The sequence below is a fragment of the Pollicipes pollicipes genome, unplaced genomic scaffold (genome assembly GCF_011947565.3).
Source record: "Pollicipes pollicipes isolate AB1234 unplaced genomic scaffold, Ppol_2.1 Scaffold_5724;HRSCAF=6776_pilon_pilon_pilon, whole genome shotgun sequence".
Taxonomy (NCBI): domain Eukaryota; kingdom Metazoa; phylum Arthropoda; class Thecostraca; order Pollicipedomorpha; family Pollicipedidae; genus Pollicipes; species Pollicipes pollicipes.
Genome location: NW_023596746.1, coordinates 26911330 through 26980688, shown reverse-complemented (window position 1 = coordinate 26980688; position 69359 = coordinate 26911330). Strand labels below are relative to the sequence as shown.

The window sequence follows — 69359 nt, the reverse complement described above, 5'->3', positions numbered from 1 at the left end:
CCATTTCTCTAGGAGAAACGAGGCCGAGGCCCGCGGCTTGCATTGGTTGGAGTTCGTACAGCAATGAGTGGTCTTTTGACAGTCAGGCCCCCAGAGTGTCCTGTGACGGAAGGAGTCCCGAGTCGGCCAGGGGTGACCCAGGGCCCTTACGGGGCCCTTCACCCCGTTTTAGCCAAGGGCTTGTTGGCCAAACATGAGTCTCTGTGGCATTTATTGGACCGCCTGCGGTTATCAGGGATCTTGTTGCACCAATAAAGGCTCTTGCGCCCATCCGGGGTCAAATGCCCTGGCCAGAAGCCACCAGACGACCTTCCGCCCCAGGGAAGGCACCAATGTAGGATGTACATCTGTGAGGGCCTCCGGACGAACCCATCAGGCGAACCCACTTCCATGTAGCCAGAACAGCAGCTGGTAGATACCCCAGGTTGGGCCGGAATGATCTTTAAGGAGTTACCGGGAAGGGTAGTGTGCACCTAACTTCTAACTAATAGATTCTGACTTACAGTTGAACATTCCCAGATGAAATAGGACTACCCATGTTTCTTCAAGTTGCTGGGCTCACTTAGATTTGCGGTCAACCTTCACGGGATCCTCAATATTTCTATAGAGTGTGGACACCCCCCCCCCCCCCCCCATTGACATTGGAGACTACCCTACTGTCTGATGTGAAAAGCTCAAATTATAATTTATTCCGGTCAGGAGTGAAGCGAGTTGGCATCATCATGCCACGCCGATAGACCATGAAGCCACCCACTTCACAGCGGCCGTCGTCCAGATTCGAACCCGGGGCCTACCGCGTGCGAGACCAGCACGCTAATAATCAGCCATCCATTGGGGGCTGCGGGCCCGGCGGTCGAAAATTCGCGAACAGAAAGAACTGACTTAGAGTGGGTTGATCGATTTCGTAATGGTTTCATGCCCATAACGTATTGAGCCGACTTTTAGCACGAGATTCTGCATGTTTGCACTTGCTTTCCTCCAAGGTTGACAATCCGCGCATGCTTGACGTGTACAACTATCTGAAAGATTTTTGACGGTGTGTAAGCCTGACCAAGAGCCTCAAGAGTAGGCATTGTCAGTGTGATAAGAATGTTTGGAACATAATATGAAAGAGTACATGTCAAACTTTGTAAAACATTTTATTCCATGCTACAGGGTCACATTTCACAGTGAATTATTCAGTCTCTTTGTGTAAAAAACTTAATTTACACCCATGCCCTTGCCATATCATGGACTGATGCATCCTGGATGATATGCAAATAGACTTCTAAGTCTGCCGCATGGCTGCTCGCTGAAGTATTAATATTGTGTCAATATGAGATTATGTGAGGGGTTGTTTTGTTATATTTATGTTGTAGGCATTGCATGCCCATATTCAGTGATGATTGGTGGGTTTGGGCATCTTAGCTTCAAAGACCATCTCTTGCCCAGGTATTTGTGTTTTGCAGGCTCTTTGCTTAAATGCAGTGGTGCACAATTTTTGTGTGCACTTGGTTTCTTGACTGGGTTGTGAAACCAGGGTCTCTTCACCACCATGGAGATGTCAGTTACATGATGGATGTGAGATGCAGCAAAAATGCTTTAAGAAGTGGTTGTTCCTGTGACAGTCAGTTCCAATTTGACTTAGATGAGACATGTTCCTTTGGTTTAGTGTAGGCAGTGACAAGCACTAACCATACACAGCTGCTGAAAGTTATGAAATGCTTGCTATCAATTAAACCTGTCTATGATTACTATGTCGTATCGTGTGTCAGTGTGTGCCATTGGGGCTTTACGACACACCCAGCTGCTGAGGCTATATGGCGTCACTTGCCTCTCACCCTGGCAGGAAGGGTGAGCACCGCGAGGAATCGAGCCCGTACCTCTGGTTCCCCAGACGCGCAGTGGTTAACGCAGACGCGTTAACGACTACACTGCCGCCCCCTCCCCCCTTATCATGTCAAAGTCCTCAGCATGACTGAAAGTATGGAGACAGTAAGTGTTCACTTACCCCCTGAGATCAAGCACCCCAAGAAGCAAGGTATCCAGGCACTAAGATTTTCCCTGGGAAATTGCAGTAGCAGATAGTGATGAGGCCTGGGGTATTCTATAGCACCCATAGGAGAAGGCTAAATCGGATCTGGGTGATAAGTGGATGGAAGATGGAAGTCGCTTGTAACAGATGTGCTATTGGTTTTGAAAATGTGAATGTGAAATGCAAGGGATATGTCCGACCCGCGGTGGCGTGTGTTTTAGTCCACCTCTAGTTCTACACTTTACACTTCGAATGTTTCCCAATTGGTTCGTTTTCTCCAGAGTACGCCGGCATATTAATGACTGATCCTCTAAGGAGACTGGGAAGCGGAAAGCACGATTTTTGCTTCATTTTTGTCATTGTAGGTACATGGCAGGTGGAGGCATGAATGGTGGATTTTCCCGGAGTTGGGTTAACTCCTCTCAACATTTGACCCATTCTGAATTGCATGTGTCGGACGGATAATATTTTGGCCATCTTGAATGTTTTTAAGTTAGGATGTATGCAGATGAGTGTCATATTAAGTCATTACTGCCTTCCACAAAAGTTCGGTTAGCATGTGAATTATGCACATGCAAAATAACTGCAAAAGCAGCAAACCAGCGACTGACAGTGCGTACATCGCATGTTTAACGCGCAATCGGATGGGGTTCAAATTGCCCCCCCCCCCCCCCACTCCTGAAGGTGTTTCCAGAATGATTTCTGAACGGCGCGGCCGATGTAAAAATGAGATGTACCTTGAAGATTCGTTGACCTATGGCAGGTCAAAGTCAGGTCATGGCCGTCATGGAGGTCAGATTAACCCCCGCCCACCCGAGCGAAGTGTATTCAGCCGGCCACCCGGGCGCGTGTTGACGTTCGGAGCGAAGTATTTAGCTCGCTGGTCGAAGGATGGGTCTCAGTCGGAGTTACAGAATCTCACCATATGCTATCCCATTCCGATCCTGTCATGTCCAGGCGTGATAGTCCCTGTAGAAGTGTGACTGAATAGTGCGTTTGTAGTAGTGTGACTGAAGCTTATTCAGATGCAAAGTTGCATCCCATTGCTCGATACTCGACACCGGCACCGAGTCCCAGCCTGGCGGGACTCGGAACCACGTCCAAATTAAGGCAATCTGTCATCCCAAGACGACCGAATGTTTTCCGTGAGATTTAAACGGTAACTCCGAGCTCGGGGTAAGGTTCTCAAATAGTGGTGATGAGAACGTGCTACAACGTTCTGTGTGGGAGACTGTATGCACATATCTTTGAGGCAGCTTTTAAAGTCAGCCAGTGCAGAGACATGGCGAATTTATTCGTGCAGGAATGCGTTTGTGAGCCGACTGTGCCGGAATATTATGGCATGAGCGCTGCTCTCAATGCTCGTACACAACTTAGGTGAGGCTACCCTAGCAAAGCCCCCTGGCGAGCTGTGATCCCAATTGTACTGAGATGGCCATAGACAAGATAATGCTGATATTACTCAACCGATCCCATCCAACTAACATCGTAATTGAGGAGTGTCGCTAATGGCATGCCACGCAGCTCGATAACTCGCTGCCCTTTTGGCACACACCATCGAACAGCGTGATAGGCTTCGCTAGAAATCGACCCGACGTTGCCTGACAGCAGCTGACTGCCTGCTGCGAGTCTACGCCCCGCAGTGCAGACTCGCAGCAGACGACCACTGCCGCCGCCGCGGACCTTTGTCCTCTAGCCGGGGGCAAAGGGCAACGATCAGAACATCTGGGTTGCGACGCTGTCCTTTTTCACCCTTCCGTTGTTTGCGGATCAGTCTCACTGAGCCGCCGTAGCCAGCCCCGTTTCCTAACAGCGCAGTTCCGGGTCTCGGACGATCGCGGCCCCAGCCACGCAGTGCGTGTTGTGTCGTCCCCGTCCTGTGTCAGTGCTGCAAACGGCGCTGATTGTATTGGATCGCGTGGGAGCCGCCACGTCGTTGCGCTTGGTTCGTCGGCCGTGACGCGAGTGTGACGTCACGCGCCGCGCAGGGCTGACGTGCGGTGGCGCGCCGATTGCGCGCGCGCGTGTGTGTGTGTGCGTGTGCGTGTGTGTGTGACGATGGGTGCGTGTGTGTAACCTGCAGCTGTGCTTCTGTGGGGGCGTTTGGAATGGCGTCGTTGGCATCGAGGAAGTAGATGTGACTCGACCGCTATTCGTGTGTGTGATTGGGTTGGATGACGACGCAGGGGTCGCCACACCATGGGCGCTCTCACGTTTTGGAGTTATGCACTACGTATATAGGAGTTGCATAGAAAGCCTCAAAACGTTCAGTGGGCCCCCTTCCTGAGCATTGGCAAAAACCGTGAACAATCGCGTGCCGTTGTGTCTCCGTGTGTCAAGTATTCCGAGGCGTGTGGTGACAAGGGATGCTGAGGTGTTGCAGTGTGGGGAGAAGTAATGTAACGTTCCCACGGTACAGGTACCGTCGTGTGACCTGTTGACCTCCAGTTATAGGTGACTTACGATATGTAGATTCTAGCGGAGGCGTGTGAATGATTTAAAATGGCACGCGCTTCGTGAGTTCAGGAGGTGATAGTTGCCAGGTGATGGGTAAAAATTTGAAATAGCTGCATATATTAATTATGTTAATGTTCTCATCCGTAGGTACATAAATAGGTACCATTTTGCACGCGAAATTAATGATGGGAATATCGCATGTGAATGTCGACTTCTGCCGAGCTCTTTCACTTCTAGCAGATGCTGAAGTGACCTTAAAACCCAAGACCATTTTGTTTTACCATGCTCACTAAATATCCTAAATAACCACTAGACAAGTTAAAGAAATCCCTGCATTTGAACTTCATGTTTTGTTGCGCTGTTCCTCAATTGGATGTTCTAATTCACACAATTGCAGTCATTGAGAAGTGCAAAATGACCTGTATAATTGCAATGATATCTAGACATGCAGATGCACATGCATTTTGCATTGAAAACATGATACAACTACTGAAGCATGATTATATTGTTTGCGTCAAACAACATGAAGTCATCGGTCTCCCGAGATGGCACATACAAAGGACGCCCAAAACAATGTATCTGAAGCGTATTGGTGGTTGGTCGCCTCACAATGGTAACATCTTGTCCTGTTGCAGTCGTGAGATCGGCTACGCTGTCCCGCAGGGCGGCCTCCTATCAGAGCATGCGACATGTTGATGTTCTGTCCGACCTGCGCCAACATCCTGACCATTGAGGAGGGCCGCGACTGCTACCGCTTCGCCTGCGCCACCTGTCCGTACGTGCACAACGTGCGCCGTAAGGTCGGCAGCCGCACGTACCCCAAGTTGAAGGAGGTGGACGACGTGCTGGGAGGCGCCGCCGCCTGGGAAAACGTCGACTCAACGGCCGAAACGTGCCCCAAGTGCGGCCACGGGCGCGCCTTCTTCATGCAGATCCAGACGCGCTCGGCCGACGAGCCTATGACCACGTTCTACAAGTGCTGCAGCCCCCCGTGCGGCCATCGCTGGAAGGACTAGTCGACGCCGGCCCTCCCGCCGCGTGCGCGCTGCGCTGGATGCGAGCTCCGCTGTCACTGCTAACCTGTCGGAGCCTGTCGGCCCGTGCGAGCCCTCTCATCCCGCCGTCGAGCGCGCGCGGCCGCTGCGCCGCCGCCGGCGCCCGGCCGGCGCCCATGCCCGAGCTGTTGCCGCTGTCGGACGCCGACTGGCGGCTGTGCTCGACGGTCCGGGCGCACCTGCAGCGCGGCGCCGTGGTCGCCCTGCCCACGGACACCGTGTACGGCCTGGCGGCGCTCGCGCAGCACGAGCACGCCGTCGCGCAACTGTACAAGGTCAAGAGGCGCTGCGAGCTCAAGCCCGTCGCTATCTGCGTGTCGCGCGTAGAGGAGGTCCAGCGGTGGGCCCGTGTGACGACGCCCGAGCCGCTGCTGCGCGCGCTGCTGCCCGGCCCGGTGACGCTCGTGTTCGAACGCTCGCCCGCGCTCAACCCGCACCTCAACCCGCACACGCCGCTGGTGGGCGTGCGCATCCCGGACCACCCGTTCCTGCGGCGCCTGGTGGCGCGCTGCGGCGGCCCGCTCGCCCTGACCAGCGCCAACGTCAGCGGCGCGCCAAGCCCGCTGCGGCCCGACGAGTTCGCCGAGCTGCACCCGCTGCTGGCGTGCGTGGTGGACGGCGGTGCGCTGGGCGGCAGCGCGCTCGCGCGGCTCGGCAGCACCGTGGTGGACCTCTCTCAGGCGGGCACGTTCAGGATCGTGCGCGCCGGCAGCGCCGAGGCGGCTACGCGCCGCGTGTTGCAGGAGCAGCACGGCTGGACGGAGCGAGTGTAGTGGTGGTTGCACGCCCAGTCAGCCAACATGAACATTTTCAGCCCACAGCGGCCGTCGCGCGCCACGCCGGCACATGAGCAGGCCGTGCGCCGCCGCATCGTGGCGCAGCTCAACGAGAGCATCAAGGTCGTGCTGCACGAGTTCTCCGAGCACGAGGGCGACATCCCCAGTTGCGAGTCGACCAACGAGCTGTGCCTGACGCTGGAGGCGATGTTCATCCACGGGCTGCGCGACACTTTCCTGGAGCTGGTGTCGAGCGCGCTGCGTGACAGCGGCCGCCGGCCCGAGCCCAACTTCTGGCCGCCGCTGCTGGTGGTCACGCACCGCGCCGTGCTGGCGCAGCTGAGCGGGCTCTCCCAGATCCACACCGACATCGGCAAGTGCCGCGCCTGGCTGCGCGCCGCGCTCAACGACGGCCTGCTCACCAGCTACCTGAGCATGATCGCCGGCGACCGGCGCCTGCTCGGCTACCATTACGAGAAGTTCGCGCTGCTGCGCGACCGCGAGCAGGTGGACATCATGATGCGCTACCTGCAGGGTCTGGAGGTGCTGCCGTTCGCGCTGGCCACCAACTCGAGCCTGCTCAACACGTGGGACGAGGCGCCGCTGGAGCTGGCCGGCGTGTACTTCCGACCGCGGCAGGCGGGCGGCGGTGCGGTGAGCCAGGGCCAGGACGTGGCGGCGGCGCTGGCCGAGCCGGCGCCGCGCCGCCAGCCGCCGCCCGACTGCCACCTGCCGCTGCCGGAGCCGACCGGCGCCACACTCATCATGAACGCGCTCGACCCGGACATGGCGTTCGACGTGATCATGCGCTCGACGTCGGCCGACGACCTGATGCGCGCCGGCACGCCGCCGTCGCGGCCGGCGCCGTCCGGCTCCGGCTGCAGCTCGGAGGCGAGCAGCCTGGCCGGAGAGCTGGCGCAGCTGACGGCGCAGCCGCCGCCGCCGCTGGGGCCCGCGCCGCCGCCGCCCGAGTCCTCCTACATCAGCGTGCTCGAGTCGTACCGCGAGAACAGTCCGCGCGCGCGCTCGCTCATGCAGACACCCGACGTGCAGTTCGTGTTCGGCCGCAGTCCGGGCAGCTCGTCACCCGGGGGCAGCGCCGGCTCGTCCCCTTGCGCCAGCGCCGAGCCGAACGAGGCCGGCGCGAAGCCGGACGAGGAGGCCGGCGCGGCGGCACAGACCAAGGCCGAGCCGGCGGCCGAGACGGATGCCGGCCGACCGGTGGACGAGCCGGACGAGGCGTGCTCGTCCGACTCGGAGCCGGACGAGCCTCGGCTGCGATGGCTGACCGAGATCGCCACGGAGCGCGGCCTCGACGGCCAGAACTATACGTGCGGCGGATGCGCGCGCTTCGTCGGCATGCTGTACGGCCAGCCGCGCCTCTGTCGGTTCGACGCGCTCTTCTACTGCTCCGACTGCCACACGGGCGAGGACATGATGGCGCTGCCGGCGCGCATGGTGCACAACTGGGACTTTGCGCGTCACGCTGTGGCCGCGCGCAGCCGCGAGCTGCTCGAGCGCATGGACGCCACGCCGTGCATCAACGTGTCGGAGGTGAACGTGAACGTGTATGACGTGAGTGCCGACATGGAGCGCGTGCGCCTGCACCGCACGCGGCTCGTGTTTCTCAGTGCCTTCCTGAAGACGTGCCGCAGCGCGGCGGCCGACGAGCTGCGTTCGCGGCTGGCCGGCCGCCACCACCTGTTTGAGCACGTGCACCTGTACGCGCCGGTTGACCTGCGCGAGGTGCGACTCGGCTCGCTGGGAAAGACGCTGCTGGCGCTGGTGGAGTTCGCGCAGGGTCACGTGCTCGCGTGCAGCCTGTGCAGCCAGAAGGGGTTCATATGTGAGTTCTGCCGCGACCGTCAGATCATCTATCCGTTCGAGCTGGAGACGACGCGACAGTGCCGACAGTGCTTCGGCCTGTACCACAGCCGCTGCTGGCGGCGGCCGACGCCGTGCCCGCGCTGCGAGCGCTACCGGCGCCGCGCCGAGCTGCGCCGCCTGCTGGAGGAGCCGGAGCCGGGTCGGCCGCGGCACGCGTCGCCGCCCGCCGATCCCGGCGCGTAGCGGCCGGACCGGACAAACGGCGGTGGCGGCGGCGGCGCCGGCGCCGCTCTGGTCTGTGCGAGGTTTGCTGGCTACGGGTGAACAACCTAGGTGTTGGACTGGGGTGGGACGTGTTGACTGGCTGTGTGCCCGCCCCACCGCCCACCGTGACGCATCGGCGCGATTTCAGCGTGTCAATGCTTGGTGGCCGGTGGCGTCGGTCTAACTTGTGCGCGGTAGAGACCGGGATGTCCGGCGCGATAACGTTATCAACAGGTCGAGGGCCTTCTGATAGTGGCGGCGGTGTCCATGGAGTGTAGTGGTAGTGTCCATTCATATATGCTGATATGATTTCTATGTTCAGTTCGGCGTGCTTGTGTGTTATGATTTGAAGTGGGTCGACCTTCGGGCGGCTCTCGCGTCATTGATGCTCAGTTATCATTGCCTATCAATTTGATAAACACTATCTTTTTGTGGAATGCATTATCATTTCCGTTCTTCCATGAAAACGAAGTTTACAAAACGTTTGCCAATCGGGTGGTTTGCGCCAAGAGATGTCCTATGAGTACCTCAACCGTTTGCTGTGGTGAACTGTTAACGGTGTTATAAATCACGCGTTGACCAGTAAGCTTGTAGCGGACCTTTTTGACATTTGCGTCGAAAATAAAATGCATTGAATATTGACGCAGTTTCTTTGGATACGGATTCATGAAAAAAATTATGTATTCATCGTTAATGAAGCTGTCGGCTCTTGAGCCACCGCGTTGACGTCATGGCATACAGCTCGCTTGTTTTCACGAAGTGGGACGAGGTCATCTCGTCACCTGTCGCTGGGTAATGCTTGCCCCGTTTAGCCGGCAAGTAGGGGTGGGATACCAGGGCTCTGTCCCCCTCCCTTATCTTATGACTTTGAACTCTTTTCTTATATCTTTGACGGACACGATGAGTGAACAGATCCGGCATGGGCTGCGGCGTCGGAAATAAACAAAGGTAAAAATATTTTCCGTGATATATGGTAGCTGTATATTAGGGTGATCATGGCGCAGATGCTTCGATAAAGAGCTTATTCCCGTCACGCGTTTTCTATTTCCCACCAGCCCATTTCCGTCTAGCATTCCCACATGCTGGAAATAATCGTGACGGCGCGCGAGGATTCTTGTATTGGGTTATCGTGAATGAAGTTGAATAAGATACGAAGCGCCTGCCCCTGAAGAACACATACATCGTTACAGCTATGAGAAACCTAGCTGTTTGCAAGGTTGATAGGCAGGATGGTTTACAGCAGGCGAACGACGTCTCGATTGAACAGAACGTTTCGGGGCATTGCTTCATTTCCCCGGATCCCGATGGCAATGTGACATTTGTATCCTATTCAGACCGTGTATATAGGGTCGATAATGGCAAGGTAAGTTGAGATGTTAGAAACAGCATATGTGTGATGGAAGCAGTATATGCCATGCAAAGCTATGCCTGGATGTGGTTGATATGGAGGGAAGTGACATGCAATTTATGCAGATTATTGCATAAAATTGTGATGGTAGCAAAAAGTGTGATGATATGTCATGCAGAATGCTTGCCACAATACCAGCTGATCAAGGTAGATAATCAAGCAAGGAGGCTAAAGATTCAAGTAATGCCTCCTTTCTAGTGTGTGATTCACATAGCAATTTCTGAAAACATTTGTAACTGAAGCAACCTTGAGTTTAAGCCCACATTTCAATTGTAAAATGTGTTTATGTCTTACCAGAATCCAAACTTCCAAGTTCAGGCATAAGCTCCTTGCATGACTATTGGCAGTATTGGCTGAGATATAGTTATTTTATATGCTCACCCTTAGTTGTGGCTTAAATGAAAACTGGAAGAGGGGATGGAAACTGGTTGTGATCCTATCTCTTTGTTGTCTCGCAGTTCTGAATTGCTTTACTTAGATGATGTGTTCTGTAAATTGCTAGTGTTTTGTGAAAATCACTGCAAAACTTTGCATGTTGTCTGTCAAGTTTGATTTCAATGGATGAAAATGTTGTTGTTTGCATTTGCTTGCATTCAAATTCAAGGAGCATTATAGCCTCAAAGAAAAAAGGTGATTAAGGTGAATGGTGTGTGTGTGTTTACCAGACATGAGATCATGTTTTTCATGTGTTTACAGGTGGTTTCATGCTTTAGCATGTCAGACCACACTGGAGAAGATGATGAGCTGGTAGCTACTGAATTTCTTCCAGAACAGCAGTCACTCTTTGCTATTACAAGAATGGGAAAGTTTATTATGTGCAATGGCTTCACAGATGAGGTACCTTATCACAATCTGTATATAGCACATTGTTCCTTTTCATGTTATGGATGTTTCTGCAACAGGTTGTATGCATGCCTTTCTTCTGCTTTATTTTATCTGATACAATGATAGTAATCTTACTCCCAAAGAATTCTGTAGCTCTGCTTGCACATGGTCTTAGGTGCACAACTTGCTTTTCCTTAAGGGAATACATTGGAAATAATCTTGCATCCTTTTATGGATTGACAGTGGCTGCTAGAGTCATGCCATCACTCAGGAGCTCTGGCAGAAGCAGGATGCAAGTGGGGCTCTAGCCTTCCTCCCCCATCCCCCAACTTAGGTTGTATTAGGCAAACTTGTTGTGCAGCCTGCCTGACAGTATGTCACTGTTGATCATGCCACCAGGTGGAGCTGGTGGGCGGTGTCTCCGACGGTCTGCTGGCCATGGCCTGGAGTCCGGACCTGGAGCTGGCCGCACTCGTCTCGGCGCGCGCGGACCTGCTGCTGGTCACGGCCCAGCTCGAGCCCGTTGTCGAGGTTCCCGTCTTCTCGGAGGAGTTCGGAGACAGTGAGTCGAGTGTCTGGCTGGGGCTTTTGTGGGTCAAGGTTTTACAAGTGCGGGACAAGCTATAAACATGTGATATAGCAGCTTAGCTGCTTTATGGTTCTGCATAAATAAGTGGAGGAACTGATTCAGATCAGGTGATGTTAGGCTCTAGCTAGCGATCGGACAAAGGCATCAATGCAAACTCTTAATGCTGCGCTTTCACGCCGACGCCGTTGTGCTTGTGGCTCTGAGCCTAAGCATCACTGCTTGTTGTTTTTGGTTGGATGCTGTGCTCCTTACCATTTCACTTGACTGCCTTAACATCCTCGCTGTGGTGTCAGCCTGTCCTGGCCGCTACATGCCCGGCGTGCACCGTCGCTGAGTCGTCACGCGCTGCCTCGCCCCGCAGTGGCGCCCGTTACGGTCGGCTGGGGCCGCAAGGAGACCCAGTTCCACGGCTCGGCCGGGAAGGCGGCGGCGACGGCGGGCCGGCAGGAGGAGTCCTGCGCCGCCGTCCGGGGCCGCCGGCGGCGACGACGGCCGGCCGCGGCTGTCGTGGCGCGGCGACGGCCAGATGGTGGCTGTGAGCATCGTCTGCCCCGCCTCCGGTGCGTGCTGCTTCGCGCGCCGTCCCGCCAGGCGGCGGCCGGCAGCCGTGTGACTGGTCGGGGCTGAGTCCCGCTCGGATGGGGCTTGGGGCTGGTTGTTAATGACGCGGAAAAGGGGTTGGGAGCAGTAAGCAAGCATGTGCGATTTCAGACGGTGGAGAAACGGGCTCTAAATATGCTGATGATTTTGGCCCAGGTTCTGCAGCTCCTGATACCAATGTACAGTTGTCAGCAATTTTGGACCTTGGTGGCACGTCCTGAGTCTCAACACCGCGATTTACTGGGCTCAGACACAACACAGCTCGCCGTGCACGTTCCCGTTTGCTTCCACCTGCCACCGACTCGTAGCTGTGTGCGGCACACTCTGTCACTGCCCCAGTCCTGGCTCGCTGGTGACGTCACCTGCCTGCGCGGTGCCGCAGGCGGGCGCCGGTTCGTGGTGTTCAGCCGCGATGGCAGCCGCCTCTCCACCAGCGAGCCGGTGGCCGGCCTGGGCCAGTGCCTGGCCTGGCGGCCGTCAGGCGCGGTCATCGCCTCCGTCCAGCGGCTGCCCAACAGACTGCAGACGGTGTTCTTCGAGAAGAACGGCCTGCGGCACGGCGAGTTCACGCTGCCGTTCGAGCCGCACGCTGTGCACGTAAGTTACGGCCGTCGGCTGCGGCCACCATCGCAGACGGTGGTCCACGGGGCTCGGTGTGCTGTGCTCCAGCACTGAGAATCGTTTCCCCTTGTAGCTAGGTGTTTGGGGTCATATGGCATGATGTAGAGACGAGGTTCAGGTCCCTGTTCTGCTACTAGGGTGTCTCAACATCCCTGCAGTAGCCACGTTTCGCACTGAGGTGCGGCTGGGCGTGGACGCAGAGTGCCCAGTCACCCCATCGACTTTACTCGCCGTGCCTTGTCGCCCGGTTTGCGTGCAGTCTGGGATGCAGCGCTACTGGACTAACTGAGTCCGCCGTCCAGGTGCGCGAGCTGCTCTGGAGTCCGGACTCTGCCGTGCTGGCCGTATGGCTGGAGGCGGACGGCCTGGAGTCGGGCCAGTCGCGCGTCCAGCTCTGGACCACGGGCAACTATCACTGGTACTGCAAGCAGGAGCACGTGTTCGAGGCATCCGACGCCGTGGCGGCCGTCTGCTGGCACCCGCTGGCCAGCTACAGGTCAGCCGAGCGCGGAGCGAACGCCGGTCGGACAGCTGGAGGCGCGTCGACAGAGGTGCCCGGCAGCTCTGCGCGCCACGTCACCAGGCTGTGTGGGGTTGACTAGCGCCAACGTCGCGCGCGTTTTCGCTGTCGTTCGGACGCGGACGACTGCATCTTGGTCTTTCGTCTCAATTGTGGTGGTCCGTCCTGAAGCTGGTAATGTAAACCTCATCTCCGCGCCCTTCTAGCATGGCTGTGTTGGTCTCTTGTTCTCCGCGAAACCTTGTGTCTGTGCCTTGACCGCCTTCGGCGCCATCCCCAGCCTACTGGTGGCGACATCTACTGGTCGCCTGCTCACCTTCAGCTACCAGTGGCGGCCGTCGTGCGGCGCGCGGTCCGCGGTGGCCGTCGTGGCGGACGGCCGACGCCTGCTGGTGACGCCACTGTCGCACGTGATCGTGCCGCCGCCACTCTCGGCGCACGAGCTGCAGCTGCCGGCGGCGGTGACGGCCTTGTGCCAGGGCCCGGCCGGCGCCGACCGCTGGCTGTGGGCGGTTACCAGCGACCGCCGTCTGCACGCCTTCCGACTGTGTCAGTATGGGTAGCTGAAGGCTGGGACGGGGAGGTGTGAGGTTATGTCGGCGGGGTGCCGCACGTTTCGCTGAAGAGCAGGGCGTTATTAGCTAGTCACGCGTCCAACAGTGTCACTGCATGCAAGTGCGTAAATTGAATGTAAAACCCTCCAGTCCGCAGTGGCCCAGTGTCGTCCCCCCCGCGGTATACACACCCGGCCGCGCAGCTCGAGTGCTGGGTCTGACGGCGCGCGTGCCGCGGAGTCTGACTACGCGTACCTCGGCAGTGCCGCTGGGTCAGCAGCCGGCCGCCTCGCCCGCCTGTCCTGTCCAGGTGACGGCTGGCGGCGGGCCCGGGTTCGCCGTGCGCGCGCCGCTGCACGAGTGGCGCGCCAGCTGCGCGCTGGCGGGCGCGCCGCCGGCCGACACCTGGTGCTGGCACCTGGCGACGGAGCGCCGCCTGGCGTGCGCCGCCCGCTCCGCCGACGGCTGCCAGCTCTGGCTGCTGGACGTCGAGCTGCCCGAGCCGGGCGGCCCCGACCCGGCTAGCGTCGCTCTCAGGTGGGTCAGCCTTGCCCCGGTGGGTCAGCTATCTGAGATCGCAGCATCACATCCTGATGTGTACAATGTGCTGTCTTTTTGCGGCGTCCAGGGCACGATATTTCTGCAGAGTCGTCGCCCGCAGCATGGGATGGGACTTTGGTACACCAGCGCTGCATTGCAGCACAGTTTTGGAAGCAGAGCGATCCGGTGCAATGAAATGAAGCATCCATTGCATCTGGCTGGGGTGGGAAGGCTAATTCCAGAGCTGATGATTTTCTTTTCGTCATAGGAATCGCAGTCTTGGAAAACCAGTCGTGGAACAAAGTTTCCGTAGGTTGGTCCATAAATTGTATCTTCTTGACAGTATCAGCTATCAGAGATGCCGTAGGCGCCATCATGCACGCATGACGGGGGCTAGGGCACCATGATCACTGCAGTGCATATTATTGAAAACCGGCGCAAATGACCATTGCACTTGATGCGCCCTTAAAACCCACTAACTGTTAGTGAACACCACGCGCAGGGAGTTTTATGATGCATGTCCTTTTGTAAGTTTTCCTCTTCGCAACACAAGGCGTCAAGCTGGGTGGCCTCGTGGCGCTGGACGGCGGGGCGATCACCTGCATCGCCTGATCACCTGAAAGCGATCACGTCACTGAATTTGTCGCCTCAGACCCCACGCCATCAGCACGTCCGTCCGTTCGTTCGGCGATTGTCTTATGAGAAGGACGACCGGACTCTGGGCTGGGCGGTGGGAACCACGGCATGGCGGTCGAAATAAGGGAGCGATGCTTAGCTCAGTGGCACGCGGCCGCGTGCGCGGGGAGATTAGGGCAGATTTGTGGGGCGGTTGCGTGTTCTGGGCGAGAACGTTGCCCCTTAAACTGATAGCTGACCAGACTGTTATGCATCTACCATGTGTGTGCCCATCAAGCAGGAGATATCTATGGTGGGAGGATTGTTTTACGCCGGCTGCACCGGACAGTTCGACACATTTCCCCGAGTCAAGCCGAGCAGTGCCAGTGTTAATGTCAGTTCGCTCGAGAATCTGCCTGATTGGTGTTGAGAGAGAGGCATACTTTGCGGTCTTCAGCAAATGGCCTTGCTGTTCCATGCAATCACGCAGACGAGGCAGGAAAACATGCTAATGCTCTACTGTGGTTTCCATTTGCTTCGCGGGAAACCACAGAAAAGCTTCTTTATGTTCGGTCGCCACTGGTGATGTGTGACGACATTAGTGACGTACCCACAACACGACGTGACGGCCCTGTTCGCCGTGACGCTGCCTGTGGGGTGTGACGTGACGGTGACGGTGAGGTGTGCGGGCTTCGGCAGCGTCACCGTGCCGGTGCTCTCGGCGCCCGTCAGCATCAGTCCCGTGGCCGAGGACTCGGCGCTGGCGCTGGTCCACACGGAGGACGGCCGCTTCCTGCTGCTGGACACGGCCGACGGCCAGCTGACGCCCGTCACCGACCCGACCTCAGGTCATGAGCTGCACCTGCCAGTACCTGCTGAACAGGTGAGGGTGTCCACTAGTCTGACCTGGAGTCACGAGCTGCACCTGCCTGTGCCCGCTGAACAGGAGATGGTTTTTACTGACCTCAAAAAGCACGCCAAAACGCTATTAGGGCTACTGGTCCGTCTGATGCGTGTTGGATGGTTGATGTCTCGTTGACCGTGCCTCTGTGGAAGGTGACTGTCTTGTGTGACGCCGGCTCTGACTCTGTGCCCGTGTCTCTGCGGCAGGTGACTGTCTTGTGTGACGCCGGCTCTGACTCTGTGCCCGTGTCTCTGCGGCAGGTGACTGTCGTGTGTGACGCCCGCTCTGACTCTGAGCCCGTGTCTCTGCGGCAGGTGACTGTCGTGTGTGACGCCAGCTCTGACTCCGTGTCCGTGTCTCTGCGGCAGGTGACTGTCGTGTGTGACGCCAGCTCTGACTCCGTGTCCGTGTCTCTGCGGCAGGTGACTGTCGTGTGTGACGCCAGCTCTGGCTCCGTGTCCGTGTGTCTGCGGCAGGTGGCTGTCGTGTGTGACGCCGACGGCCGGCGCTGTGTGGTGGCGCTGACCCCGCAGCGCCGCCTGTACGCCGACGGCCGCCAGCTGCTGGCCGGCTGCACCTCGTTCGCCGTCAGCGACGACTTCCTGTTGGTCACCACGCTGGAGCACACGCTGCGCTGTCTGCCGCGCGCCGCCCTGTTCGGTACGTCACGGCGTGCCGGCGGCCGCCGACCCTATCCTTTCCGGCGGCGGCAGGCGGCCTGGTGCCGGCGCCGTCTGACGCGCTGTCGGGGCACTGACCGCGGCCGGTCTGACGCGGAACCGGGGTGCTTTTGCGATGTTATATTAGCCGTTACTGTTAACCGTACAACTGTACTGTTAGCCCGTGTATACGGTAGACGGGCGGAGTGCCCGGATGTCTCGCGGGATATGGGGTTTCACTGTTGTCGGGGATCTCTGGGTTGATGGCTAGCATGCAGTCGTTTCGACCGTGAGCCGTCTTCGGTGCTAGTGTGCCAGGGCCATACGCCTTGTGATGTTAGTTACATTCTCACTGGTGACGCCTGTGCCATTGCTGCACCGCACCCGACAGGGCGTACAGGTGCCCGTGATCGCCTATATTGTCGAATGGACCGGACTCCGTACATCTGCCGCCCCCCCCCCCCCCCCCCCTGTGGGGTCCACCTGACCCGACCTAACCTGACCTGCCGTTGTCCGGCAGCCGGCGGTGAGCCAGACTGGTCGGAGGTGGCCGGCCGCCGCCTGGAGCGTGGCTCCCGCCTGGTGACGGCCGTGCCCGGCGACACGCGGGTCGTGCTTCAGATGCCCCGCGGCAATCTGGAGCAGGTGCACCCGCGGCCACTGGTAGTCGCCAGACTCGCCCGGCTGATGGACAGGTTAGGTCATGACCTACTTGTGCGCGCTGCCATTGCCCTGTCACACCCTGCATCGTAAGCACTTTAATGTAGTTTCTTCTATGTTTGAAATTGCCTAAATATGGGGACTTTTCCCAGCTATCTCTTTGGCATCTTACTGTACTCTTCAACGCTTAAGTGCGAACATTGGCTGCCAGTAGTGTGTTAAGATGCATCCTTGCCCTATTTTACGCGTGCTTGTATGTTTGGTATCGCAGAAGTTATGCGCGCTTGGCATATCATGTGCTTTTGTCTAACATCATATTTGTTTTATTAGCGTGCAGAACGACGGCATGATTATCGTGTGGATCCTGTGACTTTTTCGCAGCAAAAATTCCTAAGTGCTTCGTATGTTATTGCAATGGAATATTACGTGGGGCATAACGCTTTCGTATCTTGCCGGGTATAACTGTTAAAAAGGTTTGTATCTCCACCGGTCATTATTCTCGTGTTATCTATAGCATATGACGATTGGCTAACACGTTACTTATATGAGAGGTGCAAAGTATAAGAGATGGGCTGCTGCCATGCTCAGGAGGAAGCCATGTGTTATTTTATCAGTCAGCGAAACGCGCGCGGGACTTCTGCCGGCGTGAGGGACTGAAGTGTTGATTGACGTACCAGTAATATTGGCCGGCGGCTAATGTGTTCATTGGTGCACGGGGATGGCAGTAAAACAGGCTTAAGGTGAAGGGAAGTGTTTTACCAGTATCATTCTCCGACAGCTAATCTATTCGTTGATGCTAGGAGAGAGCCGATAAACTGCACTACGACTAGTGCGCGGTGCAGGGTTCGATCGCGCCTTGCCTGTTCTGTCGGAGAGCTGGTGTCCACCCAGGTCTGCGTTCTCAGGGGCGACTACTTCGCGGCTTACGCGGAGATGCGCCGCCACCGCATCAACCTGAACCTGCTGGTGGACCACGCTCCTGAGTCGTTCCCGGCGCGCTGCGACGATATCTGCCGCAGCCTGCGCGCCGAGCCCAGCTGGCTGTGCGTCTTCATCTCGGAGCTGAGGTCAGCCGGCCGGGCCGGATCATCAGCTGGTCTGCCCGCTAGCCGTGGGTGGCTTTCCCACACAGCCGGATGTTTGCGGCGCTGGATTCACACCCGGCTGGGAGCCCGGTGGTGGGTCGCAGAGTGCAGGGCAGAGCTTGCCGACCGTGGCAGCGCGGATGAAGGTCGCCATCCAGCGGCTGATGCGGTGGTGGTGTATGATGCGCGGTCGTATGGCCCAAAACGGAGTCAGTGATGAACCGTCGTTTTGTTCGAAGGGGAGTCAGTGACGGGCTGCCATCTAGTGCCGAGCGGAGACGGTGACGGGCCGCGCGGTGCGTTTCAGCGAGGAGGACGTGACGCAGACGCTGTACCAGGACTGGTACGGCGCGCGGCCGGCCGCCGCCGCCGGCCCCGCCAAGGTGGACGATGTGTGTGAGCTGGTGCGGGGCTCGCTGGAGCGGCTGGACCGGGCGCGGCTCATGCTGCCCGTGCTCACCACGCTGGTGCGGCACACCAGGCCGCGCATGGAGGAGGCGCTCCGACTCGTCAGCCGACTCAGAGGTGAGTCACGGACTCCTCACGGACCCAGGGCGAGTGGCCAACGCAGGGGTGGATCACCGACTCAGGCCGCGTCGCCAACTCGGGTGAGTCGTCGACTCAGGTGTGTCATCAACTCAGGGATGTCACCGACTCGGAGGGGAGTCACTGACGCGCAGGAGCCGGAGACCTGTGTCGGTGGTAGGCGCCACGGCGGGCTGCGGCGTTAGGTGGATGATTAGGTTTCCATTCCCTGGCCGGGTGGCCATAGATTCAGAGCGCCTCCCCCCCCCCCCCCCCCCCCCACCCCCGCCCTGTATGCGTACGTCAGGCACCCGTGCCTCCGGCGGCTCACCGGCCGCCGCATACAGGGCTGGACATATTGACCTGGCCCCTACAGCAAAACCATCATCAATACTTGGCGAATCAATGGTGTTTCTGTGACTGTTGTGTGTGCTTTGTTTTCTTTGCATTATTTGCTGACGGTGTGCTTTTCCTTACTTTGCCTCGTGTGTCCTTGCGTGATGGCAGTATGGCGAGCTGAGCGTCGATCCTCGCGGTTCCTTGGCCGGTCATATGCTCCCAGTCTTGAGAGCATGAGGCTGACATTGCCCAGTCTTGAGAGCGTGAGGCTGACATTGCCCAGTCTTGAGAGCATGAGGCTGACATTGCCCAGTCTTGAGAGCATGAGGCTGACATTGCCCAGTCTTGAGAGTATGAGGCTGACATTGCCCAGTCTTGAGGGCATGAGGCTGACGTTGCCCAGTCTTAAGAGCATGAGGCTGACATTGCCCAGTCTTGAGGGCATGAGGCTGACGTTGCCCAGTCTTGAGAGCGTGAGGCTGACATTGCCCAGTCTTGAGAGCATGAGGCTGGCACTGACTGACGGGCGGCGCCGTGTCGTGCGACGACGATGACGCGATGAGCCGCCTGACGGGCCGGCCGTGTCTACGGAGGCGGATGTTCCGCGCGTCCTGACTGAGCCGCGTCCCCAGGGGACGGCTCGGAGGGCTCCGGCGCCGACGGTGTGTCGGCCGACGCCGCCCTGCGCTACCTGCTCTGCCTGGTGGACGTCGACGAGCTGTACTCAGTGGCGCTGGGCACGTACGACTTCGACCTCGCTCTCATGGTGGCCGAAAAGTCGCAGAAGGTGAGCGGATGGCGGCGCGTGGACGCGGAGCGCCGCAGCAGGGCTGATGGTGCGGCGCCGCCGATCCGTTCGACCGCCGGGTGGTGGCCCCGCTGAACTATACGGCACACTGTCGTCGTAACGTTGCGTTCAGTCGCCGCCTTCGGCCGTCACTGACAGCCGTGCTCCGCGTGCCAGGACCCCAAGGAGTACCTGCCGTTCCTGAACGAGCTGCGCGCGCTGCCGACCGAGTACGGCCGGCACAAGATCGACGCGTGCCTGCGCCGCTGGCCGTCGGCGCTGCGCCACCTGGTGTCGGCCGGCGCGCAGCACCACCAGGAGGCGCTGCGGTTCGCGGCCGAGCACGGCCTGTACACGCTCGCGCTGCAGCTGTACGAGCCCGGCTCGCCAGAGTACAGGGTACGTCTCAGGTCACGGCAGTACAGTGGGCGATACGGCCATCGTGGTCGCTGACGCTCCATAAGAGGGTGCGCGCTGTTGTGGGTCACGCTAAAAAGTGACAACGTAGCAAGAATCTCAGTGAACGAACGAGACCCGAGGCACGGCTGGGCTGACGCGGCAGCACTGGCGATGGGGAGGGCTGAACCTCTGTGGGGTCACTTGGTACCGAGTACGGCCATTCGCAGTGACGTGAACACACTACGGAGTAGCAGGCTGCAAGCACGGAGTGCCTGCCGTGCATGATGCGCCTGATATGCCTGCCGTGCCTGATATGCCTGTTTGCTTTGCAAGCATGAAACAGTGTACAGCCAAAGCAAGCTTGCAGCTATGGCTCCGCACTGGAGCCATGGCGGACGGTGTTTAGTTTCGGGTGGACGGTGCCGTTGAGCTGCGCCCCCGGCGCCGGCAGGCGGTGTGCGGCCTGTACGCGGACCACCTGGACGCCGCCGGCCACAGCTGGGAGGCGGGCGCCTTCTACGTGCGGGCCGGTGCGCAGACGTCGGCTGTGGACGCGCTGCGGCGCGCCGGCGCCTGGCGCGACTGCCTGCAGACGGCCACACAGCTCGGCATGCCGTGAGTCCGCCGGTGGTGGGGCCCTGGCGCCGGCCGCGCGCCCGGCTAGACCTCACCGGCGCCTCCGGTGCGCCGGTCCGCCGCCCCGTCTCAGCGGTCTCGTGTTGCGCGTCACCGGAACAAGGCGAAACGGGTCGTACGTTTCCCTGCCAAACGGGTGTAGGACGACTGAACCGGGCTGTTGTGAGAGCTCGCATGAGATACCAGGTGTTAAGATGACAGTCGGGTGTACGCGGTGATCCCCTATCACATATCACACGGGCAAAGGGTTCCACTATAACTAGAACCGCCGTCCGCGGCCGCAGACCTTCCGTGTGGTCTGCTGAAATGCACGCCGCTGCCGCGCTCAGTCGGAATCTACGACGGGGTTCTGCGCGGTACCACGTTTCAGTAGAAGGCGTGATTGCCTGCTGCACTCTACCTCCGCGATTGTCCGCTATGTATGACCAGCGTGGGTATGACGAGGCGGGTGCGTATGAGCGGCATCGGTCGTGTGGCCCTGTCGGCCGAGTGGTTGACCGCCGTGGCCCATCGCTGGGCCCACCGTGCGCCGCCGGCCGTCTGGCCCTGTCGGCCGTATCGCTGACCGCCGTACCCGGTTGCCGGGCCCGCTGACCGACGCCGCAGTCGGGACCAGTTTCGCGAGCTGTGCGCCTCGCTGGCGGCCGAGCTGCGGGCGGCCGGCCGCTGCGCAGAAGCCGCCGACGTCTACGAGCGCCACCTGAAGCAGCCGGAGGAGCAGGTGGCCTGCCTGCTGGAGGGCCGGCTGTGGTCGGCCGCCGTCCAGGCCTGCCACCAAGCCAGGAAGCCGCCGCTCATCGGTGAGAGGGCGGCAGCCGGGCCAGCCGGGCCCAACCCGATGGCTGGACATGGCGTGGCATGCACGCAGGGGCACGGCCAGAGCTTTGGCAGGGTGGGGGGCACAGGGTTGACATAGAGCCTCCATATGTTGAAAGACCCCCAAAATCCAAAGATATTACCAAACCAAAATACAAAGATATTAAGGACCCTACGAACGTAGATTGTTGACCGAAATGCTTCCACACTTTGCATATTTATGGCCAACATGCGCCGTGGCCAACGGCGAACCAAGATGACATTTTGGAAAGAAGTACCTTTAAACGTTTTAGAACATCCAATTGCACATTTAGAAGGTAGTCCTAGCGTCGATTTCATGTGTATGACTCTAAGATCGATGATAAGAACGGACTGGCCTTTACAGCACCGGGAAGGGGTGCTGGAGTCTAGTGATGGAACTGGAAGACCCAGGGTAGAATCTATATTTTCTTGTTGCTGCAGCTGTTGATCTGTCCAGAGGACGACTTCAAAGTTGTGTGAAAGGCACGCCCAGTCTAACCTTTGAAAGGTGCGAATGAATTTTGAAAGACCTTCGAAATCATTATTTCACGACGGTCGTTTTCACGCGCGTTGTCCCCCCCCCCCCCCCCCCCCCCCCCCCCCCCCCCCGCCTGCTCCCGAGGTTGCGAGAGCACAGGCTGAAATAGTTTGATGTAATTTGTTTCACTAGTATATTCTGCAAGAGAAAGAACGCTCCCAGACAAACACGGGATAGTCTTGTTCATGTTTTTACTAATTTCGACTCACTCCATTCAACACTTATGAGCCCCCTACATGATGGGTCAGTGAAGGGTCACTCCGGCCCACCGCGGCGTGCCTTCCGGTTGTCATCCTGGTAACACGGGGCGAGATCCCCTGGTCGATCGGAGGCCCTTAGAGGGATTCATCATATCATATTGGTCCCTCCCTGATGTGTAGGCCTGCTGAGCCGCTCCCCGGTTGACTCCGGATCGACGCAGGAACACTCATTCACGTAGCGAATCCCTGATCGCCGCAGGTGGTCTAATAATTGGCGCAAACTCAAGTTCAGCTTAACAGGTTCACGCTGGCTTTGGGTTGGAGGGCCCATCGTATATATTGGGGCCCTGACTGACGCAGGATCGTTCCATTGTCTCATTGTCAACATTCCTCCTGCTTCGTTATACTGTCAGAGGGCCTCGACCAGCGCAAGAGGCCTTTTGGTATTCTGGGCCCCGTCCCTGTCCCTGTTCAGCAAATGTTCCCCTGGCCAACTCGAGGCCCCTTGCTGGTACAGGAGGTCCTGTCAGGAACTGTGGCCCCCTGGCCGATACTGGAGCCCTGCATTGTTGCAGGGCCCCAGCCAATGTAAATCGTGGGCCCGGCCTTGCTCCTGCTTGGAAAGTCCCCTCCCTTCCGCCGCCCCCCCCCCCCCCCCCCCCCCGTCTCCCGCCCCCCATGAGCTCAGACCAACACAGGGAGCATCGTTCGGCGTTGGTTACCTCTGGCCGAAAAAGGAGGAACGCATTGTCTCAGAGGTCCCCAATCAGTGCAAGACACCCTATAACCGACATTGGAGATCACGGCCGTACGGGCGGGTCCTTAATGTGACCTACAGCCAGCCCTTCTGGTCATTCTGCCTTCCAATCGGGCCCTTGATCTTTGGTCTCAAGAGACCCTTACGGCTGGCTCCTAGCCGATTCGGGGTTACTTGCTGCCACAGGACCCTTGTAAGGCACTGCTTCACCTCACCGACACAGGGGCCCCTCATCTTGTCAAGAACGCCGAACATTGTAAATCGCTTGCCCCGGCCTCATTCGTTCTTGGGAAATGGATCTCAAGGGCTCAGACGGACACAGGTCGACTGTTTGGCTCCGTGTCTAGGCTCTGTGTAGTAGAGATAGAGAACCCTAGTAAGAGGACCCTAAAAGAAGGTTTCTGAATTACATATCAGATCACGCCATTACGGGTGGGGAGCCGACCTGAGTCTAATCGGGCCCTTGATCTTTGGGTCCGAAGGGGCCTTTGGGCCCCTCCTTAAACCCCCTCAAACACAGCTCCCGGCGACTCGGGCCACTTGCCGACGCAGGACCCTCTTTTAGACGTTGTGGACCCCTGGCCAGCACCCTCATAGTTTCAGTAGCCCCGAGTTACGCAAATCGCGGGCCCGGCCTTTTTCGTTCTCGGAAAATGGGCTCCCAGGGCTCAGATCGACACGTAGCCGACTGTTCGGTGTTGGTGATCCATGGCCGAAAAAGAGGCCTGCAATGCCCTGGGGCCTCCAATCGATGTCAGAGGCCCTTTTGACTAACTTTTGAGATCACGGTCTTACTGACGGGGTGTCTTTAATGTGACCTACGGCCAGTCTTTCGGGCCCTTCAGCCTTCCAATCGGGCCCGTGGTCTTTGGGCCCGAGCGGTCCCCTCGGCCCCCCGTCGGGCCTCCTCAGACAAAACTGGCGACCGGCTCGTGGCCACTAGCCAACACATGATCCTCTGGCAGGCACTGTGTGCCCCTGACTGATACCGGGACCTGAGCATTGTTTCGGGGCCTCAGAACAATGCAAATCGTGGCCACCAGCCTTGCTCCTGCTTGGAAAATAGGCGCCAGGGCTCAGACTGACAGGGAGCCAACTGCTCGGTGCTGGTGGTCTATGACAGACACCCGCATTGTCTCAGGTGGTCTCCCAACGATGCAGGAGGTGGGCTACGATCGTTTATGTGGTCTATAACTAGATCTTCGGACCCTTAGGCCCTTTGGTCTGGACCTGGATCGTCGGTCTGAATGGGCCTTCCAGGTCCTTTGGGCCTGCTCGAACACCGCGTCTGGCTGCCTCTGCGCCCCCTGCCAAACACAAGGCCCCTGTTAGGCGCTGTAGGGCCCTGACAGACGCTCTGGCCCCGATCAATGTAAATTGCTTACTCCGGCTTTGTCCCAGCTTGGGAGATGGGCCCTCGGATTCGTGGTTTCCGCCTACATATAGACCCTTATGGGTTCAGGGGGCCCCTGATTATGGTGCAGGGCCCCTGGCTGGAATTGGAGTGTTCGGCGCTGCGGACTGCGGCCTCTGAATGCTCTTTCCGGCCGCCCTTTCAGGCCCTATGGGCCCTCAAATCGGGTCCTAAACCGTAGGTTCCGAGGGACCTTCGGGCCTCCCTCAGGTTCCGAGAAGCCCTTCGGGCCCCGGAGCCTTAGAGGGAGGGGGCACGTGTCACCTCCCCTCCCTGCCTGCGCCACTGCATGGACGTATCACTGAGCGACAAACAGCAGTCGCCATTCATGAGTGCTTTGATATTTCTCATTTTTATTTATTAATGGCAGGGGCGCACGCAGGAATTCGCAATGAGTGGGAGGCACAATACACATTTTACCGGAGCTCAGGTTCTGGCTAACAGGCGCCCCTGCATGATTTGCCCGCATTGTATCTCGTTCTTTAATGCTGCGTTGCGAGTTCAGAGTTCTTACGCTCGGCTATCGACATTCAACATACCAAGAGCCCTTGTTTAAACAACTATGGAGCAAAGTCAAACATTGCGTATGCTGGCATTTGGCAGTGCTCGACTTTTCGAGCTGCTCTTTTTATCACCAGTGAAAACGGTTGGGTGGTGCTAAACATAAATTCAATTAATAACCCAAAGAAGTGAAGCGAGAAAACATTTGGAAGCTGTGCAGACGCCGTCAGTGAACGATTTGAAAAATAATGAGACATCTGAGCTCCCACAGCTAACACCCGACACACGGTTGAGGCTTAGGGCTGCACGAAACTCAGGCAGCTGACTTGTAAGATTATGATTAACCACACTGAGTATACTGAGGGTTGATAATTCAGCATAGAAACTCTGAACTTATACTGCCAAAAGACCAAAAGTTTCCCTATTCTAGTGGTCTTGGAGTTTGCCACTAGTCTGCCACAATCCAGGGGCTGGGGGCCTTGTTGGGTTACGTGTTCTCTGGTGCATCGAATTTGGGGCCCTTGGTGCGCGTGGTCAGGATGGCCGAGCGGTCCAAGGCGCTGCGTTCAGGTCGCAGTCCGGTTCTCCGGGCGTGGGTTCGAATCCCACTTCTGACAAACGTTTTTCGTTTTCACGAAGCGCGTTACCGTTAGTCTAAGTTCTCGATCTGCCACCAAAGTTACATGAATATTATTTTGATCAAATCTTTTAAGTCGACTTTCACAATTCACCATACACTGTTAGTCTGCGCCACTGGTCTGTAAAATGCAAATAATGCCGTGAACGCATGAAAAACAGGATATGAGCATATGAAAAGACTGTTGCGTGCAGACCGAGCTGGTGTGCAGTCATCTGCGGCCAGTGTGAGCGCGGCATCTGACCTGGCTTCGGCTGGCCTGCAGGGCTGCTGGTGCGGCCGGCGCTGCAGCGGGCCGCTGCACACACAGCCGACACGCTGGCCCGACTCTCAGAGACGCTGGAGCAGCGGCGCAGCCGTCTGTCGACCGTGCGGCAGCAACTGCTCAGCCGGCGCAGCCAGCTGGCAGGTCAGTCGAGAGCAGCAGCCCAGCCGCTGCCGCCGCTGGGGGACCTCACTGGCGACCGTTCTGAGCTGTGTAGCCAAGATCGGTGACACGAACGGAGTTTGCGGCCGCTGGCAGCCGCGCGCGCGTGGCTGACCTCGGCTGGACCGTCTGTCCGGCAGACGCCGACCTGGCCGGACCAGAGAGTGACCTGTACTCGGACACGAGCAGCGTGTCGGGCGCCTCGGCCAGCTCCGGCGGCTCCGGCTCTTCCAGGTCAGTACGGGGCAGCCGGCTGGCAGCGCCGGTTACCGGTACACCGGCGCGGCTGCCGCTTATGTCGCGGGCGTGCTTGATGCCGCCGGTCAGCTCATGTGGGTGTCACACGCTGTGCCAGATGTGGGTTCATGGTCACACGATCCCACGGGCCATGTCAAACACGTGCTCGTGGTCCGGTCGCAGGGGTCGCGTGGGCCATGGCGAGGCAGTTTTCGTAATAGCGCCCTGCCGCGTGGACATGTCCTGGTACGCCCGGCGCCACCGACGCCTGGCCGCGAAACTCTCGTCTGATTTGTGCTTAATCGTCACCGACTGCCCATCCTGTGCAGCCGTGACTTGTGCCTCGCTGCCACTGTCTGGCTGTCGCGTGCAGCCGTGACTTGTGCCTCGTTGCCCCTGACCGACCGTCGTGCGCAGCCGTGACTTGTGCCTTGCTGCCACTAACCGGCCGTCGTGCGCAGCCGTACGTTCCGCTCCAGTAAGAGCCGCCGGAAGCAGGAGCGGAAGAAGTACAGCCTGCGCGAGGGCAGCAGCCTGGAGGACCTGGCGCTGATCGCCGCCTGTCACGCGCTCATCAGCGAGGCCTACGGACTGACGGGTAGGTGGGCTCCCACTGCATGGACACGGTACGGCACTGCACCGGCTGCTACCGGGCGGGCGGGTCTCCACGTTTGACACCTGGTCTGTGTGACACCCGTGTCGTACCAGGGGTGACACTGTGGGATCAACACGCGGATATTGACGCAGGAATGAATGTTGGCTTGCTGTCGTGCTGACGTATTGCTAACGGGTCAGTGTGTAACCGATGGCGGTAGACGGTGGCTGCCTGCTGCTGTCGTAGGCAGCGACCCTGGCACATCGGGATCATTACCCTACGGTTGCCGCGCCTGTCCCGCCTCCAGCGCTCCTCAGCGCCTGGGACTGTACTGCTACCGGGGCGGGGCTGTCGGCGCCGCCACCATGTTCGGCCTTGTGTCCTTGTGCCGGCCCGTGACGCCTGCCGCCGTTCGCAGAGGAGGTGGGCGCCCTGCTGCGCGCGCTCGTGCAGCACGGCCTGGACGAGAGCGGCGCCAGCATCCAGGCGGCGTTCGAGGCGCTGCTGCGCACGCTCGGGCCGGCGGCGGCCGAGGTGTGGCCGGCGGCGGCGCCCGAGGCGCAGCAGCCGCCGGCCGCCTTCGGGCCGGCCGACACGACGAACGCCATTCTGAGCCGGCTGCAGGGCGGCGGCGAGGGCGCGGCCGCCGCTGCTCGGCTCACCCAGCTCGGTACGGCTCCGCGACCGGTGCCCGGGCCGGGGATGGGGGTGGACCGGGCGTGATTGCAAGTGGCGAGGAGGGAGGGTGGCGGAGTGTGGTGTAGCTGCGGGAGACGCGACAGCTGCTGACAGGACAAAGGGAGCATTCCACGTCACAACAGTGGCGACTGGGGTGGAGATTTTCCGTTGGGACAGGATAGAGGATAGATTCGTTGTTGTTATAGTTTTTGACTAGGGTTGTGCACGGTTAAGTGTTCCCACCTGGTGGCGCGGGTGGCGAACACTGCGGTCTGTCACACCGGGTGTAGCCACCCACCGTTCACCCGCCATGTGATCTCCGCCGTTCCAGAGCCTCACCTGCGCTACCCGCCGTTGGCGAAGAAGGACGTCAGTTGGAAGCTGCATTGCCTGGAGCGTCTGTCTGCGGCAGACAGCTGACCGGTGGGCTGTGGCCGGTGTGCCTGCTCTCAGAGCTGGTTTGGTCGCCGCCCAGTGACGTGACTGAGGCCCAGTGACGTGACTGAGGCCCAGCGGCTTGACGGAGGCCCAGCGGGTGTCGCCCGGGCTGCATCTCAGCAAGATTGGCGAATAGGGTGGCGCTGGTGGCGAGTTACGTCAGCTGCGCTGTAAATGTTCTTGCGGTGTTTTGCCTGAGTATTTGGAGAGATGTGGAGCTCCAAAGATCATTGATCTTCTTTCGGTGGCATTCGCCATATATGCAAAAACTAACTTGCGGCAGACTGCAAACGTTGCTGTCATTGTTTTCATGCACAATATATTTCAAAGATGCAGAATTGTGTTGTGAGCATGTCGCTTGAAAACGCCGTACTTTAAAGTGCACTCTGATGCCTGACCAATAGCCATGCTTTGTCCGAGCTGAATACAGCTTTGGAATGAAGTGTCATTTGACATTCTCTCCTAATCTGATAACATAAAATGATATCTCCGGCATCTCGACGGGTGTCTCGTCTTCCTCAAGAGTCGTTTCAAGAGTCGAGAAACCCCAGTGAGTCATATATCACCAGCTGATGACGTGCGTCGACAGCATTCAGAACGTCACGCAAGGGTGGCGATATCATGTCTGCGGATGCCATACGCGGAGTTCAGGATGAAACGATTGACCACCCCTGTTAGAGGAGCATTACACATGCAGCATGGAATTGTCGACTCTGACTCAGACGACTGACGGTTGCGAGCGTGGAACATGGCGGCGAGACGCGTGCACGACTAGGATTCACGCTCAGGACTGCTGGGACTGTCCCGGCCGGCCATCACGTTAGGATGGCTGCCGCACGCTCTGGTCAAGGATTGGTAACGCTGCTTGGCTAACGTTTATGGGATTGACTTTTGCTGTCAGATGGTCGTTGGACACGCCTGCACGCACACACCGTTGTCGTGTGTTAGTCCCGGCACGTCGGCAAAAACGTGCCGGGATGCTTGCTGCAGCTCTTACTTAATAGGACATCAAATGAGTGCCTTGAGCCGCTTCGCTGCCACTTTCCGCTGCTACCCCTCGGGCGCGTGCGGACTGTAGCTGGTCGACTACTCTGTCGTCTCTTCTGCACGCGGAAGTAGGCGGCACCACTATGTACTGGGGCCGCCTGGATGGTGGCTTCTCGGGCATGAAGTACGCCGCAACGGACCATGGAATTAAGTGGTGTCTGTTTGTGATGCATGCCCAAATCCGACTAAGACTTCGAAAAACGGTGATGATCTCTGGACGTAGAGGCTTGCAAGAACCTTGGTCGTATGCAAGAGGTGGTTGTTCGTTTTGAGGTCCATGGCGGCGCTAGTCGTGCATTCGCGGTAAGCACTATCAGCGGCGGCTACAGATTTAGCAGTCGCGCCACTGAAGGCCCGTGAGCGGCTGCTTTGAAGCCCCTATCCGTGATAGTCAGGCTGTGTCTTTGAACCGGCCTTCTTCGGCCGCGGCAGCAAGGTTGGCCGCAGCAATGGGACCAGTGGCGGCTGCAACAGCCAACAGCAAGACCAGGCAGCCACGCACCGCGGCCGTGGTTGGCCGGTCGAAGCCTGCAATCGCGGTGACTCAGGGGGTTGGGCGTGGGGAGGTGGATACCGGTGGATTCGTAGGCTGGGAAGGGATAGAGTGGTGAAATACGTTACCGTGCGCGTGCCTGGGCGCGCCTCTGTGGTCGACCGGCCGCCGCGGTCAGCGGCTACCGGGATGCCGATCTTCTGATGCTGGTGAGAGCGCGCTTGCATCACATTTCGATCCCAAGCTTTAGCCTCTTGGTTCGTGATAATCAGTGACGTCATTACTTCTCACCCAAGGCGATGTCTGATCAAAACATTGGTCACAATTTTGATTTTCAATCGTCTGTCGCCTCAGTGATACGGTGCATTGAAGTATTATTGCATCTCCACAATTTTCGGAGCGCTCCGGTCTGTCGGTGTTGAAAGTTGAGGTAATTTAGAGGCCCGGGATTCAATTAACCATAAATGCCAGTTTTAGTCAATTTGACTGCCTTTACTGCTGTGGCTGCTTTCCATCTCAGTGATATTCAATTCATTTAGTTTAAAACACTCATAACTCGTTTCTACAAGAAGAGCTGCTGATAGCTTCCTCAAATAATGAGGTGCATGTGCCAACTCATGTTTGAAGTAAAATATTTCGGTACGAAACTTCGAAAAGTATTGTCGGGCAAAATGCATGTTGTGAGATTGAGAGCCACTGCATTATCAGCTGAATAAATGGGGTCAGTTATGCCGCTGCTGCTACAAACATCCTCTTCCCTCCCGGCCCGCCAGAGAGCGCGCCCTTTACGAGTTCTGCTTCGAGGGGAGGGTGTTGGTCCCGGTGTTGGTCGGGTGAGCACTGCATGCTGCCTTTGAACTGAGTAGATTGTATGTGCATGCCCTTTGAGACTTCTTCTCTGACTTTATTCGTGTTTTCACGACGTAGACATGGCCAAGTTATCAGACGATTTCTCTTTCTGGTTCGCGCCCATTCGTTCAGTCCCTGTGAAAGGCCAGTCTGCGAATGGTGGCAAACCAGTGGACAAGATATGTGCAGGCAGCCAGCTTTTCTTCTTGGCGAATGGACCGATGGTGTGATGACATAGGGGTGGTCTGCAATATTTTACCTATTATTTCAGTTGTTTGTATTGTCAACTACCCATGCTATTTTAGAGCAATGGAGGGATTTCTTCCTTAAAAGTTACCAAATCCTGTCATGAATTAATTCTAAAAGATCGGTTCTTATTCCAGCCCTGTCCTAACAAGATCCTGTCAAGACATCCATGTCTTACAGACTGGGGTAAAGGCACACAAGCCAGTCAGCAAGAATTCAATCAGCTTTACAGGATGCATACATGACATCAGCGAGCAGAACCTGGTGCTTGGATGGGCCAAGCTCAGGCCGGACCAAATTGTGCCAAATTTTGTGGTGATGTTTGGGTGATAAGTTTTCTAAGAACCTTTGCCTGAAATTAACCTTGCAAGAACATAATTCCTTTAGACAATTGCTCTCAAATTGCCTTGACATTGGTGGCAACCATAGACCAAGCTCTGGACATTCTGATACATAGAGCACATGTGCTGAAATTCTATCAGTGGTGTGTCATCCTGAAAATTTTCCTTGTACTGTGCATTGCATAAGTCCAGAAAATGAAATGCTATGATCTGCCCCAGCACTGACTCTCATTGCAGACATAACAAACAGAATACATCAAACAATATATCTGTTTCAAATGGTTTGTATGTGGGGTTTGGTCTCAGAACATATACTGAGCAAGGCTTTTCCTATACCCTGAACAGATCACCCAAGTCCCATCCAGTTCCACAGGTCAGTTGTTCTCTGCCATTCTCTCAGACAGGATAATGGAAGGTCCATGTGCTGCACTATTCTGTGGCACAGCTGTCCTGAGCCTGTGTCAGTTGTCATTGGCCAGTTGCTAGCTAATCCTTTATTGTTGGCTGAGTCTGGAAATGTGCCCATTCTAGTATGTGAACCCATTGGCTCTGAGTCTGAAAGAAGTAGTCCAGAATTTTTCTCCCAGATCAGGTATGTGCAAGCCTTAACATGCACCCCATGTGGGTGGTTGAATACTTCTCACTCGGGTGGGAGTTGATTTGATCCCCCTGAGATCTCAGAAACTAAGAGAGCTAGAGATGCCAAATTTACAGGGTGTGTTGACCTGTATGTGAACTTACTTCATCAAAAATTGAGGCTTTCAGGTCATGACTGTTGGTTCAAATAAGGTCAATGAAAGCTAAACTCTAAATTGGTGTCTAAGGTGTCCCTAGAACTTATCTTGCAGCTGCTGTTAATGTAGATACCTGTTCACACCAGAAGGTTCTGGGTGTGCATCTAAAGTCAGTTACTGTGTTTGACTTTTAGAAGGTTATGGTAACTAAAATCATACAAGACAGTTTTTATTTTTGCATTGGAATAAGCATCAAGGATAACACAAGGCGGTATGTTCCTAGAAGCAAGATGATGACCTGGGTCATTTTGGGTCGGCAAACTGCTTTGCCCTTAAAGAAGTTCATGGACCATGGACCAAGTCCATGGATGTATGATGTGGTTCCTGTCACTGATAAATTTGAAATGAGCACAAGAAACTACCCCCATACAGCAAGCTCTGCAGTAAAATACAGGTTGCTTTTGAGCTTGGTCCGACCTTCATACATGACCCTAGTTTGATGAAATTTGTTTACTCAATTGTTGTGTTGCCTAAGAAACTATCTCAGAGATGTACAGCTCCGTCTAACACTCCATTGTCTCGTCAGATTGCACGAGTCTGTAGACATTGCCTTTGCTGAAACCATGGTCTGATGTTGACCTGTCATAGGCCATTGACCGTACAATGTGTATCTTAATTTTGATACCAAACGATCCGCGATTCAATTTTCTACACCAGTGTAAGATTTGGCGCTGCTACGCCGCGCCGTTCGAAAATCATTCCGCAAACCATCGGGGGGGGGGGGGGGGAGGGGAGTTGATCCCCGCCCGAGCGCGTGTTAAAAGGGTTAGATCAGCTTAGTTGAGGCTGTGCTAGGTTAGACTCAAAATGCAATATAATGTATGATACAAATGAGTTAACACGCGCTCGGGAAGGGGTCAAGTTGACCCCCCAAAGGTTTTTCCAGAATGGTTTATGAACGGCGCGGTGCAGCCGCGCCAAACTTTGCATGGCTGTAGGCAATTAAATAGCGGATCGTCTGACATAAAATTTAGATGTACCATATAAGTTGACTGACCTACGGCAGGTCAAAGTCAGGTCATGGATTCTGCGAAGTCAACTTCCAGGGAATCGTTCAATTTGATGCAACGACGTCGTGTTAGACGAGACCATACATCTCTAAGATACTTTCTTAGGCAACACAACAATTGAACAAATTCCACTGACCTAAGGAGTTTTAAAGGTCAGATTAAGGTCAAAGTCAATCTGTTTTAGTACTCTAGGGCTTGATGGATGTGGTGTTTTGTGGTGCTCACTTCCAATGTATTGAGGGCAGGAACTGCCTCATACATCTTACATGCACTTAACAAAGGTCAGAATAGGTTACTGACCTAAAATGATCTGGGTCAACATTTTGTTTGTAGGAATACACTGCATAGTGTAATCTTTGTCGCTTATTCAAATGTGAAACTTAAAGCAGCCTTGTATGACTTTGGTTGACATGACCTTCAAAAGGTCAAACAAGGTCACTGAACTTAAATGATCAAGTGACTTTTTGCTTAGAACAGGTATCTAGGCTCTGGGGGGTACTTTGGAGACCAACCTGGAAATTGACCTTGTTTGACCTATTTGACCCAAAGGTCATGACCTAGGAACCTCAAACCTTGACCGAAGTGATTTCAGGTACAGGCCAACACACCGTGTAAATGTGGTGTCTCTAGCTCTCTTAGTTCCTGAGATCTCAGTTGGGTCAAATTGACCCACCCCCACCCCCACCCGAGCGAAAGGTATCCAACCGGCCACTCAGGCGCGAGTTAATTGCCATAGGTCTGATAAAAATGCGGTAATTTGCATTTGAGTGACATTTTGACATCACTGATCATGCTGAGGCATAGCCTAGTTGTCCCCACTTCTGCACACTGTGTTGATGCATTATAAAATGAATGCTTGCATCAGTGGTGCAGGTGTGGAGACTTAGGGGCCTTAATTGGAGTATGTATGTTAGAATTAGTCAGACTGCCATCCTCCTTTCCTGCACTTGTCATGTGACTGGCCTATTGATTGTCACCATGCAACATTGGTTGTGCACCAAAAGGGTGAGAAATTACCCTTGTACATTGTGGTATTTGAATTATCAGCTAAGGTGTAAAGACAGTGGGAATATAATGGACCATCTCAGTTTGGTTTGAACATTTCAATTGTAGATCAGCATGAGCAAGCTAACATATTGTCCTTTTCTATTGTTTTTTGCAGTAATCTTAAAATGGATTCCAAGCTCAACGAAGTTGTTATTGTGTCAGCTCTGCGAACTCCAATTGGTAAGCCTCCAAGCATCTATTTGTCAACATGCTATCAATATTGTCTGGACTGAAAATAATTATTGAAATGCTTGTGTGTATGTGCTACAATATAAACTAAAAAGTTCAATGACCATTGTACTATTCATTTCGACCATTCACCCCACCATTTCAGCCAGGCTCAGATGTTTTTGGACCGTTTTCAGGATCATTCCTCGGCGCGCTGTCCTCCATTAAGAGTCATGAGCTGGGCAGCATAGTGATCCGTGAGGTGCTCTCTCGAGCGGGCGTCGACCCGGCCGATGTCAGCGAAGTGGTGCTCGGCCAGGTCAGTTTGCCTCAGTTTTTCACGTGCACTTGTTACCATTTCTTGATACATTCCATGTATTTTGTTCTTTATTTCGGTCAGAAAAAGTACAAATTGTATATGTAGGACTGCAGAGTCCACGCTACGAACTACAGATTACAGACAATATTCCAGTTGGGATGAGGAAGTTGAATATGTTTCCCAAAGACATTGCCTTTGTCTCCTGTTTTTAACTAAAGTAACGTCCTTGTGCCCTGTGCTCTGAACAGAATCAGTCAGCTGGCATTTGCAGCATATTCTATGGCACAGGTGGTACCCGACAGCACCAGGGTTTTGCGTGTCTGGACAGGACCAGTGAGTTTTGCTCCAGAGGCCATGTACCAGCAGACAGAGGCCAGCAGTCAGAGGCCATATACCAGCAGTCAGAGGCCATAGACCAGCAGTCAGAGGGCATAGACCGTACCCCGCAGACAGACCTGGGCATCAACAGTGTGGTCAGGGCATGACCAGGCATGAACAGTTACATGTTTGGGGCGGCACCTCACTGTTACGGCGAACGCAGCATTTGCGGTAGGACCAGACGGGCCCAGTGTTCTGCTACCTAGACGGGTCCTGTCTGGTGGGTGGTCCCCCCCCCCCCCCCCGGACAGGACCGGACAGTGACGGTGAGCGGTGTTTGTGCCTGCGACAGGTGATGGTGGCAGGCCAGGGTCAGAACCCGGCGCGACAGGCAGCCGTCGGCGCTGGGCTGCCTATTCACGTGCCGGCCAGCATCGTCAACATGGTCTGCGGCTCCGGCCTCAAGTGAGCTGCTCACGCTCAGGCAGCCGGTACACTGGCCTGCCACGTAGCCGTGCTGGCTCGAAAACGACCCAGTGCAGCAGCGGCGTTTTGACTAGAGGCGGCTCAGACATGTGAAAAATACCCGTGTTCGGGCGTTGTGCTCGTATAAAGATGTGATCACTTGTTCTTCAGACGTTGTCACTCGTCTTTTCAGATAAATGTACATGTTTATATATATATATATATATATATATATATATATATGTGATATATACATATATATCAGCCAGGGGCAGGGCAGCCGTATATATCTATCTATCTATCTATCTATCCATCTATCTATCTATCTATCTATCTATATATATATATATATATATATATATATATATATATATATATATATATATACACTATTTTGACCAGCCGCGCTCGGCCAGCGCCGTGTTCGGCGTGCCCTGCCGCTGACTCCGGCCGGCTGCGGCCGCCCGCCAGGGCCATCTGCAATGCGGCGCAGGCGATCCGGTGCGGCGAGGCGCGGGTGGTGGTGGCCGGCGGCCAGGAGTCCATGTCGCAGACCCCGCACCTTCTGCAGATGCGCTCTGGCGTCAAGTACGGCCACGGCGAGCTGCGAGACAGCATGCTGACCGACGGCCTCATGGACGCCTTCAGCGACATCCACATGGGCGTCACTGGTGAGTCACGGGCGGCCGACGGGCCCTTGGTAATGGGGATGGATGGCTGGTGATGACGACGTCGGGCGGCAATCGCGTGGACACCACGGGTAAAGCGTGTATGCCGAGTATACACATCGATGTATATATATATATATATATATATATATATATATATATATATATATATATATATATATATATATATAATGTAAATGTGTGAGTGTGTGTGTGTGCGTGTGTGTGTTTCGGAAGCAGGTTGTGTAGTAAACATTGGTCGTTGAAAATAACAGCTGCCTCGTTGCTTGTTATCTTTCAAGACGTACCTGATCATCTTGCTGATCAAGTGCTTGCGTTCTGGGCTGATTGCTAGCGACAGAAGCAAAGTCGTTCTTTAAACAATCAAAAACTGTTAAGTGCAGAAGCAAAATTGTCAAAAATAAATCAGTCGGACTGTTCACTACTAGAACAGTGCAAGTGAACCATGCTTCTGTCGCAAGTTCTTGTATCTCGTCGGCGTCACGTCAATTTTTGGCATTCTCAGGGCATAATACCTAACTTGAAATTCGAATTATCACCCACGATTTGTTGACGCAAGTTACGGATGCCAGCGTACCTCTTTTCATTTTTCATCTGTTTACGAATACGCGATACGCGCTAGGTGTCATGAGGGAACTGCTTTAAGGCAAAAACCCATGGAAGCTTATTTTAAACCGCTAAATCGCCTCCCTTTTTCTCAGTTACATTATTTTGTCATGTAAGGCCTTATCCGTGCACTCAGCGGGGCCCGTTCGTAGAGGGCTAGGCTTCTCCGCGCGTTGACGCGTCTCTTGATAGATGGCTCCATGTCGCGGATGTATATGGCCTCGAGCACGTCTAGCCGTCTCACATTGCAGCATCTGTTTACAATAGCGGTTTTGTCCACCGTCTGTTTGGTGAGTCGCTGGTCATGGTGGGATTCCGTATGTTTTTTTTTTGGGGGGGGGGGAGTTGGGGGAGGGGCCGTCTGGATGCGCGTTGTGATCGGTCGGCTAAGTTAGGTCGCCGTCAATTCAATGTAGTTACAATTCCAGCGGAGCGCGTAGTCTCAGCGAGGACACTTGTACCTGTGTATTACATTGGATTGCTTCAATTGAGAATGTTACAGGTCGGGTTGTTTTTCATAAGCACACTTTTTTCATGAGCTTTTCAAGGGTGTTTTTTTCGAACTAAGCCCTAATGGCAAGATCAGCCGTCTTGAAATGTATTTGGGTGGTAACTTCAGATCCTTTACGACCACTGTCTATCGCAAACGACAGACTCGGGCCAATACCTAACCTGCTGGAGCACTGCCCTGACAAATACAAGGCTAGCGCCATAAAGATTTACGTGAACGTGGCGATAAAACATCGTTCATCATGGAAATTTGTGCACTGACAGTTGCAGAAAGTAAATCAAATGAAACTTAGAAATTAATAATAATAAATAATAGATAATAATAGAATAAGTGATAAAATTATATTTAAAAAATTAAATGAAAATTAAATGTAAATTAAATGAAAGCCATTAACAGTTACCCTGTCCATTCCTTCGGCAAACACATCCGCGATGCCATAACCAAGTATGGTCAACCCCTTACTGGCACTGCTCCAGACGGTACAGTCTCCAAACCGTCCCACAACAATACCATGTCATGAGCTCTAAGGCTAATGGAAAGGTCATCCGATGAATCGTCAAGAGACACTGTGAGCCAGCGTCTCCTGAGGCTAATAATATTTTACCACAATCCTACGACACGTTCCGTACTTATGAAAAACAACCCGACTCGTGTCACATCTCTACTGAAGCAATCCAGTGTAACATACAATCACAAGCGCCCTCTCGGAGGATGTGCGCTCCGCCCGAACTGTACCTATATTGGATTGACGACCACCTCACCTCGACCCCCCCCCCCCCCCCCGCCCAGCCGCCTCGCGTGACTGGGAAGGCGACCAGCCTCTGTCGGGCTGGGGTCGACGTGAGGCGGAGCCTACCCCGCGTGCCTGGCCTCTGTCGGGCTGGGGTCTCGACACGAGCCGGGGGCCCGCCTCGCGCCTGCACCAACAGCTGGCTGGTAATCGGCGGGCGATTAGCTGAGGGTGGCTGTCTGTTGTCGCCCCACTCGTCTCATTAGCCGCTGCTAATGAGACGAGTGGGCGTCGGCAGGAGGCTGACGGCTGAACTCAGCCGAGGTGATTGGGTTCCTTTTTAATCTGTTTGACATTGTGTAGGAAGGATTCGTGAACTGGAGGAACCGGGGTGACCACACAAGAAAGTTTTCGAGTTGCTTGTTTTCCGCGAGTACGATTGGGGCCCAAGGACGACGCACAGCAAAACTTATTAGGAGGAGGGCTCTGATGATACTTTTTGGCTGTGCAAGCATTGTTTTCAAGATTGTGCATTAACATGATGTTAAAACCGGAAACTGTTGGGCGCCCGGGGACCCGAAAAGTGTACGGAATTGCAATCAGCATTCCTCGGGATGTGAGTTGTCATTAGCATCCTGACCTGGGACCAGTGTAAGCCTTGCTGTGTCTTGAATGTGACGGACCAGCATTCAGCCAGAGCTGTTGGAACCCAAATGAAGGCCCCTCATACTTAATGACGACATGTGCTCTAATGCCCACTAGTCTTTGTCGGTCTCCTATGCTCCCATCATACTCGGGACACCCTGCACCACTTGTGCATAGATTACGTGTTGTTAAAAGTCATTCGTGTCAAGTTTCATACAAGCTTCGCTACTTCGCACCATGAACACTAATTCTGCACTGCATGCCCGGGCGTTATAGCCAGGCTCCCTGCCTTCTGCCCCCTTCTCTCCTGTCCCTCACCCTATCCCGACCCCGGACCCAGACTCCGGGTAGATGGCGTCGCCAGGATTCAAGATGGGGGGGGGGGGGGGCAGAAATGTGCGTGCGTTGGTGCGTGTGTGGGAGGGGGACAAGGCGGTAGCTCGTTACAAGGCACTCTTGTCCACCCGTTTGCCATGCACTTTGGAAGCCTCCAAGATTCATTATGCTCCATTTGTAAGTTTGGGATAGCAGGCCACTCTCCTTATTCACGTCATGCCCGCCGCGTCCCTCGCCCATGGCCACCTGACTCCGAAAAATGGTCCCCAAATCCTGATCCCTGACCATGACCTCTGACCTCTGATCCCTGACTTGTCCCGACCATTTACTCCGACCATGACCCTTGACCGTGACCTCGCAATCCAACTCTGAGCGTTGACCTTGTAATCCCACGGCATCGTGACCCTGGCCTCTAACTTTGACGTTCACATTGACCTTGAGCAGCAGCCGTTGACCTCTGACCGCGCCTATGCCGGCAGCGGAGAACGTGGCGCGCCAGTTCGCCATCACGCGGCAGGAGCAGGACGAGTTCGCCTGCCGCTCGCAGAACTTGGCCGAGGCGGCGCAGGCGGCGGACCTGTTCGCCGCCGAGCTGGTGCCCGTGCCCGTGACCTCCCGCAAGGGCACCGTTGACGTCACGCGGGACGAGTTCCCGCGGCCCGGCACCACCGTCGAGGCGCTGGCCAAGCTGAAGCCGGCCTTCATCAAGGTGAGCGGTAAGGAGGTTGCCGGCGGCGATAACGGGCCGACGAATTTGCAGGTGGGGCCTTGTTGGTCCTGTTGTACGGATAGGCTGCAGGCGCAGCAGGTAAGAGATGAGAAACAAAACAGACCTTCGACATAGGTGATGCGGGGTTTTGTTCGGCGTTCTTTCTGTGCTCGCAGTATATTTTTCTCCAAGAGATTCGGATTTATAGCCGGGAAGTTAATATCCTGTGCTGTTTTGACTCCATGCTCCGGCTGTGAGGGACTGTATCGTGCAGCCACTTTGCAGCCTTGAGTACGATTAAAAAATCACTCACTGTTTTCTCATTCGGAATGCGAAGTGTGAGAGGCGTGAGGTCTTGTCGTCCAGGTCGTTGGACGCTGAACGTGACAACGTCTGTATTTCTAACCAGATGCTGCTCGCGATGTGTGACTCATTATGAGGAGTAGCCCTTCATTCACCGAACGTGCATTCGTGTTAATGTTTAGCCATGTTGCGCTGCGTCCCCTCCTGACGGCTGCTCGTCCAAGCAGCCGCGCGCATCTGCCGCTGCTACTGTCGTGTTGACGTGCGCTCGGGACCCACACGGGCCCTGACCTCGGCGATCCGGTGTTGTGTGACGGCTGCCGCTGCGCCGCTCGCACCGCTGACTCCCCTCCCCCTCCTCCCCCACACTGTGCCGGTGTGTTGGTGGCGACCCGCCTGATTGTGCCGCCTCTTTGTCTGTGGCTCTGGATGGCAAACAATCGTCGAATGTGTCACTGCGGCGCCCTTTGTGCAGCCATCCAGTCACTTCCTGCCGTCGCTCGGGTCCGCTTTTGTCTTCACTCTTGTTGTTTGTCTCTGGTACCGAGCGTTCAGTTTTGAATGGCCCTATTGTTTGACTTCGATCATGCGCTTTGTCGGAGAGGCTTGAGTCTCGAATGACGTCGGTGCGGAGGTCGATGGGTCACCTCGCTGAGCCCATCCAAGTGATAAAGGTGTGATCACCCGGATCGTGTCTGCTCACATATTCTTAGGTCACTCAGCTTGATCAGGCCTGGGCCTTAATATGGCTCGCGATTGTTGTATTTTGAGCGGCGTGGGGCGAGCCCAGCAGCACACCAAACGGTCCATGCTGCCTCCCCCTGACTTGGCTTCGACTACTGGGATTTACCACTGGGTATGTCCCTTGTTATCTACAACGGAAGCGACAGGCTGGCCGTTGCAGTTGTACCGAGATATTTGTTCTATCGAAAGGGCTTACTGACTTGTTCGTTTTAAAACGGGAGGAAACTTATAATGTGTAAATCGGCTTTTCAGCTGCAGCTATTAAAGAAATATGTTACATGCGCGCCCGCGTGGCCGGTCGAAAGATACACGTTTGGGTGGGGGTCAATTTAACCACCCGAATATCTCAAACTAGGAGATCTACAGACACCAAGTTCACGGGGTGGATTCACTGGTATGTGCGCTCACTTGTATCAATCAACGACAAACAATTTGAACTCGGTGAATAAGCTTTTCAGCCGCGGCCACTTCAGAACAATGTTGAGACCGGCAGCTGGCCAACTTCTGGTCAGTGCATTGTAAAGCTAGTGTGAATGTTGTGGCACAAAAAACAACCATATATGTGTTCCGAGCATCCAAATATAGCCCTCACGTGGGTGCTGCGTTATCTGCGCGGCTGCTTTCCACACCCTCGTGTGGTATGGAACCACCTTTCTCCCGCCATGTGCGGGCCAGCCGGCGGGCGTGCTCACCCATTTCCCTCTCCCGGACAGGACGGCACGGGCACGGTGACGGCCGGCAATGCCTCGGGCCTGAACGACGGTGCCGCCGCTGTCCTGCTCATGGCCGCTGATGAGGCGGCCCGGCGACAGGTGGTGCCACTGGCGCGCGTCGTCTCCTCCGCCTCGTGCGGCGTCGAGCCGGAAATCATGGGCACCGGGCCCATCCCCGCCACCAGACTGGCCGTGAGTGAACTGCAGGTGGTGGTAGCCGCTGATAGATGGCGCCAGCACCAGGCGGGTGACGTTTTGCGCATGATGGATATACAGATACGAGTACATGGCCAGATGAATTGGGATCGTGATAGTTAGTAGGTTTAAGTATACACTCCAGGGTAGGCTCAGTCATCACTAAGAATTTGACCGTATTATGACGGCAGGAATCCGTTGTTTTTTATCCATTGTTGAGGCCTTGTCAGCATCGTCCTTGGAGGGGGGAGGGGGGGGGGGGTTGGCCATCGTGTCCCCCCCCCCCAATTGCGCCAGCTCTCCGCGGCCTAGCCACGCTTTCCGTCGAGCCAGCGTGTCCCACCGCCACACCGGTCAGACAGGGCCCTTACGACGCGCCCCGTCGGCAGCTGGAGCGGGCCGGCTGGACCATGGACGACGTGGACTTGTTCGAGCTGAACGAGGCGTTCGCGGCGCAGGCCATCTCCGTGCAGCGCACGCTGGGCGCGCCGCTCGACAAGGTCAACGTCCACGGCGGCAGCATCGCACTCGGCCACCCGCTCGGCGGCTCCGGTCAGTACCGGCGGGAGAGGGGGGGGGGGGGGCGGGGGGCGTCGGCGCCGCAGCCGGGCTAAGAACTCCGGCGGGTCGGTCGGTGCGGCACTCAGACGAGCGTGTGCTGTCGACCAATCTCCCTGGTGCGGTCCGCGTGGCTGGCCTCGCGCCGGGCGAGGACAGGCCTCCGGCTCCGGGTCCGGCCCGGTGCCCACGAGTCCCTGCTGTCGGTCAGCGTTTGAGGCGTGCGGCCAGACGACGGCAGCTTACGCTCGACGCCGTGCGCTGGCCACGAGTTCTCTTGCCGAGTGCCGGCGGGAAAACAAGAAGTTATAAGAGTTGTAGCGTGTCACATTGGATGACTTTGATTTAGTTTTGCCAGTTCCACGCACTCCTTGACGACAGGAGACGTGGTGAGCCCGATGTGCTTGTAGTTGTCTTTGCTGGACATCTGACAATTTGAAGCATTCCTTTTGTAAGAAAGCATCCGCGGTGACACGCCTGCTCTCGTAAGACACCAAAGCAAGGCCTCCTTCGCGCGGGCCGCCGTCCCCTGTCGTGTCCCGTCGCCGCCAGCCGCACCACTGTTTCGGGTGCTCCTTTCCAATGCGCTGACGTGTGTAGTGTGCCGGGCGGGACCGGCTGTTGCGGCCAGGGGGTACGCGGGCGTGGTGGGCGGCACGCGGTCGTGTCGTGTGCAGGTGGCGCCACTGTCGCCGCGCGGGGCTCGAGGCCAGCGACCGACCCCCGGAGCCGGACCGTTTATTTGGACGGCGGTGACAGGCGGGTCGCCCCGCCGGGTCCGACGGCCCGGCTGGGCCACCCGCCCACGGCAATGCCAGCTGCGCCGCGCCCGCTGCCTTGGCACGGCCGCGCTGAGCCGGCCGCACTGGGCACGGCGCGCTGTGCTGGCCGCGCCGGGCACGGCGTGTGACGCGGCCGAATCAACCCGCCCTGCAACCGGGGGTGGTATGTTGTACTGCGTTACTGCTATGAATGTATAGCGGACTAGCGCCGGCCCTTCCAGCGATATCAGCCAGTGTATTGCCGTGCGTATGGCGCCGAGCCTCTGATGCGACGATGCCCCCTGGTCTCGACCCTGCGTCGGATGGAGGCGTCTGACCTCGCCACTGACTGCCCTCAGGCGCACGCATCCTGGTGACGCTCCTGCACGCGCTCAAGTCCCGCGGCCTCAGGAAGGGCGTGGCCGCGCTCTGCATCGGCGGCGGCATGGGCATCGCCATGTGCGTGGAGCTGGTGTGACGTCACAGTCCGACCAGTCCATGTTCGGACCGGAGGGGAGGATGCCGATGCGGTCCGGGCGTTGTGGAATAGGCCAGTCTTCGAGGGTCCGCCGCCAGCCCTGCGATCAAAACGACACGGGATATCGATGCGTAATACTCAGTGCCTTCGCTGGTCGAACTCGATGGCAGTTGTGGCTGCAGTTAGCTTTTCGATCAAAAGTTTTGTATATGTTTTAGATATGTTGGGGTGACCAATGGTAAGAACGATACGCTAGGGACCGTTTGCGCGAGCGAGCTGTTTCGAAATACACGAAGCCGCGCGCCAAGGCCCGCGCCGTTGTTAAGAGCTCGCTTCCAGGTGACGACGCTGTTCTTGCCTCGACCAGTACCTCGTCCTAGGCCAGTTTGTAATGAATGTAGTAGAGTGGTGGTGGTGCTACGAGATGCAAGATACACTCAGTTTTGGGCTTGTTTAGTCCGAAGCACGTTAAGGTTTTTACCAAAGCTAAGTGTTTCTGGTGACGGACTGCGATGTTGTTGAACAAAAGTTGTTATCCCTTGTTATGTACATGTATTGCTTAACTTTATTGCACTGACGTAAAGTGAGGTCCAGGCTACGCCTTATTTTCGGCTATTATTTATTTGATCGACTTATTTTGGTTTCCATCGTTTGGCTAGGGTAATGATCTCGGTCATAATGAATTATGTGCCCCGCTCCTTTTGGGTGTGGGGACTGCGCGAAATGCAGACGCTTGTTGGTATTAACGTGACCGCTTCATCAAGAGATATGACGACAATATATACTTTAGCACTGACTACGGCTGTTGTCCTTTGTGGTCAGGTATGTCTGTGACTGATAAGGGTGGTGCATTCTAGCTTGACTTATTCTCTTGCAAAACAAAGCACTAGAATTATCGCAAATTGGTGTGTCCGACACTTTAGTTACTATCTTTAAAGGTTAGCCGGAGGGAACACCAGCACGGTTCATTCGGTTAAGATTCTTAATACCCTAAGCACGGTGTTCCCGTCATGTTGTAGCCCTCTTTCCTATAAGACACGTGATTTCGGCCTGGGCATAAGCTGGTTAGGTGGGCGAGCGTGGAGGCTAGCCGCGGAGGGGATTGAACTCACTGAGGAGTCTACGAATCGGGTGAATTGGTATCGCATGTGCCCGCTTTCATGACGATTGTTTCATAACTGATCGCGATAAGATGCGTACCACAACCTTGGCAGACGCAGTTTTGTTGCGTTTTGCTTTTGTCTGACATCGATACGATAAGGCTTGTGCCCTGCTCGTGCCTCTCACAACTGAGATGAGGCATTCCAACGCCATACCCGAGCAGTTGCGAACAGCATGTCTGCGCTGCATCTGCACTGCGTCGGTTGGGCAGCCACCCAACGGGAGTTCCCTGCCGATCCGCAGCCGAGTGGAACGGCCAGATTCCGGCGGTGTTCCTTTCGTGACATCGCTATTTTAAATGAATTGCCCTGTGACTAAAATATGACGTTTGCACCAGCCTTGTCGAATGTGTCCTGATTGCCGATGCATTGGCTGGTCATGGGCCGAATAGCCGGTGCATGGGGGCGTTAACATGACCATGGCCAGTATGAATGGGCGTGCTGGAATGAAGTAGTAATAGTAACCCACTACGTCGCTAGGTGGCAGGCTGGACGGTCAGCTGTGCTTCAGAAATATTTCACGGCGCTCACTAGTCGCGAATAGCGCGGTATTCGGTAGGTCGACGATGGACAGAAAGGGGGAGGGACTTGCCGGCCGGATTCAGCAAAATGGTAAGCAATCCTTGTGCGTTTGCGTGTCTATTGCATTCATATTGTGAATGTTAAAGACCCTGCTTTGTTTCTAAGCCATTTGTTTCTGTGTTAACTTGCGGTGACAGGATCGTGACTCCTGTGGGCGGCAGACGTGGAAAGCCGTGAAATGTAAAGTAAAATATGATTTGGCATGTGTATGACTATTTGTACCTTTACAGGGCATGGCAGAGCTACTGGGCCATCTTATTCCTTCAGCTGAACTTCTTGCTGGTGTCTCTGGCTGCCTGTATTGCTGTGAACAGTTGTCATTTGACCTGGGTGGGTGTGGCTGCAAGCATGAAATCTGATTTCAATCAGCAACATCTGCTCTGGGGACTTCTGACATTTGGGTAAACAACAATTAATTAATTTATTCTTTACCAGGAAGGCTATGAACATCTGTCACCACATGGGAACTCTGCCCAATTTTGCTTTACAGGAAAAGATGAACAATGATATATACCCAGGTTTGAGCCAAACACTGACCAAAATAGGCCTGGCACCATGGAACAGTGCCTGTTCATCTTTACGGCACACTTCCCGACAGAACCTGCATGGGTGATACATTAATAATGATTTGTGATGAGTTATGAATAATGTGTTTGTTGGACAACTGAACCAGTCTTGCCTCTAGTAGGCATGACTTTACCTTTATCCATTATTATCTATCTTCACCTAATGTCCAATGTTTATGGATGTTTATATTGTTAAAGGAACCCTAGCCTATCCGTGAAGCTTTGTAGGAGTAACACAACATGATACCGTCTCATATAGACCAAAAGCAATCATATGGCCTCTGGCACTTTTGAACATGATAGCATTTTACCTATGTGCAGTATGCGTACCTGTTGGACTTTTCCTTGTCACTGTCATTTTAGGCATACAAGTACCCCACACAAGTGTATATGTGCCTTGAGTCCTGGCAGTCTTGTTGCCACTGATGGGTACCTTGAAGTAGGACATGATTTGGTGAAATTTATGAGAATTTAGAACTTCACCAATCTGTAATATGACAATCAAATATATGACATTTTCTATATGGCTTAGTGCCTGTTCCTGGCATGAAGCCACTTTTAGGATATAATTTAAGTTCTAAAGGAGACTGAGTTGTGTTTTGATCACTGGCTACTCAACTACAGTGTATCTTAATGGTTTTAGGATGGCACAGGGTCAATTGTTTCTTAATTTGATCAGCTCAGTTTGGTCAGGTCCTGCAATCACTATAAAGTCATGTATTGGTTCCTGTGGGATAGCATTATTCTGATTCATTTGAAGGTGAAATAACCTCTCAAAGCATTGCACTATGAATGAAAAACCAACCAAAATATTCAGCAAAGATGTATTGGTATTTATCATTGTGTAGTCAAAACAACTTAAATGAACATGAATCATCAGAACTTGGAGATGCATTGCTTCATGTATTTGATCAGTTACCTTCACTTGCCATGGTCAAAGTATAAGTGGCAGGTGTCATTGACAACCTGCAGGACACAATGTGGTGTACCGGGCAGCTCGTGCACTACATGCACTTTTTGGTGCATGCTAACCACGGCAGACTGAGCACGGGAGACCGACCACGGCAAACTGACCACGGCAGACGGAGCACGATAGACCGGCTACAGCAGACCGACCACGGCAGACCGACCACGACAAACTGACCACGGCAGACGGAGCACGATAGACCGGCTACAGCAGACCGACCACGGCAGACCGACCACGACAAACTGACCACGGCAGACGGAGCACGATAGACCGGCTACAGCAGACCGACCACGGCAGACCGACCACGACAAACTGACCACGGCAGACGAGCACGATAGACCGGCTACAGCAGACCGACGACGGCAGACCGACCACGGCAGACCGACCACAGCAGACCGACCACGGCAGACCGACCACGGCAGACCGACCACGGCAGACCGACCACGGCAGACCGTCCACGGCAGACCGACCACGACAAACCGACCACGGCAGACCGACCACGGCAGACCGACCACGGTAAATCGACAACGGCAACCGACCACGGCAAACCGACCACGGCAGACCGACCACGGCAGACAGACCACGGCAGACCGACCACGGTAATCGACAACGGCAAACCGACCACGGCAAACCGACCACGGCAGACTGAGCACGGCAGACCGACCACGGCAAACCGACCACGGTAGAGGGACCACAGCAGACCGAGCACGGCAGAGGGACCACAGCAGACCGAGCACGGCAGAGGGACCACGGCAGACCGACCACGGCAGACAGACTACAGCAGCCCGACCACGGTAGACCGACTACAGCAGCCCGACCACGGTAGACCGACTACACACAGCCGACCGACCACGGTAGACCACTACAGCAGCCCGACCACGGTGACCGACTACAGCAGCCGACCACGGTAGACCGACTACAGCAGCACCGACCACGGTAGAACCGACTACAGCAGCCCGACCACGGCAGACAGACTACAGCAGCCCAACCACGGTAGGCCGACTACAGCAGACCGACCACGGCAGACCGACTACAGCAGACGGACCACGGCAGACAGACTACAGCAGACGGACCACGTCAGACAGACTACAGCAGACGGACCACGTCAGACCGACTACAGCAGCCCGACCACGGCAGTCCAACCGCAGCAGACCGACCACGGCAGACCGACCTTATCAGACCGACCACGGCAGACAGATCACAGCAGACCGACCTCGGCAGATCGACCTTACCAGACCGACCACGGCAGACCGACCACGGCAGACAGATCACAGCAGACCAACCACGGCAGACCGACCACAGCAGACCAACCACGGCAGACCGACCGCACCAGACCGACCACGGCAGACCGACCGCACCAGACCGACCGCACCAGACCGACCGCAGCAGACCGACCTTATCAGACCGACCACGGCAGACCGATCACGGCAGACCGATCACGGCAGACAGACCACGGCAGACAAATCACAGCAGACCGACCACGGCAGATCGACCACAGCAGACCGACCACGGCAGACCGACCTTACCAGACCGACCGCAGCAGACCGACCTAACCAGACTGACCGCAGCAGACCGACCTTACCAGACTGACCGCAGCAGACCGACCACGGCAGACCGATCACGGCAGACCGACCACGGCAGACCGACCACGGCAGACAGACCACGGCAGACCGACCACGGCAGACAGACTACAGCAGACCGACCACGGCAGACAGACTACAGCAGCCCGACCACGGTAGACCGACTACAGCAGATCGACCACGGCAGACAGACTACAGCAGCCCACCACGGTAGACCGACTACAGCAGACCGACCACGGCAGACAGACCACGGCAGACCGACCACGGCAGACCGACTACAGCAGACCGACCACGGCAGACAGACTACAGCAGACGGACCACGTCAGACCGACTACAAGAGACGGACCACGTCAGACCACTACAGCAGACGCGACCACGGCAGACAGACTACAGCACGGACCACGTCAGACCGACTACAGCAGCCCGACCACGGCAGTCCAACCGCAGCAGACCGACCACGGCAGACCGACCTTATCAGACCGACCACGGCAGACAGATCACAGCAGACCGACCTCGGCAGATCGACCTTACCAGACCGATCACGGCAGACCGACCACGGCAGACAGATCACAGCAGACCGACCACGGCAGACCGACCACGGCAGACCGACCACGGCAGACCGAGTACGGCGGACCGACCACGGCAGTCCAACCGCAGCAGACCGACCGGCAGAGGGACCACAGCAGACCGACCACAGCAAACCGACCAGATCGACCACAGCAGGCTGACCATGGCAGACCGACCACAACAGACCGACCACGGCAGACCGACCACGGCAGACCGAGTACGGCATAGTAGCCAACTTGACTGGTGCAGTGGACCAGACACGCACAACAAGCTGCCTGTCAGTGTTGTGGCTCACTCCACTCCTCCAGCCGCCTGGCCGGCCGCTGATGTACCTGGCTGTGTGGTGTGCCGACATAGGCCCTGACACGCGGCCTGGTCTACCAGAGGGAAACTGGGGACATTGAATCCGGTCTTCCATTTTGGCGTTGGTGTCTCTACGGAGGAACGACCAGCGGGCTTGGGCGGCTGCTTTTCGGCCGCCACGGTGCACGGGTGTCTTGCATTCAGTTTTTTGTTGGTGTTAATCCAGCAGAGCTACAGTTCTGAGAAATGAGCACATTCGATGCCGTACACGTGTGGGAAACCAGAGGTACGGGGTTCGATTCCCCGCGGTGCCCGCCCTTCCTGCCAGGGCGAGAGGCAGGCGACGTCATATAGCCTCAGCAGCTGAGTGCGTCGCAAAACCCCAATGACTTGACATGACATGACATTCGATGCCGTATTTTGCGTGATAAACTCCAGGAAACTAGCCAGATGGCAAAAGGAAATTGTGCCTGGGTCGTTTTGATCAGACAGTTACATGGCCTTCCTGCCAATGCTGCACACCTCATTTTTACGCGACCATTCCATCAAGCTCGTTGAGCCGGCGCTAGCTGCATCGATCACTGTCTTGGTGCACCTGCCAGCTGCCGTGTGAGCTACCTCTCACGACTGCGTTTGTGCAGCATTCCGGAGCATTGCACGACCAAGGACGTTGTGTTATCGAGGACGCTTTTCCTCTCTTTCATTCGAACCCACGGGAGCTGGTGAGGAGAGACTCACACTTCAATGTGGAAATGGATAGTTATGGGTTTCATTGATGATTACCTTTTAAATGCATTGATTCTACGTGTATTTATACGTTTGTATGTTTGTTTGTTCTTGCGTTGGTTACATACCGTCCCCCATCGCACTCGTTAGTGCGGCGGGTAGCTGGCATACCGTCGGGAACCGTGGCAGACATGTGCGCTGGCATACGAAAAAACCGGCTGATGTGATTTGTCATATAATGGTCAGCTGGCTATCGGCCAAGAGTGTTGGCTGGCACATGCTGCTGTGTCGTAACATTACATGAAACGGTCAAATATCGCGGCAAACAGTGAAATTGGCTTGCGTGAAATTGGGACGCGTGACTCCAGTCAGGTTGTAAGCCGCACTGGTGTCAGGAGGGTTCGGCGCATGTCAGGTCAGGTGTCAGGAGAGCTCGGCGCACGCGTCAGCGTCGGTCGTTCGCAAAAGAGATTCCGATTATACCTGGCGATAGCATGTTTGACAAGGGTTCTGCACCCCGGGTAAGATGCATCCCCGCAAAACGAAATCAAATTTGTTTTGAAAAAGCATGCAACGTTCAAACTGGAGGCGTCTCCTGAGTGACGGCATCCTTTTGTCAGCTCTTCTTTCCGTTGCTATTCTTTCGCAAGACTATGGCTACAGCGGAAGGTGAACAGGGGTTGGGAATTGTGGTCATCATCTGACGTCCCCCTCAGTTGAAGCCAAAACTACCCACCATTAGGTACGGAAAGAGCGAACGGTAGAATATAAAAAGATAATCAACTATCGGGAATGTAGGCTGATATTTTTGCTGCCTTACCCCCACCCTCCCCCAAAAATCGAACAATTTACGTTGGTCTGATCCCTTGAAGCATCGATTTGATGTCCTCTGGCGCAGAACTTTGTCGCCCTCTGCCTTGTTGCGTCAGGACTGAGCGTGTTCCGGCCCTAGGTAACGCAGCGCCGCCCTCATTGGCCGGCGATGGGGCAGCGGTCCGTTTGTGGACGTGGCATGTGGGTGCCACGTGCGCTGGACGTGGCATTTGGGTGCCACGTGCGCGGGACGTGCCGGCCTGCGCCCGCCGCTCAGGAGGGGCTGGCTACCGGGTAATTTGTAGGGGCTGCTGGAGAGGAGAAACAGTAACGATGAATGACGCCGGTCCCGTTCATTCACAACGAAACGTAAAATGCATGAAGCGTGGACTCACATATCAGCAGGGCTAGGCATCTTGTCAGTTGCTATGCGTGTGCCTCAACTTGTCCAGCGGCGTGAGCGTGCTGCGGCTCAGTGCGTGCACGCTTCTCCCCGCCTGCGACGGTGGGGCGGGACTGAGCGTGACTCAGCGGCGGTTCACACCAGTTTAGCCCGGCGGCGACCGCGCTCAGACGCACGCCAGCCGCCGGCTCCGGCTGCGCCGGCCACTGGCGACCTTGCCCGTAATGAGCGCCGCTAAAAACCGCGGCGCGCGCTGAACTGGGCCGGTGGCCGCCGGGCGCTCGGAGCCCCCGCCCCACCCCAGCGCCGGCGAGGCGCGCAGGTGCACGCGCCGGCACGCACGAGCGGCTCGAAGTGGCGCGAGCCGACACCGGATCCGGCTCGGCCGATTGAAAGCGTGGCGGCGTCCGAGGGGCCCCCGCCAGCTGCGTATGGGCGGAAGGAGCCGTCTGGCATGGGCTCGACGGACAGCGGCAGCATGCAACGAATGGGCCCGCACGTGGACGAGTTGACTGACTGCGAGTTGAAAGGGACGGACTTCGCTGAGATGTCGCGGTGATTCGGAGGGCGCTCCCTGCATAGAGAGGCTACCGACGTTGGGCTGGACAGATGCGTGACGGAATGATGGACTAGGCGGCTTTCATGTCATAGCGAACCTAAAAGCAGCGCCCAGTAGCCAGTTTGTCCGTGCGTCTGGGTGGAGTTTCTGTCGCGGCGTTGTCGTTTCCTTCCTTTGCGTGTTTCTGCCGCCAGGTCGCTGAGTGCGTGTTCCCAACGGGTTCCGCCCGCCAAACTGACGGCCGCCGGGGTGCCCTACCGTGCCGGTGCATGCGTGAGCCAAGGATAAGTGCAGTAGTAAACACGGCCGCCAAGTGCCGCCGGGCCGGCCAAGGCTGCGGCCGCCCGGCCGGCCGGAACGGGCCGTCATTTCCTCCGGAGCGGCGCGGAGGGCCGCGGCACGGCCGTAATGAACCGGCCGTCATTACCGGCGCTCATTACCGCCCCCGCGTCGCGGAGTCGCGTGCTGCGGTCGGCGCCGGCGCCGCCCCTGTGCCGGCGCCGGCGCCGGCGCCGCCGCGCAGCCGGGCACCGGGCGTGCCGCGCGCCGCAGACGGCCGGCGCCGGCCGCCCGAGGGACGCCTGCTGGCTGGCTGCCGGCTCGCGGCTCGCGGCCGCCGCCGGCCGTGACGTCACGGCCGCCGTGCAGTGTCGCCGCTGCAGGGGGCGTGCCAGCGAGGGTGGCGTCGCTGGCGTGTCGCCGCGGGTCTCGGGAGGCGTCGCACTGGCGGCAGGAGACCGCAGGCGTTCGGCTGCTGTGCCGGGGGCGGCGCGACACGCGAAAGCGGCTGGCAATGTGGCGGATGATTGGGATGGAGAATGATTGGGAGTGGTGGCCGAGGAAGATGACGACACATACTTTTTGAATCTGGCCAAATAGGCGTGGGCAAGATACCTGCCCCCTCCCCCAAGAGTACTCTTTCAATTTTACCACGCATGGAAAATGACTACGTCCAATACACCTGGTTGGGCAATGAATCATCTCTTTCAAGTGGTAATCCCGGCTATTGTCGATCATTTTCACCCTGTTTTTGTGTTGACACTCTTGTACTTAAGCGTGTATGTTTTCACTGCTCATTGGCTTTATGCGTACCGAAGCCCCGTGGGCTTTTGCCGTTTTTTTAAAACTAAATCTAAGAATAACAGTTCAACAACAGTTAACCACGTTTGCTTCATTTCTACGCGGCCACTGTCGCCGTCCCTAACCTGTCGTGTCGGACGCGATCCGTCGCAGTCCGACGCATCACAAACCATGCTCCCGTGGGAACGGGAGGCCGCCCTGCCGGCGGCCAACGCTGATCCGCGAAGGTCGGTGTCCGCGCCAGGCGCGCGGCACCGAGGCCCGCCACGTCCCCGGCCGTGCTGATCGGGCTGCCGCATCGGCCCGACCATCCGCAACGCTTCAGGCATTGGCGCCGAGCTGCGGCGTGTCATGAGTCGTGCCGCTCTGCCGCTGCGCCCCTCACGTGTGGCCCGGCTGTAATGGAGGCGCACCGGCGGGCGCACAACTCCGCCCAAACCTCCTTCCTCAGCGGAATCGATCACCTTGTTTACGGGCGCCCTGCGGCGGCGCCCGCCGCGCCCCGTTCGCTTCCGGCGCCGCGAGCGATCTGCCGCGAGCGCCGCGAGCGCCGCCGCCGCCGCCGCCGCCGCCGCCGCCGCACGCGCGGGGCGGCGGCCGGCGCTGGTGTCGACGTGACAAATGGGGCCTGCTCTGCGCCGGCCCCGGACAGGCGGACACGCGCGGCGGGACGACGTCACGGCGCGTCGGGGCGGTGGCCGCGGCCGGCATTGTCGGCGCCGTCCGAGCGGCCAGCACGCTCGTCCCGGTCCGGCGTGTCGAAACGCCGGCGAAGTGAGTGGCCGCGGCGTGATCGGCCGGAGCGAGGAGGCGCTGCGAGGATCGGCGACGGAAGACAGCGTGGCCGGCTGGGACACGGGACCGGGGCGGAGTCGACCCGAGTATCGGAATACGGATGGGGCACCGCACGGGGGAGGGGGAACACCCCGCCCCGGAGCGAGTGAACCCAACGAGACAGAGCCTGCCTCGGGAGGGAGGGCGGTGGCGGGTCGGCCGGGCCCGTTCGTGTCCGGTAATGGCCGGCTTCCGTGCCGACGGCTGTCGTGACCTGGCGGCGGCGGCGGCGGCGCGGGGCGTGGCGCGCCGCTGACGGCGGCCGGCGGCCCCCGGTCAGCGGCGCTGCCACAAGTGTGCCGCCGCAGCTGCGTGCGTGCGGCGCCGACAACCGCGCGGCCGGCGCCGACACTGTGCGCCGCCGGCCGCGCGGCAGGATGGCGCCGCGTCCGGAGCCGGCCTGAGTGTCCGCGCCGCCGCCGCCGCTGCCGTGATGTTCTGGACCTCGCACTGGTCGGCGTTCGAGCGCGGCCAGCCGGCCGGCGAGCCGTGGCGCCGGCGCTGGCCCCAGCCGGCCCCGCTGGCGCCGCTGCAGGAGGAGACGGGTGCGTGCTCGGGGCGGCGCTGCTGTGTCGCGCGCGCCGTGCCGCGCTGCTGTGCCGAGCGCGGTGTCGTGTTCGACTGCTGGTGGGCGAGCTGCCGCCGGGCGCCGCGCTCTGTCCGCGCCGCCGCCGCCGCCGCGGGAGCGCCGTCAGTCAGCGGGGCGACCGCGGCCCGCCTCCGACGCCAGTCACGTGACGGCCGCACCGCCGCCGGCGTCTCGGCCGACCCGGTGACGAGGACGGCGCCGGCGGGACCGGCGGCGCCTCCGAGCGAGCGGCCGCGCCGGCCCAGGGGCGCCCGGCTGGGCGGTGCCCTGACCCCGACCGGGCGGCAGGGCCCGTCAGGTGGGCCACGGTCGCCTCGGCGCCGGTCGCTTGCGTCAAGAGACGCCGGCGGGCCGCCGCGCGGCGCACGGGAATGCCGCGGCCCGAAGCGGCGTGGACGGAGCGGAAGTGGAATTCCGGCCGGGAGGGCCGTCAGCGGCCGGAGCTGGCGGTATCGCGATGGCCACGTGACCGGTCACGTGACCGTCACGTGACCGGTCACGTGGCCACCGGCGGTGCTTTTGCGTGTCGACGTTTGATCATGCGCTCTGCAGACGGGCGGGTATTTTTGTCACTGGTTTATCGCGAATAATGACGTTGCAGTGGTCGTGAGCGCGGACCGAGATGTCTACAATTTTGGTTATTGATGATGGAAACCCGCCCGCGTTTTGTTTGCGAGGCACGGGTAACAAATTAAGCTATCGTTGGCATCCAATTTCACGAAAGCTAGCTGGCGAAAGTGCATGGCTTAATGGGATCCGTTTCTACGACTAGGAAACCCCTTATTTCCCTCAGTTATTCTGATAATTTGCTCAGTCAGGAAGCGGGCTCGACCTTCACGGCCGGTCGCTCCCTCCCCTCTATTAGCAGAAGCGATTACTTCGCTGTAACTACCGCTTGATGTGAAAGCGTTCCCCACTTGCATCACGCTCCACTTGACCCCAGCCGCAGTGGCCGACTACCGAACGGTGCTGGTCGCTGGCACTTGGTCGCAGTGAATTACTGAATGGGAGATAGGGGCCGCTACTGAATAGCACTTCTCTTGGTGATTCGCCCCGACCTCGGGTGGGTACCGGATATTAGCCAGCTGTTCAGGCCCCGCGGATCTGCCGTATTAGCTGCCCCGGCGCCTGTGTTGCGGTGAGCCCGGCATGGGCGGCCAGTGCTGAAGCGATGGTCCCCTGCTCACGCCCACTCCCGCTGCAGGCTCCGGCGACGCCCCCGGTCTGGGGGCCGGTCCCGCTGCGAGGCCCCGTCCGGCGGCGATGAACAGCGTCTTCACGCGACATAGAGGTACGGAGCGCACTGCTGGGGCGTCCTTCGTCCGACCTCGCGTTATAGATCACGCCGCCTCGGGGCGTGATCGCCCCCCCCCCCCCTGCCGCGGCCCCCAGTCCCCAGTCCCCAACGGTGCCCCCAGTCCCTCACCCCCCCCCCCTCGCCGCCCAGTTAGACGTCCACAGTCGGCCGGCCTGGTCAGCCGTCCACAGTCGGCCGGCCTGGTCAGCCATCCACAGCCGGCCGTCCCGGTCAGCCATCCACAGCCGGCCGTCCCGGTCAGCCATCCACAGCCGGCCGTCCCGGTCAGCCATCCACAGTCGGCCGTCCCGGTCAGCCGTCCACAGCCGGCCGTCCCGGTCAGCCATCCACAGCCGGCCGTCCCGGTCAGCCATCCACAGCCGGCCGTCCCGGTCAGCCGTCCACAGCCGGCCGTCCCGGTCAGCCATCCACAGTCGGCCGTCCCGGTCAGCCGTCCACAGCCGGCCGTCCCGGTCAGCCGTCCACAGCCGGCCGGCCCGGCTAGCCACACCCAGTCGTCCGTACTCGGGCTGTCCCGTCTGCCCGTCCCAGAGCCCTGGCCTCCCGAGCCAGCCGGCCGCCGGGCTGCCGCTCTCCCGCTGCTATCTCTGTTGACCGTTGGCAGGCGGGCGGCACCGCTTTCGCCGAACCCTGTCGACCAGCCGCGCTCCGGTGCCGCGTGCAGTCAGCGGCGGCGACAGAGCCGTCGGTGGCCGCTCTCCGTCACTGGCGTCGGCTCCGGTGCCGCGAGCAGTCAGCGGCGGCGGCAGAGCCGTCGGTGACCGCTCTCCGTCACTGGTATCGGCTCCGGTGCCGCGAGCAGTCAGCGGCGGCGACAGAGCCCTGGGTGACCGCTCTCTGTCACTGGTGTCAGCTCCGGCTGGTGCGAGCAGTCAGCGGCGGCGGCAGAGCCGTCGGTGACCGCTCTCCGTCACTGGTGTCGGCTCCGGCTAGGGCGCGCCGGAGCCCGCTGGCCAGCGCTCAGTGCACAGGCCCGTCTCATGAGAACCGACGCCGAGCCTGGGACGAACACTTTTACCATGATCTCGGTTGTGGAGCCTCGCACCGTGCGCCTGCGGCAAGCGGACTTCTGGACCCGCGACACGCCATGTTTGTGCTCCCTGTCCCTGACTGCGTGTGTGGGATAGTGGAGTGACCCGGGAGGGGGGAGGGGGGGGGGAGACCAGTCGGTATGGGCGTGATGGCCGAATGGTTAGTGCCTTCAGCTCCCATGTGGAGCGAGCTCGGGTCCAAACTCCGGTTGTGCAATAGCGTCTGAGCACTAATATGGACTCTGCAGCCGCTGACGGTCCATACAAGGGCGCACGACGACGAGTGTCGCGTTCCGTTTTTAATGTTAACAAGGTGACTAGTCATCGGTTACACACCGGAGCTTGTCGCCGACCGGTGGGCTGAGTCCGGACGTTCCCCCGTCCCGTGGCGCCGCGTTCGGGGCGCTTCTGGACCGCCCCGCCGCGGCCGTCGGCTCCGGGGGCTCCTGGCGTACCGCCCCTGCCGCGGTCGTCGGCTCCGGGGTCCCCTGCCGCGGTCGTCGGCTCCGGGGCGCTCCCGGACCGCCCCCGCCGCGGCCGTCGGCTCCAGGGGCGCTCCCGGACCGCCCCACCGCGGCCGTCGGCTCCGGGGGCGCTCTCGGACCGCCCCTGTCACGGCAGTCGGCTCCTGAGGCGCTCCCAGACCACCCCCGCCGCTGCCGCGGGGCGCCTGGCGTACCGGCGCCGCCTCGGCCCGAACGCTGACGGGCCGCTTCTGGGAAGACGTGACAGCTCACGCGCCAGTCGCCCGGTCCGTTACGGGGCGCGGGTCCATGCCGGTGGGGGGGGGGGGGGGGGGGGGTGACGGGGTGCGGCTGCACGGCCGGCCGGTGGTCAGGGTGTGGTCGCGGGGTCTGGCTGAGACGGGCTGCAGCCGCGGGGCTGGCACGTGACGAGGCACCTCCGTGATGACAGGGGCCGCCTATGAAGAGGCGAGGGTGTCTGCAGGGTCGGTCTGTAGCGCGGGTAGTCGCGGGGTGAGCGCGTAATGGGCCATCCCCACGGTCACAGGGAAGCTCGGCTTAGGGCCCGGCTGTGGTCGGGCGGGGTCCGAGCGGACAGGCGCGCGGCGCGCTGGTCAGCTGACCGGCCGTGACGTCACAAATAACCGGCCCGAGCGGCCAGCTGACTGAAGTCACGAACAGCTGGTGGGCTGTTGCGACAGCACCGAGACAGGTCGGTAATAGTCGTGCTGGACTCCACCTTCTTGCGGTGAAATAGCAGGCAAAGCGTGGTCTGGGCTGCCACTGAAATGTAAAACGAACCCCAGGTTTTACGACGGCAGTGTCAGATGATAGGCCAGCATTCTATTCGTCTTTCAAGGGACCCTTGTTGCCAAAAGCAGGTATCTACCAAAGGTCTTCAGATCATTCGGAAATCAGAGCTTTAGATTGCGGTTTTCGGCCCACCGATCCTGCAATTTTCAATAAATCAATCTGGCCAGGCAGGATGTTACGCTGTACGGCTGCTTCGACATGCTCGGCGCCTTCCATTGTGCGCAGCCCACATTTTCTCCGCCTTGTGCGTATGTTGGAGGTGCGCGATCAGCACAGTTTAGCGAGCCAGCGTGTCCGCTGCGTCCCGGGTACATCGCCCCTACATTCCGCCGGGCATTCCGAGCTGTCGCGCCGCTGTAACGGGACCTGACACTATCGCCGGGTGGCGTGCTCTCGCGTGCCGGCGCGCCGGGCCACGCATCGGGACGCATACCCATCAGGACGTGGCCGCTGGGACCTCGTCCGGCGCCACTGGGGTCGGGAGACCCTCTCCGGCCGGTGGGACCTCGTCCGGTGCCGCTGGGGTCGGGAGGCCCCCTCCGGCCGGTGGGACCTCGTCCGGCGCTGCTGGAGTCGGGAGACCCTCTCCGGCCGGTGGGACCTCGTCCGGCGCCGCTGGAGTCGGGAGACCCCCTCCGGCCGGTGGGACCTCGTCCGGCGCCGCTGGAGTCGGGAGACCCCCTCCGGCCGGTGAGACCTCGTCCGGCGCCACTGGGGTCGGGAGACCCTCTCCGGCCGGTGAGACCTCGTCCGGCGCCGCTGGGGTCGGGAGACCCTCTCCGGCCGGTGTGGCGCTCGTGTCGCCGTGTTCTCGCCCGCCGTGATACGATGAGGTCGGCACAGCGATGGCGTGCCCATATCAGCTGCGAACGCTGCTCGGGCCCGGTGCGGCCTGTGGCCACTGGCGGGTCTCCCCGGTCTGGCCTCCGGTCTCCCCGCTGGCGCAGCCGCTGGTGACGTCACAGGCCGGAATACCCCGGGCCGCCGCCGCGGGCAGGGGGGGGGGGGGGGGCGGGGGCGGGGTGGGCTTGCGTGTCGGGCGCGCGTTTGGTGGCGCCTGTCATGCTGCCGCGGCGCCGCCTGGGCCAGCTGGCCGTAATTATTCCAAGCCACGCGCCGAGTGTGTCCCCAGCGGCGAGTGCCGCCATTCACCATACGGCAGCGGGCACGGATGTGAAGAGAGGTGAGCCCAGCTGCTCCCCTGTGCTGGAGCGCGCTCTGGGGAGACTGACGCCGGCACCTGGGGGTGACGCCCCTCGGAGCCGCTTCCGTCCTTGGAGAGCCGTTAGAGGGCACCAGCCTCACCGAGCGGTACGTGCGGCGGATAGCGACAGGTGTCCTGAGGGGGGGGGGGCGAGGGGGTCACGCTTCACGTGAGATCGGGAGACCGGGAGAGCGTATGACTAGGCGTAGGGAGGCGGAGCTACGGCTGGGCAGGTGCGGAGCCGTGGCTGAACAGGGACGGAGCCGTGGCTGGGCAGAGGCAGAACCGTGGCTGGGCAGGAACAGCGCCGTGAATGGGCAGGGACGGAATCGTGGCTGGGCAGGGTCGGAACCGTGGCTGCGCACGGGCGGAGTCGTGGCTGCGCACGGGCGGAGTCGTGGCTGGGCAGGGTCGGAGCCGTGGCTGCGCAGGGACGGAGGCACGGCTGGGGAGGGGCGGAGCCGTGGCTGGGTCGGGGTGGAGCCGTGGCTGGGCAGGGGCGGAGCCGTGGCAGGGCAGGGGCGCAATGGGAGGAAGGACGTCAAGAGCGGCCAGGTGTGGAGACGCTAACAGGGGGCCACGGGGCGGAGGCTGAGATTTGAATACAAGTGGGACATTCTAAATAAGATAATCCGCCTAACGAGCCATGGCAGAGCCTAGCCATGTGTCAGTCGGCGGCGAAGGCCTTGCCGCGCCCACGCTCGCGCTTCAGTAACGAGGAAGGCCTGTGTGAATTTCGAAACGTGTGTTCAGCCAGAAGAAGTGGAAGAGCGGAATGAAAGAAATTGTGAATGCAAAGCTGTCCTTGGTATTACATTCTGTCGAACTAGCCTTGGATGGGCCATTGGCGGACCGAATCGGCCGACCTTCAGTACCGAATGTTTTCAGTGAATGAGGAAATCGACCTTCCTCTGAGTGAATCGTACTCAGACAGCTGGCCATAAATCCACAACACGAAACTGGCCATTCCTAGCACTGCGGCCGTGAAGCAGAAGCTTGACGCGAAAGCGGTGTGCTGTCGTGTGATCTGGCCATATTCTGTCTTCGGCGAGACAGCGGTAGTTGGACCGTCAGTGGTCGGCCTGCTGGGCCGTGTCCCCTAATCTGTTCACCGCCGATCCTCACCGCCGTGTGTCCCTTCACGGGATACACCGCTGTCCTGCCCCTTCACGGGATACACCGCTGTCCCGCCCCTTCACGGGATACACCGCTGTCCTGCCCATTCCCCGACTCCCTTCTATGCCGCTCGATGTGTTCTCTATCCAGCGAACCACGAGGCGTCCCTCACTGTGCATGTCCGTACAGTTGGGCTCCCCGGCTGGAGTGCATCAGAGTTGGTGCTGGGGGCCGTGCCGTACACTGCCCAATTTTCTGAAAGGTCCTCTTCTCATTTATCGTGAAATGGGTATTTTCGCACCAATCCCGACTCAAACACAATCTTGGGGCGGGTTATCCCACCATGTTCCGATTTGCCATCGTCCCCTGCCGATCTCGGGGGGGGGGGGGCCGTGACCGCGCCTGTGCTCCCCAGCGCCCTTTCGTGCGCCCTCCCTGACGTCCCAGCCGAGTGCCGTGTTCCTCTCGTCCCCCCAGCCGCTCCGACCGACCCGACCCGCCATGCGCCGGCGGCCGTGTGGAGCGGCGGCCTCCACACGGCGGCCTCCGTGGCCTCCCGGTGGCAGGGACGGAGCGCTGAATCACCGGCCGCCGCCACCGCCGCCGGAAGAGGCGGCCGCCGGCCGGGCCAGTCGTGCCGCCGCCGCCGCCGCGCAGACCACGCCGCACGCGCGCGCGCATGGTGTTCGGCCGCGCCGCCACGCCGCCCAACGCAGCCATGCAGAGCGATCGCCAGCTGCAGTGTAAGTGGAAGGAAGTGGTCTGTGCGCGACGCCCCGGTGTGGCCGGCCGCCGTGCGTCGGTGGCGGCGCGCGTTCGGTGGGAGGGGGCGCTGCGATGGGACGGTGGCCGCCCGTGGTCTATTTGGCGGCTGTCAAGAGGCCGCACGGTTTGCCAGTGAGCGAGTTTGGTGCTTCTTGTTTCGGTGGCGGGTGGTCGTAACCCACGGCGACGGGTGTTGCCCCCATCGCGGCGGGGTTTGACTCCACGGCGGCGAGCCGTACCGACGGCGGTGGGTGGCGCCGCGGCTCGGCACCGCGCCAGGACCGGTGCCGGCGATCGGCCGGCGGGAGCGGGCGCAATGACCGAGCCGGTCGCCGCCGCCTCCGGTGCCCGGCGACACATGGGCTGCACCTGCGCCGGCCGCAGCTCCCCCCGGCTGCCTGCTTCCGCCGGCCGGAGACGGCGCGTCGCGGAGGCGGTCGCGCGGCGCCGCTGCCGAGCCGGCGTCGTCAGCGGCGCGTCGCTCTGTTTACGGACGGCTGCAGCGGGACGGGCCGCGCTGCGAGCGGCGCCGGCGGTGGCCGGCCTCTCCGCTCGGCCACGCCCTGTCCGTGTCTCGGCCCGGCATTGTGCGTGGGCGGCGCGGCCAGGCCGCTGGAGACTGCGCTTCCGGTGAGGCCCGGTGGCGGCGGCCGCCCGGTGGCGCCGCCGGCCGGTCGCCGCCGTCTCTGTCCCGGCCGCCGCCTGCGCCGGCCGCTCGCCAGCGCGGCCGCCGCTGGGCCGGACGGGCGGTGGTGTTTATAGCTGGCGTCTGCAGCTGCCGGCGGCGCGGCGGGCGACCTGCAGCGCCGGCCGTCGGCTGCCCGGCCGGGCGGGCGTGCTCGAGTGACTGCCGCAGGTGTCGGCGGCGGCGCGCACACACCTGCGGCGCTCGAGCCACGCACGCCGCCGCCGCGGCCGACGCCCCGGGCCGGCCCGGCCGCGCCGCGTCGACTGCAGCCTGGATTGGGCGTGGGCGGGGCGGGGGCGGCAGCGGGAGCATCCAGCGAGCGCCGACGTGTCAACAGAGCCGGGCCTGAAGGCCGGCCGGCACTGCAGCGCCGTGCCTCGCAGGGATAGTCAGGCGGTGCCGGTCGGCCGCTGCCGGCAGGACGACGCCCCGGCTGTGTCCGCGGCCCCAGCTCTCTGCTGCGCGGACTGATCACAGCCCGCCTGCAGGCCTCTCCCAGAAGGCTGTATCGGTTTAATCTTGCTCAAGACCTGTCGCAGCGTAGGAAAACGTTCGCTTTCGGTCGTCAATATGCGTTTAAAGCGCAATTCCTTGAAGTGGTAGGAAGGTCGGTATCTCGAAGGATATTCGTTATCGGTGCCCTCAGATAGAAAACACAGCAGGATGCCTTTAAGCAACGCCATCACAAAAGCTTTGTCCTTTATCGTGATAGGATTGGGACCAGCCAAGACAACATGACTAGGACCAGATACGAGGACCAGATAAGATAGAAGCAGGAGGTGTGATCAGCAGCCGGGCCCAGGTCGCCGGCCTGCAGCGGTGGCCGCGCGACCTGCGGTGACCCCTCGTCCGGTCAGGACGGCGGCGGCCCGACGGCAGCGCCGACCTCGTCTCTCTGCGCCACGCGCCTCGCAGACGGACGGCGCGCTGCTGCGCGCGGGCGCGGTTGTGTTTGGCCGCTCATAGGGCCGGAAGCGCGGCCGGCCGTCTGCGGGCGCGATAACGGCCGGCCGCCAGGGAGCGCGGCATTGCAGGCTGCGTGGAGCTCGGCGGCGCCGCTGGGCCGTGCCGGGCGGCGTCCGCGGAGCTCCGAAACTTCCCGTGGACTCGTGGGACGACGCGGGGCGCAGCACGCCACGAAACTGCAATACGGCGTCGCCCTAAATGACCGTCGCTAGCCGACACGTCACGGTTGGCAGATGGCCCACAATGAGCGAGAGATCTGTCAGTTTAGGGTGCCGAAGATTCGGTCTTGGAACGATCGAGCCGGTTTGAGATAAGCCCAGTCGCATACAGGTGTCAGCCATGTGTCGATCTGATGGACATCCGAGCCCCCACCGGCCGCCTTCAGAAGTGATGTCGGTCCGCGGAGGAAATATTGATCTGATTAGGATTCCGGGGAGCCAGCCCGCCGACCGCCAGACTCCGGGGGGATCTGCCTCTGGAACGAGGCCCGGTCTGTCCGAGTCATGCGGCGGGCTGACTCGTCGATGACGTCACGAGAGTGCGCCGGCACCTGTCGAGGCTGACTCGGAGCTCAGTCAAGGGGCCTGCTCCTGTATCAGCGAGCCTGTGGGGGGCGTGAGTCACGGTTTTGGCCATGCCGCGCTGGCACGGTGACAACACCGACCCACGGACGGTGCAAAGTCGTGGGGGGGGGGGGGGCTGTGCCGGTTTCGCCTCGTGCGCCGCCCCCATTGGGCCGGCCGGCGGCGTTACGTCACGGCGCGGCGGCCCGTGACCCGGCCCTGCCGCCGGCGCCGGCGCTGACGTCATCACCCCTGCCGTGGGCCGCCGCGTGGTCGGCCCGGGGTGACCTTGGCTGCTAACTGGCGGCTGCACCGAGCCGCGCCGGACTCTGTCCGGCCGCCTGTCGTGCCCTGTGGCGCCGCATCGCGGCTATTTTTGATAACAGGGACCCTTAAGAATGGATGCAGGCTGGCTAAGTTCTGTTCACAAGTGATTGGACTGCTCCAGGTTCAGGTTTACACACTCATCAAGTGTCGGGAGGATTGTTTGATGCCGTCCGCTGGCATGGGTCTTCCTGTGTGCTGAAAGCCGGCTATTTTCAGCGCAATTGTAAAATATAAGGGGTATCATACATCAAGCCCTGCAATGCGCCGGGACATGCCGACCTGATCATCTGTTAGTTGGCTTCATGATGGCTCTAGTCAGAAACGCTGTTACGTGTCTTCGGCTGTTTGTTATTTCAGATCTTTTCGATTTCTCTTGGCATGCTGAATACTTGATGATCAATGTGCTCAGAGGGCGGAAACGGCGTCGTGCGGTGTTTTATTCTATGCTGGGTGGCCTTCGAGACGTCTCAAGCTGTAACGGCTAACCAGACGCGCTGGGCCGTGCGGCATCGGCCGAGCGGCGTCGCCAGGCCAGCGGCGGCGCCCCCGGTGCCAGGTCCCAGTCGTGACCGGCAGCCCGGGCCCGGCCGGCCGGCGCGCCGGTCCGTGTCGGTTGCGTCAGACGGTTGACGAAACGCGTCTGTGCCCGGCAGTCGTTCATCGGGGTCGATTAGCGGTAACCCGGACGCGGGTGTGGATCGGCGCTGCCCCTGCCCTCGCCCCACCCCACTGCCCCCTGCCCCTGCCCCCTGCCCCGTGAACTGATTGCGAACGTGACACCCGGGCTTCGATAACGCCGGTGACGCGGTGCTGTGCCGCCGCGCCGGCCCTGTCGCCGAGTGTGCCCGCGCAGTGCAGTGGCAGCGAGCTGGGTGGCCCGTGTGTGTCCTTCAGTGGGGTAACGTCGCGCCGCCGGCCGGCCGCCTCTCCGCAGATATGCCCTACCACCAGCAGTCCAGCCGCAATGTGCTGGAAGCGCTGTACGGGCTGGAGCGGGCGCCGCCCGGCCCCGAGGAGGCCGGGGGTGCGGCCGTGGCGTTCACAGGTACCGACGGTCACCACGCCTCGGCGCGGTGACCCAGAGTGACCCTCTGGGGTGTGAGCATGGCCTGCAAGGCCGACTAACGCTAGTGTCTAGTGAGAGAGAGAGAGAGAGAAGAGAGAGAGAGAGAGGAGAGAGAGAGAGAGAGAGAGATAGAGAGAGAGAGAGAGAGAGAGAGAGAGAGAGAGGAGAGAGAGAGAGAGAGAGAGAGAGAGAGAGAGAGAGAGAGAGAGAGAGAGAGAGAGAGAGAGAGAGACGGAGACGGAGACAGAACAGAGACAGAGACGAGACAGAGACAGAGACAGAGACAGAGACAGAGACAGAGACAGAGACAGAGCAGAGACAGAGACAGAAGACAGAGACGAGACAGAGACAGAGACAGAGACAGAGACAGAGACAGAGACCGAGACAGAGACAGAGACAGAGACAGAGACAGAGACAGAGACAGAGACAAGACAGAGACATAGACGAGACAGAGACAGAGACAGAGACAAGACAGAGACAGAGACAGAGACAGAGACAGAGACAGAGACAGAGACAGAGACCGAGACAGAGACAGAGACAGAGACATAGACAGAGACAGAGACAGAGACAGAGACAGAGACCAGAGACATAGACAGAGACAGAGACAGGGCAGGACAGGGACAGGGACAGGGACAGGACAGGGACAAGGGACAGGGACAGGGACAGGACAGGGACAGGGACGGGACAGGGACACAGGGACAGGGACAGGGACAGAGACAGAGACAGAGACAGAGAGAGATCCACAACAAGCCCGCCCGCCTCGGAGGCTGCTGCCGGCACCGGCTAGCGGAGTTTGGGCGACGCTTCAGTAGGTGCACATAACTTAGCTCATGCTCGCGTATGCGCAGCTGGTGCGTATTGGAATTCCGATGTCAGCTCGGGTGGCGCCGAAGGACCGTTCGAATCGATGGCAGCAAAGCATGGGAAGGTAAGGCCGGTCTGGATGTCTGCTGCCTAACCTGACCTAACAGCTCGGATAGCCAATGGCCTGTGCACAGGATGCGCCGCTGTAGCCCGCGCCACCCCCCCCCGCCGTTTTAAACACCGATTAGCCCCGCTAGCAGACAGAGTGGCTACTAACCAGGAGTTCTGTTGTGCGTCTCGGGTCGTCGCTGCTGCTCGCTCCTGATCGGACCCGCCCTGTGTGGCGTGATGTGGAGCGGCATTGACCATCGCCCGATCCACGGCGATTGGATGAAAGACGGGCGGCGCGCCGTCGGCCCCGTCCTCGCGTGCTGCGCCTCTCCCGGCCGTCGACCTTCCAGTGGCCCGTGTGGCCCTGGTCGGCACGTGCCGCGCTGATGGCACGGCGCTGTGGATGGACCCGCCCGCGGAACGGAGGGGAGAGGTGCGGCACGGTCGGAAAGGTTGAGAGGAGTCCGCCTGTTGCCCGGTCAGGGCCTGAAGACGCCGCTACCAACCCCGACGAAAAAAAAACCGGCTGTGGTTGAGAAGGATGGGTAGAGGGGTTCAAAGAGTCCGGTCCATCGAGTCCAGAAATCGGGAGGGAACGTGCGGAGTGCAAGAGTTCCCGCGACTCGGACCGACATAGGAATGGGAAGAAGTGGGTTCGGGGGCGGGACGGGCGGGGAGGGGGGGGGGGGGTGGGCGACAGCGCCACCGGGGCGGCTGCGGTGGCGGCGGCGGAGACCGCTGAGCGGTCCGTCACGGACCGCTGTCGCCGCCGACGCATGACGCCCCGCCGCCGCCGCCCCAGCGCCGGGCCGCCACGGCCGCAGCAACGGTACGCCGCCGCCGGCAACCGCGCGGACCGCGTGGAGACCGTCGCACCGCCGCCGGCCCAAGGCCGCGCCGGCCGCGTGGCGCCGCGTCGTCTCGCGCCGCGTGGCGGCGGCGGCAGAGGCGCCGCTTGAGTGGGACCGCGCGCGTTGGGCTGTGACGGCTGTGGGCGACGGCGGCGGCCGCAGTGACCGGCGTGGGAGCGGCGGCGCCGGCCGGTGCGCGGAGAGAGAGCGCGCCCGCCCGACGGTGACGGAGCCGCCCGTGTCGCCGACAGATGGCACTGGCGCCGACTCCACTGGCCTCTCGCACCGGCGAGAGGGAAGGACGAGTGCGGCAGTACCAGCAGCTGCAGAGCGACGAAGCTGACCGGCGACGGCAGGAGCTCGCCCGCCAGGTGAGAGGCCGGCCCGGCTTGGCTGACGTCCGCGCGCCGCGCCGCGCCCTCCTGCCCCGCGCTCAACCAGCGCCTGGCAATCGTCTCTGACGGGACTTCCGTATGTCGTGTGTCATTTGTGGCCGTCGAGGCGTAGCCAACGGGGCGGCTCGAGATCGTCCGCGCGCTCTCTCAGCCTCGTCGCCGTCCGCGAACCGAGCGCCACCGCTTCGGCGCGCCTGGTGTGGTTCTGCGCGCCCGCGTGTGTCTGACCGCTGTTTCACCATACCAGGCTCCGTCTGCGTGGATAGCGTCCGACTACAACAGCCCCGGCCGCTCGCCGGGGTCCGGCGCCTCGCCTCCCCCACCGTGGTCAGTGGTCCGTCCCCGCCTCGCTTGCTCTGCCGCTAACCGCGCCACCCTCAGCTGGCAGCGGCCGCCGTGGCCCGGCGCGCGCCAGCACGCGCGCGCGCCGGCGTGCATGTGTGCTGTGCCGCGCGAGCGTCCTGTGACGGGCCGTGCTCGTGTGCCGTGCCGGTCAGGAGGAGCAGACGTCCGGCAGCGGGAGCATGCCGAGCAGGAGCGGCGCCGCCGCTACCCGGTAGCTGGTCTGCGCGAGACGGAGCGACGCTCACAGGTGGGGGGGGCGGCCGGCTGCCCGGGGCTGAGGGGGGCCGACACGGGCTGGGCTGGAGACAGGGGACGGCCGACGGAGTCAGGAGGGACGGAGCTCGGACCGCTGGGGCGACGGGTCACAGGCATCCTGGACGCAGGAGAGCCGCGAGACGGCCGCTGGGACAGCGGCGCACGCCAAGGTTCGAGTGCCGGTGACGTATCTGACCACGCGTCCAGCCGGGCGAAGTCCGGGACCAGTTGCCCGACAGCGGCTGTTAATCCGAGCGGGTGCCGCGTCGGGAGGTGGGCCACGGGGACACCCCCCCCCCCCTCCCGGCGGACGTCGGGCGTCGGTGTGACCGGAAACAGCGGTCCTCTCCAGGTCACTAGGTAACTCTGCTCCGCCACTAATCGCACCCCGCCCGGTGGCGTCCCTCGCCGCCGCGTCCGACTGGACCGGCTTCAATTGTCGTGCCGTGGTTGGCCATTGTGTGCTGCTCTGCTGCGACTAACAGCTGTGCAGGCCACCCCGCTCTCTGCCGGTGGAGAAAGTGGAAGGGCATGGGCGTGATTCATGCGGTGCGGAGCTTAGCTGTGAGGCGATGACAAAAAACTAATTGCGGCTCATTGTTCTGTTATGACCTAAAATCCATGCGGAGATGTTGGCAGGGTCGAATTGCGCGCCGGCTTAATGGACTACTGATGCAAACAGTTTGTTGGTGATATGGCGTTATGACCCGGTCTTAACCCGATCCTAGATGTCGAACTAGATCTCCAGTCTTTTGACCCTATCCCCGCCTTCTGTCCGATTGCTAGTCTCCGGACCTGATCCTCGCCTGCTGAGCCGATCCCCAGCCTTCTGACCCGGTCAGCTTTCTGACCCGACCCACCTTCTGACCCATCCCCTTCTGACTCACCCCCTTCTGACCCTTTCCCCCTTCTGACCCGGTCCCGCTCCCTTCTGACCTGATCAGGCCCTCCGACCCAGTCCCCTTCTGACTCCATCCACCTTCTGACCCCTCCCCGCTCCCTTCTGACCTGATCAGCCTTCCGACTTGATCCACCCTCTGACCTGATCAGCCTTCCGACCCGATCCGCTTCTGACCTGAATCAGAACTTCCGACCCGATCCACCTTTGGCCCGATCCCCAGTCTTCTGACCCGATCGCTAGTCGTGTAGCCCGACACACCGCCTGCGCCTGATCTGTGTGACACTGCTGCGCCGTCACCTGTACGACCCCCATGAACCTGAGGGGTGGGCGGAACCGTCGGCCCAGGTGGAGGACCGCCGCCGTCAGATGGAGGAGACGGAGGCGGAGCGGCGCGCCGCCATCGCCCGCCGCAACCAGTGAGCGGCGAGGCCATGCTGGAGACCGCGCCGCCAGCACCAGACCAGCCAAATCATGTTGGGCTTCGGCAGCGCCACGCCGCGCTGGGAGGTGACCGGCGACATGGCAAAAGGTCAGCACAGCGCCGGTCCAGCCAGCACCAGCCCGCCGTAGGGGCCCCAGCACCGGGCGCTGGGGCTCTCCGGCGGCTCGGGGGATCGGTCAGCACGTGACGCCGTGCCTCCCAAGGCGTGGGAAGGTCAGGGAGGGCCTTAAGAGGACGAAGGGGTTCTACCTAGTGTACCGCCGGTGACTTACAGGCAAAGCCAGGCGCCGGGCGCAGCGCTGGTGGTCGGCAGCGGTCGGCGGCGGCCCGGCTGGAGGCCGCGCCGCACACGCGGCCGCTCGTGGCCCGTGACGGCCTGGCCACGAGCCTCGCATGACGGCGGGGCACTGGCCCTTGGCGGAGCGGCCACGAGGCGTGCATGACGGCGGGCACGTGGCCCGTGGCGGAGCGGCCACGAGGCGTGCATGACGCCTGGCGTGCGGCTCCTGAACGGGCCGCGGCGGCAATGCTTCTGCTCAAAGGCCGGTTCGCGGCGTGCTGAGTGGAGCTGGTGTCTGAACTGCATGCCGTTTCTCGCACCGTTGTGGGCGGCTGACAGGTTGCGAAACAGTTTCTCTTGGTTTCGAAGTCCATTGGAAAGGGTTCGTTCGCATCCGGTTTGGAATCGTTTGGCTGCGCACGCGTGAAGGGCATAGGACGGTGGTGCTGGATATCAGATAGACTGTCCACACGACTTTGCAGCGCCGCATGTCGTGTAACACGACCCCATTTGTTAGTTGCGCTTGTCTTTGATCAGGTTCGACGGCCCTTGTCTTGTTTCTGCACGAGTGTGTAATTGCACTAATTTGTTTTTGTGCGCCGCCCGTTTTTCACGCACCGCTGTCTGTCGCGCAGTGGTGCAGCCAGCCGGCCTTCCACGCTGATTGTCACCGCTCGGTTTTGTTCGCTCCGCCCGTGCGGTCGCCGCCGCCGGTCGGCTCGTGCCTGACCCGGCCGGTGCGCGCCGCCGCCGCTGACGCCGCCAGCTGCCGCCCGGTGCCGGTAGGTACGATGAGTTCTGGCGGCGGTCGGGCTCGCCGGTCACGTCCCATCTCATCCCCAGATGGACGTCCGCCTCGCAGATCGACGGCGCCGGCGAGCGGCACTCGCCGGACGGTAAGCGCCTGCCCGCCGCCGCCGCCGCCGCTGCGC

The 69359-nt window shown here is 59.1% G+C and overlaps 4 protein-coding genes and 1 non-coding gene across 6 annotated transcripts in view; all 5 read left to right on the top strand.

Annotated features, from left to right (window-relative positions):
• The window catches only part of LOC119103413 (DNA-directed RNA polymerase III subunit RPC10), an 8118-nt gene extending 2497 nt beyond the window's left edge, over positions 1 to 5621 (top strand). Inside the window, exon 2 of the mRNA XM_037226942.1 lies at positions 5107 to 5621. Within this exon, the coding sequence (XP_037082837.1) occupies positions 5161 to 5487 (327 nt within the window). The 5' untranslated portion in view covers positions 5107 to 5160 and the 3' untranslated portion in view covers positions 5488 to 5621. The remainder of the gene's footprint in view (positions 1 to 5106) is intronic.
• Positions 5622 to 5642: 21 nt separating this feature from the next.
• On the top strand, positions 5643 to 6309 carry LOC119102886 (yrdC domain-containing protein, mitochondrial-like). Its single transcript, XM_037226335.1, has one exon. The coding sequence runs from the start codon at positions 5643 to 5645 to the stop codon at positions 6297 to 6299; it is 657 nt and encodes a 218-aa protein (XP_037082230.1). The 3' UTR covers positions 6300 to 6309.
• Positions 6310 to 25439: 19130 nt separating this feature from the next.
• Positions 25440 to 25523, top strand: TRNAL-CAG (transfer RNA leucine (anticodon CAG)). The gene has a single exon. It is a non-coding gene; the product is annotated as a tRNA-Leu (tRNA).
• Positions 25524 to 30225: 4702 nt separating this feature from the next.
• On the top strand, positions 30226 to 43794 carry Acat2 (Acetyl-CoA acetyltransferase 2). Of its 2 annotated transcripts, XM_037226732.1 has the most exons (10): positions 30251 to 30291; positions 30691 to 30803; positions 33861 to 33925; positions 34111 to 34232; positions 34903 to 35015; positions 35487 to 35686; positions 39012 to 39241; positions 41002 to 41193; positions 41586 to 41748; positions 42875 to 43794. In XM_037226732.1, exons 3-10 carry the CDS (start codon positions 33871 to 33873, stop codon positions 42991 to 42993), a joined length of 1194 nt encoding a protein of 397 aa, XP_037082627.1. In that variant the 5' UTR covers positions 30251 to 30291; positions 30691 to 30803; positions 33861 to 33870; the 3' UTR covers positions 42994 to 43794. The 2 variants fall into 2 exon arrangements, with proteins under 2 accessions (XP_037082626.1, XP_037082627.1); XM_037226731.1 differs by lacking the exon at positions 30691 to 30803 and having other exon boundaries at positions 30226 to 30291.
• An 895-nt stretch (positions 43795 to 44689) lies between these two features.
• Positions 44690 to 66169, top strand: LOC119103265 (uncharacterized). The gene is made up of 4 exons (XM_037226729.1): positions 44690 to 44765; positions 54927 to 55013; positions 63912 to 64022; positions 66061 to 66169. The coding sequence occupies exons 1-4, from the start codon at positions 44720 to 44722 to the stop codon at positions 66150 to 66152; spliced, it is 336 nt and encodes a 111-aa protein (XP_037082624.1). The 5' UTR covers positions 44690 to 44719; the 3' UTR covers positions 66153 to 66169.
• Positions 66170 to 69359: the final 3190 nt, after the last annotated feature.

Coding starts and splice junctions, on each gene's coding strand:
- LOC119102886 (XM_037226335.1), top strand. CDS start 5,643: ATGCCCGAGCTGTTGCCGCTGTCGGACGCCGACTGGCGGCTGTGCTCG.
- Acat2 (XM_037226731.1), top strand. CDS start 33,871: ATGGATTCCAAGCTCAACGAAGTTGTTATTGTGTCAGCTCTGCGAACT. Junction 34,233..34,902: donor GCGAAGTGGTGCTCGGCCAG/GTCAGTTTGCCT, acceptor TGCCTGCGACAG/GTGATGGTGGCAGGCCAGGG. Junction 41,194..41,585: donor TCCCCGCCACCAGACTGGCC/GTGAGTGAACTG, acceptor CCCCGTCGGCAG/CTGGAGCGGGCCGGCTGGAC.
- LOC119103265 (XM_037226729.1), top strand. CDS start 44,720: ATGGACAGAAAGGGGGAGGGACTTGCCGGCCGGATTCAGCAAAATG. Junction 55,014..63,911: donor CGTCTTCACGCGACATAGAG/GTACGGAGCGCA, acceptor GCCTCTCCGCAG/ATATGCCCTACCACCAGCAG. Junction 64,023..66,060: donor TGCGGCCGTGGCGTTCACAG/GTACCGACGGTC, acceptor TGTCGCCGACAG/ATGGCACTGGCGCCGACTCC.